This window comes from Hordeum vulgare, chromosome 2H, assembly GCF_904849725.1.
Source record: "Hordeum vulgare subsp. vulgare chromosome 2H, MorexV3_pseudomolecules_assembly, whole genome shotgun sequence".
Lineage (NCBI taxonomy): Eukaryota > Viridiplantae > Streptophyta > Magnoliopsida > Poales > Poaceae > Hordeum > Hordeum vulgare.
In genome coordinates, this window is record NC_058519.1 from 588,216,790 (window position 1) to 588,288,878 (window position 72,089).

The 72,089-nt window shown below is 46.4% G+C and overlaps 1 protein-coding gene across 3 annotated transcripts; it reads left to right on the forward strand.

Moving 5' to 3' along the window:
- Positions 1-4,312: 4,312 nt before the first annotated feature.
- Positions 4,313-31,859, forward strand: LOC123427487 (protein argonaute 1B). 3 transcript variants are annotated; one of them, XM_045111545.1, is made up of 23 exons: positions 4,313-4,472; positions 25,046-25,839; positions 25,920-26,140; positions 26,214-26,363; positions 26,444-26,577; positions 26,770-26,879; positions 26,959-27,065; positions 27,158-27,296; positions 27,416-27,532; positions 27,960-28,067; positions 28,159-28,230; positions 29,319-29,441; positions 29,544-29,709; positions 29,781-29,902; positions 29,975-30,112; positions 30,232-30,374; positions 30,457-30,519; positions 30,587-30,650; positions 30,765-30,900; positions 30,997-31,070; positions 31,146-31,240; positions 31,324-31,355; positions 31,447-31,859. In XM_045111545.1, the coding sequence occupies exons 1-23, from the start codon at positions 4,427-4,429 to the stop codon at positions 31,647-31,649; spliced, it is 3,357 nt and encodes a 1,118-aa protein (XP_044967480.1). In that variant the 5' UTR covers positions 4,313-4,426; the 3' UTR covers positions 31,650-31,859. The 3 variants fall into 3 exon arrangements, with proteins under 3 accessions (XP_044967480.1, XP_044967482.1, XP_044967481.1); XM_045111547.1 differs by lacking the exon at positions 4,313-4,472 and adding an exon at positions 21,579-21,798 and having other exon boundaries at positions 25,043-25,839; XM_045111546.1 differs by lacking the exon at positions 4,313-4,472 and adding an exon at positions 21,604-21,798.
- Positions 31,860-72,089: the final 40,230 nt, after the last annotated feature.

A 72,089-nucleotide genomic window follows, 5' to 3' on the forward strand; every position in this document is an offset into this window, starting at 1 on the left:
GAATTCATAATCCTTATCGGTGACAAAGATAGGCGAAGTAGCAAACTTCGGGTCGTATTTCATCCTAGCGTTCAGAGATTTTTCTTTCCACTTGCGCAGTAATTTCTCAACATCATAGCTATCCTTACACACAAGAAAGTCCTTAGCTATCTCTCCCTCCATAACATAGCGCGTATCAGGCATGACAGGCAATTCAGGCATAGTAGCTGGTTCTACTTCAATAGTATCAGCAGTTTCAGAAGTATCATCACATCTAGCAGCAACTCTAGCAATTTGTGCATCAAGGGCACCTAGTCGCAAAGCAGTATCAGGCATCGAAGGCATATCAAGCATAGCATCATCAGGCATAGTATCAAGCATAGCATCATAAGCAGCAGAAGTAGCATCATCAAGCACAGGCGACATATCAAGATTTCTAGCAGGAGGCGAAGTCGCAAACTTACTCAAAATTGAAGGTGAATCAAGTGCAGAGCTAGATGGCAATTCCTTACCTCTCCTTGTAGTGGAAGGCAAGATTTTAATTCTTGGATCTTTCGGATTCCTCATAGTGATTAGCATACGTCAATCCCAAGTGACTCGGAGAATATAGTTGTGCTTCCCCGGCAACGGCGCCAGAAAAAGGTCTTGATAACCCACAAGTGTAGGGGATCGCAACAGTTAGGGTAGAGTATTCGAGCCAAATTTGTTGATTCGCTCTCAAGGTGAAACGAAAGAATATTCTCAAGTATTAGTAACTGAGTTTGTCAGATTCAACCACACCTGAAAGATTAGTGTCTGCAAGCAAAGTATCAGTAGCAAGGTAGTATGATAGCAACGGTGCCAGAAACGATCTGTTGACGGCAGACTATTCCTAACTGTTGTATCAATGACGCCAGTAGGTTGCACGTGGGCGAGTGACTATTCTTCCCCGACAACAGTGTCGGAAAAGGATCTTGCAACAAGTAACAACGAAGTAGCAAGGAACATCAGAGTAACAGCACAGTAACAGCAGTAGCAGCAAAGTGGTCCAATCCCTTTTGTAGCAAGGGACAAGCCTGGACAAAGTAACGTAGCAAGGACCAGTAGTAAAAGACTCGTAGGCAGTGGATCGGTGATGGATGAGTATTACGGATGTGATTCATCATGTAACAGCTATAACACGTAGAGATAAGTAACTAGCTCATGTTCGTCAATCTAATGCACGCATGTATTCCGTATGTAGTCATACGTGCTTAGGGAAAAGAACTTGCATGACATCTATTGTCCATCCCTCCCGTGGCAGCGGGGTCCTAATGGAAACTACGGGATATTAAGGTTCTCCTTTTAATAAAGAACCGTACCAACGCATTAACACGTGGTGAATACATGAACTCCTCATACTATGGTCATCTCCGGGAGTGGTTCCGGCTATTGTCACTCCGGGGTTGCCGGGTCATAACACATAGTAGGTGACTACAACTTGCAAGGTAGGATCTAAAACACACATATATTGGCGACAACATAATAGCTTCAGATCTGAAATCATGGCACTCGGGCCCTAGTGACAAGCATTAAGCATGGCAAAGTAGTAGCAACATCAATCTAGAACATAGTGGATACTAGGGATCAATCCCCGTCAAAAGCTAACTCGATTACATGATAGATCTCATCCAACTCATCACCGTCCAACAAGCCTACGATGAGATTACTCACGAACGATGAAGAGCATCATGGAATTGTCGATGGAGAAAGGTTGATGATGACGATGGCGACGATTTCCCCTCTCCGGAGCCCGAAACGGACTGCAGATCTGCCCTCCAGATGAAGAACAGGATGTGGCGGCACCTCCGTATCGTAAAATGCGATGAAACCTTCTCTCTTATTTTTTTTCCGGGCGAGACAGAAGATATAGAGCTGAGTTTGGGGGCGGTGGAGCCACGTGGGCCCCACAAGCCCTCACGGCGCGGCCAGGGGGGTGGCCGCGGCCTGTGGGCTTGTGGCCCACTGGTCCACCTCCTCCGATGGATCTTTGCGCAGGTATTTTTCTTTTATTCCAGAAAAATTCTCTGTAAATTTTTAGGACATTCCGAGAACTTTTATTTCTGCACAAAAACAACACCATGGCAACTCTGCTAAAAACAGCGTCAGTCCGGGTTAGTTCCATTCAAATCATGCAAATTAGAGTCTAAAACAAGGGCAAAAGAGTTCGGAAGAGTAGATACGATGGAGACGTATCAATGTCCATGTGAGGTCTTAGGTGGGCCCTGGGAGGCAGGTTCATGGGCCTACCCCTAATGTACAACCCCATCAACAGCCGTTCATATCCAAGTTTGTGTTGAACAAGATGTGTGAGGTCATCTCCAGTGGGTTTAGGACTGACAAGGGCTTCAAAGAGGTGCCCTTGAATACCGTTGCAAAGCGGGTGTTCGAGTTCTGTGGCCACGAGGTGACCACCACCAAGGTGTACAACCACCTTAGAAAGTGGAGAGCTCGATGGATCCAAGTGACCAAGCTCAGAGATCTTAGCGACGCCTCATGAGATCACGACACTTGCTATATCGTTCTAGAGGCAGAGCACTACATCGGCCATGTCGCAGTTAGCTAAGTGCCCTCTTGTTTTTTACACTGTCAATCATTGCCTACTTGCAACTAACAACACATGTGCGTCTATCTTAGGACCAACCCAAGGACGATGAGTTTCTCAACACACCCATTCAGAACTACAATCAGATGCATCATATCTTCTCCTTTAGCCTGACAACCGCAAGCATGCCATGGGATCCGGTGAGGCTCTCGATTCTCCTTCGGCCTAGCAACCACCAAGTATCCTAGGCACCCGATATGTAGATGTTGTCCTTCATAGCCCCGACAAGTCATTTGAGCATGTCCCTATGGTCGATAGGAATAGGAAGAGGGCGATGTGATGAACGAGGAGATTAGTGTCTTCACTAGCATGACTGAGACCGTGAAGGAGGTGGCAACCACCATTAGGGCTTCAAAACCGTTTGATGGTCTATATATTTTGTTGAGGTGGGATATACTAACCCCTCGTGGATCGTAAACTTGTGGTGGTAGGATGACACCTTCTTTTGGATGTGGTGGTAGGATGACACCATAGTAGTGCTAGGTTGAACTTGCTATGTCATATGATCACACATGCTTACTGCTTGTGCTACATTGCTTGCTGCTTGATTGCTCCATTGCTTGCTTCTTGTTTGTTCCTTTGCTTGCTGCTTCAAATGTTGCTCTTGTACACTGCTAGGGCAAATGGTGCACGTTGTTTGTCGGGAGGGCACCATAAGTTTACAGTTCATGGGAAGCTTGGAATTAACAAGTTACAACATATAACAACAGCAACAACAACCATGAGGGTTTAAGACTAGGCACGCGGCAGAAGATGCTTACGCCAAGCTTGTGTGAAAGCTAGCATGCAATGTTGAATCTGACAACATTGAAGCTCGCAAGGTGGTGCCACACCTTGGGGTGAAGAACTTCATCATCATCGTGTAGTTTGTCGTGATCGCACTGTTGTGGTGTTGGTGTGACATATGTGATTATGTGTAAGATGACCTCATCATATAAGATACACGATTAATACACCTCATACCGTGTGTGTAATCAAACATCATGCTTATGTGTGAGTCCGGACAATACAGTCAACCAAACACCATGCACTAAATTATCCCCTAATGCGGAAGAACTAGATGCGGTCAACCAAACATGTTGAAGGTGTTAATTTAAATGCTGCATTTACTCAATCAGCCTGTGATGAGCCAAGCTTTAAGCTAGCGAGACCCGATTGAAACGGCTGCCAAACACACCCTATGTCATGTCGTCCGGTCACTCCCGTTCTTTAGATCATCATATCAGCTAGCTTGGATCTTATTATCGTTCAGCTCCCTCCGTTTCTAAATATAAGTTTTTTAAAAAAAAATACTAAAAAACTACATACAAAACAAAATGAGTTAATCTACACTCTAAAATATGCCTACATTCATTCGTATGCAATCTCTTAATAAAACCTTAAATTTAGCTAGGATGTATATCGAGAATAAGAATAAGAATGGGAGACACGAGTGGATAATCATCCGAAGGCTCGGGGCCCCCGCAGGGAGCAAAACAGCAGCCATCGTCGTACAGCTCGTTTTCTTTTCTTCCAGCACGATAGTACATCGACCTCAGCAGCGGCAGGCACAAATAATCGGGCGTATCTTGGCGCATACATCACCGATATCTTCCCCCCACGCGACCTGTACCGCCACCTACCTCGCTTTCCTCCTCCGGCCTCTCCTCGCTAGTGCCTACAGCAGTACTACTAGTGCTCATTTCCCGTCTCTATTCGATCTCCACGTTCAATCATTTCACGCTCTTCCTCTCGTCCTTGGCCTAGCCAAAAAGCTGCAGGCATCCCGGGGCTTCCTTTCTTCCTCGGACGCGCGCATGAACGGTTGGCTCTCGTGATCTCGACATGGCCGCCTCGCGCGTGGACAACGGGTACCCCTCGCATCGACCAGGTACGCACGCACGCACGCACGCCTTTCCCCCCATCCCTCGCCTCCCCGGCTTCGGCAACCTTTGCCGTCCATTTTCCATCGCCGTACCCCGCGTTTTCCTTGCATTCATCGGATGTGTTTCGTGCCTGTCGTCGCACAGATATCAGCATACGCGTATGCACAGGATTGTGCGGTTCCGGGGGGGTCGGGGTTTGCTCGACGTACTGTTGGTGCGCGATCGCACGCACGCCCGCCGGTTTCCTGTAGTATCTGTCGGCGAGGCGCGCTGTTTGACGGTGACCGAGCGAGCGAGCGAGCACGCACGTCTTCAGCGCCGATTCACTTCGGGCCCTGGAGGAACAGCTCGTGGAATCTTTCTATTTCGAGCCGGGCCTTGAGTTCGCAACCACGATACAGGCCAGAAAGATGCTCACTGTATACAGTAGTTAATAGTAGCCAGGAAGGCCTGATTAATACCGTCAATGTCCCTAGTGTCACACCTACACGACGAAGCATCTAGCAGCACTCCTCCGCTCACGTCCATGCGCCATGCTTTTGATCATGCGCATACACGAACGGGCGTATGGAATGGCACACTGTGCGTTGCGTGCTCGTAGTAAGAGGACGCGGCACAGTCTCTGTCTCTGTCACCGTCACCTTTGTGTTGCTACGTAAAACCGTAAATGCATTGGTTGGTGCACGGTCGGGGAAGCATTTGTATATCATTCATCACATCTGTCCTCGTCCGTCTCACATAGTCACATACACACACTTGCGAAACAGAAACATGACCATTGTTTCTGCCAAGAGCCGGTTATTAGCTCGTCGCGCGGCCAAATCCATGGGGCCACCCGGAATTGCTAATTTGCGCGCGGAGGAGGCATTGTGGACCGGGGGGCAGTGGCGCTGTCGCTAACGTGCATGCAACGTACACGCCGTGGGCGCCTCGCGCGGCTCACACCATTCGTAGATTTTTAGAGGAGCACTTGCGCCACGCCTGTCGACACGTCGAAGTGGCTTTGGCCCACCAGGCAGATTCACTGGTCCTTGAACGTGGGCAGGGGCGGAGACAGGGGACGAGCAGCGGCCTGCCCCCAATGATCGACAAAACATAAAGTACGTAGTGTATATTTAACCGATATACGTTAGTATGTATGTATTTGACCCCCATATTAACGGTCATATTTAAATCTTGGCTCCGCCACTGAATGCAGGTATAGGCATTTGAGATTAATGGGTGCTTGTCGTCAAGTTTTTAAATTGGTCTCGCTCGCTGAACTAACCCTTTGAGGCATTGATACATAAATTCCCTTTTTATTTTGTTCCCTACATATATGATCTAACTTAGTCTGGTTGTAATGGGAGTACCATATCTAGTACTCCCTCCGTCTCAAAATTATTGTCTTAGATTTTTTAGAAATGAATGTATCTAAATACTAATACATGACTATATACATTTATATTTAGATAAATCAAAGACAAGAATTTTGGGACGGGGGTAGTATCATGCATGCCAACTAAGCAATTTTGATGAGGTGACATAGAATTAAATGAAGAAATAGAGGGTTGAGTATCATATCATGATACCGTATCATATTAAATGTTGTGCTACTATGTGTCTTGCATGGCAATAAATGACCTATCCTATGATACTAACATATGATAGTATGCATTACGGGTACACACACGATGTAACCTATGCCAACATAATAGCAGAGCCATGCGGGGGAACCGTCGGCGTGTGTCGGTGCCCGAGCGGCCGGCGTGCGGTATTGTGACGGTGTCACGGGGAGGAGCGTCAGTAGTCATGCCCCAGAGATATAGCCATATCGGTGAACCTCGTTAACAAATCTCGGTGTCGTGCTCGTGTGATTGCTTGATCCTCCGTAGATTGACGAATTGCCTCGGATTATTCTAATAAGTGATATCAGAGCCCAGGTGCCCGGAATAGATCTCCGTAGACTCACGGATGGTCGGTCATGGTTGGTGGGCTAAAGACGCTGGTATTAGCGGGCCCATGATGACCGATGTATGAGGGGAAGATTGTTGGGTTTAGTCCCACATCGGTTGTGGAATGAGACATAACACGACTTATACGGGTGAGGGTGTCCCCTCCTAAAAGGCTAGTCTTTTGGGGAAAGAGGGCCCATGGCCTGTCCTAAGTCGGTGTTGCTCTCCCGTTGGACCTGTTGACGCATGTGGTCGAAAACGCTGGTGTTAGCGGACCCGGAATTGCATAACACTTTGAATCTGATCAATCAGCGTAGAGTAGCGGGACCTGTTTTCTTCGTAGCCTTGATCATGTTTAGCGCGACGAGACACTCCATCTGCAAAACTGGGGTCCGATGCCTCACCACGTCCACCACTTGCTTGCCATTCACCGGAGCAGTGGTTGGTTTTTTTTTCTGACTGCCTACAAGTGAGTCAACGTCGCTTAGGCCGCGTTTGGTTAGAGCAAGTACAATAGAGTTGAGTTGGCTGGCTATAAGGAATAAACTAATATATATTTTTTAGTTAGAGAAAAGAGAAGAGAAGAGAGAAGGTAAGGGGGCTCTTAGCTAAGAGTCAGCTCTAGCACGTGCTCCTAGGCCTTTTGTGAGTATGAAAGGTGGACCTTATAATAAAAAAATAGTACAGTTTTGCAATGAACTATTGTACATGTTGGCTATAAGATGGGCTATAGATGACATGACAATGACTTATAGCCAGCAACTGGCTATACTATTATACTTGCTCTTAAAGGGTATTTCAATACAAATGTAATTTACCGAACTGTCAAGGAAACGAGTTGTAAAATAAACGACCATCGAAGGTCTGTGTTTTGAATACAGGTGTATTTGTTGGGGGAAACAACAATCCAAACTTGGCCTTAGGAGGAATCTCTTTGAGGCTTCGACACGGGGCGCTGGCTTGTCATGCATCATTTCGTTCCGAATGTGCCAGCAACCCCACAATGTCGTCATGAGCTCCATCCTCTCCATGTCACGAAGGTCACAAAGAGTTGAGGCGAGCCACTCCATGTTCGTCTGATGAAAGTTCTCTGCATTAGGAATTCGCGTCTGATGAAAGTTCTCTGCATTAGGAATTCGAGAGTGCTCCGCCATCGCTTGCCATAACGCCAACGCCCTAGCGCACCTGCAAAAATAATGTTTTATATTAAAAATATTGGCAGAACTTGTATTTCCCAACAATAGAAAATGTTATTTTTTTAATAAATGTACTTCCACAAAAATGTTCCTATGTTATAAAGTAAATGTGCATTCATTTAAAATATTCATTCAGAAATGTATGCATGTATTAAAAATTGAAAAGGGAAAAATTAAGTAGTAAAAATAGTAAAAAGGGATGAATATTCATGCTAGGAAAATATTGACGGTCATTTTCTTTTCTATTTACCCGGGTTTGGCTCGATTGATAGTGGTGTGTATTCATGTGGCGTACTCCCTCCTTTCCGGTTTATAGGGCTCATTTCAATAATTTCAGATTTCCATTATATTAGGCTCATTTTGAGTCCAATTGAGTTAAAGTGTTTTGAGTCCCACGTCATATTTAATTCATAGAGTTTAGAGAAAGGAAATGAGTGGTTATGCATGCATCGTTTTCTACATCAATCATGCAAGTCTAATGAGAAGGATGATGCTATATTTATTGCCTCAGAAATTACATATGTGAGAAATATTTCATTGGATAGTTAAAACTAATGTCATCCACTCACAATTAACCTTGGTTGATGAGATTTCAGATTTGAACCCTATAAACCGGAAGGGAAGGAGTATGTCATAGATGCGAGTGTGTCAGTTATGATTGCTATTTTCAAGAATCATGATAACGTGTTGGCGGCTCATCAACATTTGCGTGACAATTTGTGAAACACACCTTTTGTTTCAACTTATGTTGGACGATTTCCGCAAGTTTACAAACATCAATGCCCATTTTACTATAGCAGGGCTCATCAACATGGCTCGCCGTCATGTTAAAAAAATAGATGAGACCTAAACTAGGAATAACGATGGTGCTCATCAAGACCAATACAACCTAGGTGTATCCTTGGGTGGTGTGAGTTTCGTTGTGACCTTCGATTCTTTTTGTTCTTCTTTTCTTGTCCGTCAAGGTATGATCATCCTATAGTTATAAAATGATTAAAACTAAGGAGAGAGATACCATTCAGTTGGTTCAAACCTAGGACTCCCTGTAGCACCTTTCCTTATAAGTTGTTTGTTTGCGTTCAATGGGGGCACTACTATGACTATGAACCAAATCAATTCCGACCATGCACGTTGAAGACACATAAAACCAAAGGGGAAATGCCCACAGTTGATTTGGTAGAGTCAAATTTACATGAAAAAATCAAAATAAACATCACAACCCGTATTTTCTGTTGATATTGATGCAACTAATAGCAGTTGTTTTTATTTGATATGAGAAATACATTACAAACATACTCTTCCTCCATTCACAAAATGCAAGTCTTTTTTAAGATTCTGCTACGAACTACATATAAAACAAAATAAATGTATATATATATATATATATATATATATATATATATATATATATATATATATATATATAGAAACTCTATTCATCATCCAGTGTGCAGAATAAATTATTCCTCATTCGAGGTAATTTTACGACCATTTCATAAGTAAATTAAATTTGAAATGCAAATAGATACATTTATATTGATTAACTACGGAAAATTTGTCATAAGAAAAAAAAATATAGATCATAAGACCAGAAAAATCGCATTTTATGTATAATTTACACTATGTTTTTATGTTTGTAATTTTACGTGACACAAAATATTTTTTACGGTGACTATGTATTTTTTTACGGTCTCTTTTTACGTATGAGATAAGATTAAAATTTAAGAAACGTAAAATTACGGTGTATTAATGTGAAAATAAAGAGGGTGAAGAATAACTATTCCTCACCCACGGTGACGAATAGTGCGGCCCTATATATATATAGGATCAGAGGGAGTAGGTGCTTACATGCATGCACATAAAAATAGGGATTAACAAAGTCATCACAAACACGCACTAGAAAATGTCGTCCTCACTAAATGAATATCGTCGGTAAACCTAAAATAAAATTCAAGGAAATGCGAACATCCATGTCAAGTTTATGGTTTTTATTTGGATGGCTTGTTCTAAATAAAAAAAAAGAGTCAATTACACCACACGTGTCTAACCTTGGCAAGAAAGATCAGTTTGTCGCTAAAACTTGCGGCATACATTGAATCGATGATAAAATTTGGCTTGAACGTGCATCTATGGTGCTAATCACGTTCTTTACACATACATCATGCTCACAAGGCACACCAATGTGGCACGGGACCCAATGTTAGTGACCGGAAGGCGGAGATGGGCGTGGAGCATGATGTTTTGTGAAAAACACCCCGATATTCTACTTTTTCTCACAAAAAGCCTTTCACCTTAACGCCAACACGAGCATGCTAGCCAACACACCACGTATCCCTTTCTGTACAAATGGGATTTCTACACATAATGACGTATAGACAAGCACACACATAGCCGTTAAATGGCATGTAGTCACCGCGGGCCATTTTCACATGTTAGTTTTTTTATTTTTCATAGCATTTTGTTAGAACATGTAAAAATATTGTACATACAAATAAATTAACTTATTTATGATAATGTCCTTATAATTATTAGAAAATAATTAAGGTAATGGTCATATAATCCTAAAAATAAATTCTTATTTAACATAATGGTCATTTAATTCTAAACATTATTTTATTTAGAATAATGTTCATGTAATTCTAAATTATTGTTTTCTAAAATAATTTTTACATAATTCTAAAAAAGGTACTTATTTTAAAGAACATCAATCTTATCCTATCAAATATAAAAAATGAAATATTTCTGTAGTTAAAATAATATTTATGAATTCTAATAATTTTCATAAATTATAAAAAAACATGCTTTATTAATGTATTGAGAAAGATATTCATGTATTTTTACGCTATACTCATGTATTCACGCAAATACTCATGTACTTACTTTGTGATTAATATTATTAATTAAAATATTATTCATATAATTATAAAATATATAAAAGTATTATTTAAAAATATGTTATAATTTAAATAGCAATATGAATTGTAATCATATTTATGAATTACAAACACTATCATGGTAAATATCGACAGCGGTCATCGCAGCCCATTTGGGTCATTATGTCTTTTTTGAGACAAATATGTCACTAGGGTTAGCTATCCCAACAAGACAACAAGCTTGATTTGGCCGGATGGCTAGCACCTTAGGTTTGTTAGAACTAGGTTGTGTGCTCCAAGCTGTGGTTTTGCACTTTTCCCCCTTTGTATTGTTTTCTAACACGTGTGCCTTACTAGTCCTTTTAAGAAAAATAATCAAGGGGCTCTCTTGTGATGAAGAAACTTTTATGGTGTTTTTTGTAAAAAAATCTAGGTGACACTTTCATCTCCGCCTTTCCTGTCACTAACACGCCTCGTGAGCATGATAAGCATATACAAACGGGATTAACATCATAGATGGACGTCCAAGCCAAGTTCTCTCACGAGTTCAATGTATTAGAATATATAACCGTATAGTATTTGTATAGATATACGGTTGTATATGTGTAGTCCTTGTATAGTTGTCCGTATATTGTACGTACGAACTCTACCTTGTAACCTCTATATAATGATCAATACTAGGCACCACAACGGGTGGTTTCCCAAATCTTACTTGGTATTAGACGCAAAACCCTAGCCTGTGTTGCCCTCTCCTTCCGCCGCCGTCGAAGCCACCCCCCTCCTGATGTCGCGCTGACACCGTCACCTCCATGGCGTCTCCGACACCGACGAGACGACCAAGGCAATGGCTGCAAAAACGGAGCGCCATGCCGCCAAGGCCAAGCTGCCTCTCGCATCTGCCGCCGCCGCGTCCAGGTCAGGCACGAGGTCCTTCTCTCTGACCTCGCTGCACGCCTAGGCCGTCGGCCTACACTCCATCAAGGGGCATGTCCCCGTCGAGCTCGCGCTTGACACCGGCGTTCATCATCAGTGGCGCACCTTCTTCCGCACCGGTGCTGCAAGTACGCCCTCCTCGATCACCTCGACATCAACGCCCCTGCTGCACCCACACCGGAGTGGTCTCTCTGTTGGGGAACATCGCATGGGAAACAAAAAATTTCCTACGCGCACGAAGACCTATCATGGTGATGTCCATCTACGAGAGGGGATGAGTGATCTACGTACCCTTGTAGATCGTACAACAGAAGCGTTAGAGAACGCGGTTGATGTAGTGGAACGTCCTCACGTCCCTCGATCCGCCCCGCGAACAATCCCGCGATCAGTCCCACGATCTAGTACCGAACGGACGGCACCTCCGCGTTCAGCACACGTACAACTCGACGATGATCTTGGCCTTCTTGATCCAGCAAGAGAGACGGAGAGGTAGAAGAGTTCTCCGGCAGCGTGACGGCGCTCCGGAGGTTGGTGATGATCTTGTCTCAGCAGGGCTCCGCCCGAGCTCCGCAGAAACGCGATCTAGAGGAAAAACTATGGAGGTATGTGGTCGGGCAGCCGTGAGAAAGTCGTCTGAAATCAGCCCTAATTGCTCCATATATATAGGAGGAGGGAGGGGGACCTTGCCTTAGGGTCCAAGGGACCCTCAAGGGGTCGGCCGAGCCAAGGGGGGGAGGACTCCCCCCCCAAACCGAGTTGGACTTGGTTTGGTGGGAGGAGTCCCCCTCCCTTCCCACTTCCTCCCTCTTTTTTTTTCTTTTCCTTTGATTCTTTGTTCTTGGCGCATAGGCCCCCTTGGGGCTGTCCCACCAGCCCACTAAGGGCTGGTGTGTCTCCCCAAAGCCTATGGGCTTCCCCGGGGTGGGTTGCCCCCCCCCCCCCCGGTGAACTCCCGGAACCCATTCGTCATTCCCGGTACATTCCCGGTAACTCCGAAAACCTTCCGGTAATCAAATGAGGTCATCCTATATATCAATCTTCGTTTCCGGACCATTCCGGAAACCCTCGTGACGTCCGTGATCTCATCCGGGACTCCGAACAACATTCGGTAACCAACCATATAACTCAAATACGCATAAAACAACGTCGAACCTTAAGTGTGCAGACCCTGCGGGTTCGAGAACTATGTAGACATGACCCGAGAGACTCCTCGGTCAATATCCAATAGCGGGACCTGGATGCCCATATTGGATCCTACATATTCTACGAAGATCTTATCGTTTGAACCTCAGTGCCAAGGATTCGTATAATCCCGTATGTCATTCCCTTTGTCCTTCGGTATGTTACCTGCCCGAGATTCGATCGTCAGTATCCGCATACCTATTTCAATCTCGTTTACCGGCAAGTCTCTTTACTCGTTCCGTAATACAAGATCCCGCAACTTACACTAAGTTACATTGCTTGCAAGGCTTGTGTGTGATGTTGTATTACCGAGTGGGCCCCGAGATACCTCTCCGTCACACGGAGTGACAAATCCCAGTCTTGATCCATACTAACTCAACTAACACCTTTGGAGATACCTGTAGAGCATCTTTATAGTCACCCAGTTACGTTGCGACGTTTGATACACACAAAGCATTCCTCCGGTGTCAGTGAGTTATATGATCTCATGGTCATAGGAATAAATACTTGACACGCAGAAAACAGTAGCACCAAAATGACACGATCAACATGCTACGTCTATTAGTTTGGGTCTAGTCCATCACGTGATTCTCCCAATGACGTGATCCAGTTATCAAGCAACAACACCTTGTTCATAATCAGAAGACACTGACTATCATCGATCAACTGGCTAGCCAACTAGAGGCATGCTAGGGACGGTGTTTTGTCTATGTATCCACACATGTAAGTGAGTCTTTATTCAATACAATTATAGCATGGATAATAAACTATTATCTTGATACAGGAATTATAATAATAACTATACATTTATTATTGCCTCTAGGGAATAATTCCAACACTCTCCTCGACGTCATCGTCGTCTCTTGGCTCTATGGGTCTGTCTCACTTAGCATCCTCGATGCCGTCATGACGCGTGGTGACGATCCTCTCGCCGTCGCGCTCTCGAAAAGCATCAACGGTCTCTTCAACGACCACAAGATCAATCGCCAGCTCCACCTCACGGCCGAGCTCGGTGATGTCAAGATGAGGAGATGCACATGCCCGACTATCTTCAGAAGGTCAAGACTCTCTCCGACGGACTTGTAGATCTTGGCTCCCCTCTTGATGACACCGAGATGGTGATCCACTGCCTCAACGGCCCTCCGAGCAATACGAGTCCGCCGCCGACCTTATCTCCCTCGTGCCAGGGATTTCCTTCGCGTAGTGTCGCTCCTTGCTCGCGCTCCAGGATATGAAGTGCAAAAATCATCGTGCCTGTACCACAGACACGACCCTTTACACCAATGCTGACAACCCTGGCAAGGGCTCTGGCAAAGGCAAGAAGAAGAAGAAGGGTGTCGCTGAAGCCACCAAGGAGGTCGCTCCTGTCCAGACGCCCACGCCCCCGACGACCGCCCCTTCTCCCTGGCCCTCCCACAGCACCCCTCGAATGACACCATCTAGATGTGTCCCTATGGCTAGGGGGGCTGCTCGACCGGGCGTCGCCCGCCTGTGCCCCGCCTCCTAGCTATGTGTCGAGGCACAAACCGTCGTGGCATGCGTTCTACGCCCAGAGCCCGTACGACGCCGCCCCCATTCCCTACGACTATGGCTACGCACCTGCGCAGCCCAGCTACGGACTCGGTGCCCCGGCTATATCATCACCGACATCGTCCACGGCCTCGTGGGACCAGGCTGCGTTGATGCACCAGTTCTAGACCATGGGGCGGCAAGCACCCACCAAGGAGTGGGTGATGGACACCGAAGCCTCCTCCCACTTCGCGCATGATCCCGATATGCTCACCTTCGTGTCCCCCCCATCCTCCTCTTGTCGTGTTGTCATTGCCGGTAATGGTTCCACTCTTCCGATCACCGGAATCTGGCATGCGCGTCTTCCTATTTCCACTTCTTCTCGTCCTCTTTACCTTCGTAATGTCTTGGTGGCTCCTAACATTGTTAAAACTCTTATGTCTATTCGTCAATTCACCATTAATAATCGTGTCTCTATCGAATTTGACCCTCTTGGTTTCTGTGTGAAGGATCTTCTAACCAAGATCGAGATTCTCAGATGCAATAGCTTCGGATGTCTCTACTCCATCCGTCCTTCATCCACCAGCCAGTTGTATGCCTTTCTCATCGTCAATACAACACTTTGGCACCGTCGGCTTGGACATCCTGGGCGGCCCATCATGGAGTCGTTAGCTCGTTCTTCGATCATTCCTAGGGAAAAGAATAAAAGTAGCTTGTGTCACACTTGTCAGTTAGGACGTCATGTTCATTTTCCTTTTTCTGCCACCAATTGTGTAACCACTACTCCATTTCAAATAATTCACTGTGATTTGTGGACATCTCGTGTTGAGAGTATTTCTGGCTTTAAGTATTATCTCGTTTGTCTCGATGATTGTACTCAGTATGCTTGGGTCTATACTCTACGGTCTAAGTCAGAAGCTTTCTCACAGTTGTCGTCCCTTAGTGCTTTAGCACTCACCGAGTTTAGTGCACGCTTGTAGGCTATTCAGTTTGATAATGGTTGCGAGTTCGATAATTCCCTCCTCCATTCATTTTCCCAGCACCATGGAATTGCACTCCGCTTTTTCATGTCCATATACTTTGCAACAGAATGGTAAAGTTGAACGCATTATTCGTACTCTTAACGACATTACCCACACACTTCTCATCCACGCAAGCATGTCGTCTCGTTTCTGGGTCGAGGCTCTTCAAACAACCGTTATGCTTCATAACCGACTTCCTTCCAAGGCAATCTCAGTCCGCGTTCCCTTTCGTGCCCTACTTGGCGTAGATCCTGCGTATGCCGATCTTAGGTTTTTTGGATGTCTATGCTACCCCAACACCACCGTCGTCGCGCCGCACAAGCTTGCGCCTCGCTCCGTGCCCTATGTGTTCCTTGGGTATCCATCTCAACATCATGGCTATCGCTGCCTTGATCGTTCCACCCAAAAGATCATCATCTCCGCCATGTCGTGTTCGATGAGTCCACTTTCCCTTTGCCTCCACTTCGTCTCCGTCATATCCTACCTCCTTCCCTGCACACTTATGATTTCTTGCACGATACTGAGCAGCCAATGTCGTCGATGTCGTTCACCGTGCCAGGCATGGTACCATCGGCCGCGGGTTCCACCGGGGCACCATTGACGCCGCCACCGGCCTATCGACAGTCGTTGTCGCCACCTTCCACGACGCCACCAAAGCCTACCGAAGCGACCCCTGCTGAGCGCCCTGGCGGGTGCCCTTCTCTTGCTGTTGCGCCAGTGTCTCCGGCCACACCACCACCAGCAGGTGCCACGGGCCCTGACGGGGGCCTTTCTCTTGCTGCCGCCGCAGCGTCTCGGGCCACGCCGCCACCGGCGATTGCTTCAACGGTACCGCCGCCGACCCGCCCGTGGAACCCGCCACCGCCACCATCTCACGCCATGACTACTCGTGCTAAACAGGGCATTGTGAAGCCAAATATGATTTTTGATCTTCATGTTGAAGGCTTATCTCCAATAGCGAAGGCATATCCTGGTGCTCTCAAGGATCCAAACTAGCATTCCACCATGGTTGAGGAGTATGGTGCTCTTCTCTCCAACAACACTTGGGACCTCGTTGATCCACCTCGCAATGCTAACATTGTTACTGGCAAGTGGATCTACCGTCACAAGATGAAGTCTTATGGTTCTTTGGAATGATACAAAGCTCGTTGAGTACTCTGAGGATTTACTCAGCGCGAAGGTATTGATTTTGATGAAACCTTCAGTCGTGTCGTCAAGCCAACCACTATTCGCACAATGCTCTCTCTCGCGCTCTTTAGTGACAACCTGATTCATGATCTTGACGTCAAGGATGCATTCCTCAAGGGCACTCTCACAGGGATTGTTTATGCTCGTCAGCCTTCTGGGTTTACTGATCCTAACTGCCCTCATAGGGTATGTCGTCTCAACAAATCACTCTATGGTTTGAAGCAGGCGTCTCGAGCATGGTTTTAGCGGTTTGCCTCGTTCATTGCATCGGTTGGTTTCATTGGCTTCAAGTCCGACAGCTAGTTGTTCGTCTATCGACGTGGTACTCACATGGCCTATTTCCTGCTCTATGTGGATGACATCATCCTGACTGCGTCTTCCTTGACATTGTTGTAGAGTTTGATTGCCTCTCTTCGTACCGAGTTCAGTATGAAAAATATGGGCGATCTTCATTACTTTTTAGGCATCTATGTTACACGCAACAAGGACAGTATATTCGTGTGATAGGAGAAGTATGTAGTGCAAATCCATCTATACTCCAGTTGATACCGCCTCCAAACTTTCAGCTAGGTCTAGTGATCCTGTTGCAGATCCCATCGAGTACTGTAGTATTGTAGGAGGTCTTCAGTACCTTACGTTCACTCGGCTAGGCATCTCCTTTGATGTGCAGCATATTTTTCTTCATATGCATGATCCTCGGGCTAATCATTTGCTCCTTGTGAAGCGTGTTTTTCGCTACATCCGCGACACCACCAGATATGGCCTCACCTTGTTCCGACACAGCTCTAACAAGTTGACGGCCTATTCTGACGCTGATTGGGCATGCTGCCCAGACACTCGTCGGTCTACCTATCGCTATAGCGTTTTCCTCGTCGCTAACCTCGTGTCATGGTCTGCTAAGTGGCAGCACACGGTCTCTCGCTCCAGCACCGAGGGCGAATACAGGGCGGTTGCTAATGTGGTAGCTGAAACATGTTGGTCACGGTAGCTTCTTCAAGAACTTCATCGACCGGTGAGTGGTGCCACTGTGGTTTTCCGTGACAATGTGAGCTCCATTTACATGACACAAAATCTCGTTCACCATCAAAGCATCAAGCATGTGGAGATCGATCTACACTTCGTACGAGACCGTGTCACCACACGCGAGGTCCAGGTTCTCCTTGTTGCGAGTTCTTTCCAGTTTGCGGACATTTTCATCAAAGGATTACCACCCTAGCTCTTCTTGGATTTTCGAGACAGTCTTAACATTCGTCGACTCCCGTTTACGATTGAGGGAGGGTGTTAGAATATATAACCGTATAATATTTGTATAGATATACGATTATATATGTGTAGTCCTTGCATAGGTGTCCGTATATTGCACAGTACGAACTTTGCCTTGTAACCTCTATATAATGATCAACACAATACACCACAACGTGTGATTTCCTAAATCTTACACAATGTATGACAAAAAAGGGGTTCCCCCACTTTGTATTACAAAACAACCAACCGATACAACCAGCTTGCTGGGGCAACAACACAAGAAAGCCCAAACGAAAAATAAAAGAAAGAAAAGAGAAACAAATCCCGACATCGACATATTGACTAGGAGAAGAAGACCGGCAACCGCTGCACCCTCCGGAGAAGTACCACCTCGTCCCAGCACTTCGAAGCGTCGCGCACCAAACAACACCTCCAAGAAGGAATGTGACGATGTCGCCGCTGTTGTCCGGACAAGTCCTTGGGTTTCCCCCCATACGAGGAGGATAGTGAAGGAGGGGGTATCCCCGACACCCTTCAAGAAGGCCGGCGATGCCCGCACGCGTCACCGCGACGGTGCCGGGCAAGCTGGCAGGGATTTATCCCGATCCCCAACCACCACCACCATCTAGACACTTCGTCGTGCACCATCCACTCAACCGCCCACCAGTTTTTGCCATCACGATAACCGGACCACCATCGCCATTTCACTGGAGCTGCCAACACGAGGCCTGGAGGAGAGAAGGAAACAACGACCACGGGAGTGGCCACCACTCGATCGGAGGGAGGGGACAACCTCCACCGCCAACGAGGAGCCGATCGGACGCGACGACGAGGACTTGCCAAGCCTTACGGCCCGGTGAGACCCACTTGGGCCCGGACAATTCCCGTCCCCGTGCTTCAACTCGCCGACCGACGCGGTGAACACCGCTGAAGATCACCGCCGTCTCGCGTGAACCCAGATGAGCGGATTCTTGATCTTACTTTCTTCATTCTCCATCTTTGGTTCCAAAGAAGTAGACGTTGCTTCCCCTCTAGTTGCACATGCAGCTGCATCATTGCATTCGATTGTACTAAGGAGTGCATTAACATCTATTAAGTTTATTTCTATCAACAAATCAATGTATTGGCCTTCCCAAAACCAAAATGATCATCCATCGTCCTACACAAAAGAATGAGCGAGCTCGAAGTGAGCTACCGCAATTGAACTAAATAGTGAGTTATGAAACGAGCTACCGCAAGTGCACGTACCCCGTCGTTTTCGTATTTGTAGAACACCCATCCGGGGTGTGTCGGCGTGCCCGAAGTGAGCCGCAACACTTGGTGCCGGCAGTCGTCGCACTGTATGAGCGGCATCGGCAGGCCACAAAGACGCTGCGCGAGCGCCGAGCCTGGTGGACGGCCGGACGAGTCCATGCCCACAAACCTTCGGCGGCAGCGGGCGGACGAACCCGTGCCTACATGCGGCGATGCGACCTTGCTTGGGCTGCGGGAGAGGCTCCCCGACCACTCCATCGCCTCGGGCAGCAACCGGCGATCAAAAAAGACAAATCCGGCGATGAAGTGCCGTAGATCTGCAAATTCGGCGACCCTTCGACGAAGGGGGGAAGGGAGGGGAGGCCTCGTGCGCGTAGCGGCCTTCCGGCGTGCTACTGCCGGCTGCTGTCGCCGGAATCTTGGGCGGCAGCCGGCGGCGGCGTGAGGGGGGAGAGGAGAGGTGGTTGGTGGGAGAAAGCGTGGGATGAATGTCCCCCACCAACCGCTTCCGAATATATGCAGGACACCGCAGCCGCGAGGACGAAACCCGCGTTTTTTCGGATTGGGGTCGGGAATTTGCCGCGCCCCCTAATTTCTTTTGCGGACCGGGGCGGGCTGCGGGTTTGATCAGGCTGGCTTTTCCGTCCCGACCCGTATTTTGATGGTTATTTTGCGGGTCGGGGCGGGATACGGGGTGTGATAGAGTTGTTCTGGGTAGCTCGTCCCATCTCATCACTTGGTGAAATCACTTCACGAGGAAATCCGTCCTCCGAGTCCTCTTTCCCATCTTTTTTTGTCGACAGAACTTTGCCTGTCTTTCCCATCGTTCATACCGTCATTTAGGACCAAACGATTCCGCCCAAGGGCAACACTAGCATTTCAGGCTTTCAGCAGAGCTGGACGAGCCGAAACCGGACAAAAACTTGGCCGAAACACTGGTGTCTCGTGCCTACGCACATCGCTAGTACGTACTCCTACTCTACTGCCTACAGGCGTCCCCTTCCCCTTTGGCACGCAGGCTGCATGCCTGCTGCAACTCTGGTGCATGGGAGGGCGAGGCTGGCTGCAGCCGAGAGCCGAGAGCGAGAGCTACGGTGCGCGGCCTCTCTGGGCATAGCCCCTCTAGCTAGCTCCAGAGAGAAGGCCGTTGGTTTTTTTCTAGTCTCCAGGCCCGAGGCAGCCCCGGAGCCTGGCATTTCACGTGGCCCCGTCCGGCCCTCTCACCTCGGGCCCCGGGCCCAGCAGAGCAACGGCCGGCTGCGCACCCGGTACGCCCCCCCCTCTCTGGGTCCCCGCGGCCCGTAACACCGGGGAGAAGAAGAACCCGGGCCACGGCAGCCACGGCGAAGCGTCCCACTGCGTTGCGGGACCGCGCGACCCGTGGGGTCAGCGTGTCAGCGAGGACGGTCGACCGGCCTTGCCTTTGAGGGTGTTTGGATCACTAAAGACTAGAGACTAGAGACTAGTAGTAGTCACCTTTAGTCAGTAAACCTCCAAACACCCCTGACTAATGGGTGACTAAAACTAGTTTAGTCCCTAGTCACCCCACCCCCAACTAAAAGTGACTAAAGTCTCTTCTCCAATTAATTAGCGGGCCCATCCTGTTGCAGGCTCATCCTCCCATGCGGGCAGGTCAATGGAAGGGAGATAAATGAAAGAAAGAGAGAATAATTTAATACAAAGACATTTAATGCTGACTAATAGTAGTCACCTTCTAAACAGGGTCTGACTAAAAACTTCTAGTCTGACTATTATTAGTCACATGACTAGAGAGTATCCAAACACCCTCTTTGACGATGCGACGTGCGTGCCCCACGCACTGGCCCGTGCGCCCCGCAGGCGGGGCCAATCCAAGCCACTGATCCGGTAGGCCATAGGCGCAGCCTCTAGGACGCGGCAGGCTGCACCCTGTAGCCTCGGCGTGCAACAGAGGCCCCGTCATTGTTTCCTGCTCACCGCTCACTCATCGAGCGAGCGGCGCTCGCTTTGACCCATTCCCCTCGTAACCAAAACGGGACGGCAGCGCCCCCCCGTACCGTACCCGCGCACCACCAGCCGCGCCTGCGCCCCCACACAGAGGTCTTGTCGAGCGACCCATCAGGCCCTCGCGCGTCCTCCGTGGATTCCCTCTTCGGTGCGTGCATGCATTGCGCAGGCGCAGGCGCAGGACGGGACGGGCGACCGTCGGTCGGCACGCCGGGAAAAGCCCGCGCCCGCGTCGTGATGCTCTGCTTGGCAGGAGGGGAAGGGAGGGGATTACTGTCGCTCGCTCGTACTGACACCGACCGCGACGGGGCGATGAGCGTGCCGAGCCCGAGCGACCGGGTGCGTGCGTGCGCTCGCTCCCATGATGCCCAAGGCGCGGCGCGCGGCGCGCCCAATCAGGTGCCGAAACGTCTATGGGCCCTGGGGAGCCGCGGCAGACCGCGCAGTTATCCACTCCTGACATCCCGGCCCAGCCATTCGCTACTTACGTACTCCTACAGTATCTTTAATTTTGTTTAGTAGACCCGATTAACGCCCCCACTCGGGGCGTCGCGTCCGAGGAGGTGGAGGCGCTCGCGTCCAAATCCGGCCCAAATCCCGCGCCGGGCCCCACGCTGTCATTGATACGCCAACCCCCCACGTCCTCCACGTCCGTACGCGCGGGCCCCACCACGAACTCGCTTGGAACCGGGTCCGCCCAGGGTTATCGGGTAAGGCCCGTCGGCCCCGCACTGCGCGCCCGGGACTTGACACGGGCTCCCCCCCTGCCACCGTGCCATCCCTTCGGCTCTTTTCCCCCAGCGAGCTGCACTGCTGCTAATTAACCGCAAGCGGCCGTCGTCTTTCCGCTCCTCAAAAAAGCAGCCGAGGGGGGGTGGTCACTGGAGGCGGAGACAGAGGGAGGGAGCAGCGCCAGCAGCACCAGCGATAGTGGGGGGGGAGCTCGGACGAGGCCTAGGGTTTCCGGAGCCCGCCTCCTCCTGCGCCGCCGTTCGCCGAGCTTGCTCAGGTACCGACCCCCGCTCTCTGGATCGGTCCCTTTCTCCGGCCTGTTTCGCTAGTGTTTTGCGGGCGCTGCGGCGGTCCGTCGATTATGAGGCGATTGTGGAGTTGCGCCCCTGTCGGTGTCCATGTGAATTTTGAGAGGGTTTTGCTGGAAGTGGATTTGAGAGGTTTTCGGTGGATTTCGGTGGTGTTTGGCGCCGGATTCGGGCGGATCTAGCTTGGGGTGACCTGATCCCATGCTTTCCACTCCCGCTAAGCTCTCATTCGGCATGCGATGTGTGCAACATAAGGAAGTTCTCCCCCCTCCATTTTGGAGCGCGTGCGCTTCTGTTTGGTTCGGTACCGTTGCTTATGCGACAATTTCACACAGGTTATTCGCGTGCTTAATGCTGTAGCTATGCATAGTGTTGTTAATCGGGGTTTAGAGGGTTTGTTTTTGCTGTTGTTTTCAGTTACTAAGCATAGCCGATCGTGTAGCTTGTTTGAACACGTCATCAAGTCGGGATGACCTGCAGCCTCACCCTCACAAGAACGCGTTTCTGCTCTAGACTTCAGGTTGCGGCAAAGTGTCTCCAAGTGGGATGCTGTACCCTCTACCTTCGTTACACGGCAGAATATAGCATCTCCTACGGTTTGCAGATATAGTGGGAAAATCTGTAGTTCATGCTGCGCTGATAACTTACTGGAAGTGGTCCTGAAAATGGCATTAGCAAAACAATCATAAATTCTTATGGCCCTAAGAATAGGAATGTCCTCAATATCAAGCACTACATATTTCATCTGTTACACAAACTCTTTTTTCGTCTGCATATTTCTGGGCTTTAATATAACTTGATTATTCATTTGTACACTTCTTGTGGTGCTGCTGTTTATCCAAAGGATATAGTCTGCTAAAGTTATTTTATGAGCTAGTCAGGCTAAAACAGAGGTTCAAATGAAAGTATGATAGTTTCTGTTATTGTATAGAAGTGATTGTTTTTTCAATACGTACCCACGTATTGGAGAACATCACTTGGATTGGATAGAACAAATTGTCAGTAAACTGTGAGAAATGATTGAAAATAATATGGATATTTGCTTTCGCCACAAGGCTTGAAATACATATACTTTTAACTCTGGATTGTTCTGTTGCAATTATATCAAATTGCTATGAGCATTGAGCAGTACCTTTCCATCAGCACAGAAGTCTGTCTGGCCTTGTTTTAGCGATAAAACCATGGTGGGGCTTCCACCCTACGTTCACTTTGATAACCTTTACTTTTCCTGTCTGGTTAGTATTTAAATATCCTGTTATAGATTTCTGGACATGACATATTCTATGGTTGGAGACAATCACGCGATAAGCTACAACCCCTAAACCCATGACACTGACTGTCATGTCCGCTATTTATTTATACTATTTTGTTCTAGTTTATTCCATTTAAGTTTGATTATTTTTGATTGTCAATAATATTAGCTAGGGTTCAGATTCCTTCCCTGAGTTTGTGTTGATGTTTGATATATATAGCGGACTCGTTAACAAATCTATTATACCACTATCGTTCTCAATATAACTCGTTAATTATTTTTAGATACCTCAAATATGGGCAGTATGAAGAAAGTCGGTATATACATCCTTGGTTTTTGCATTATACCCTTTTATGTCGAGAAAATCAGTATATATATGCACTCAAATATATTTTTGGGTATGTATAAATTACTAATGAAATATATTAAAATTAATAAAGAGATATAGCTATTAACCTACCTCTTTTCATTCTCAATATAACTCATTAATCATTCTTAGATACCTCATACGAGTAGCATGAAGAAAATCAGTACACATCCTTAGTTTTGGACAAATTCGATAAATATATACACTCATTATTTTCTTCCATATAAGTATATAACCCACTTTGGCACATCTAGTAATTACCAATGAAATATATTTAAAACAATAAAGATGTATAATCAATTAATCTATGTGGTATATGAGGAGAGGGATCATACTCACAGGAGTAGAATCATTTTCTTATGCGTATATATGTGTGCTTTGTGTGTGTGTGTGCGTGCGTGTGTCGCATGCCTATTCTATATATTAATGTAGCTCACTATTTTCTTATGTTTGCCTATCAAAACAACATCTAGCAGAGCTTATGTGATAGCCAGTTACGGCTGCAATATTCCCAATTGAATATTCCTACCCCTGAATGCCATGGACCACATTTTTATCCTGATTTAGAGCATCTCCAACAGCAGCACAAAAATATCGCGGCCAATAAAATTTTTAGCGCGTCACTGTAGCACTTTTAAAGCGCGGGGATCGGAGTATCTCCAACAGACGCGCTAGTGGGGCGCCCAATCCAGCCCAATCCAGCGACCCCACCGGCAGCAGCACAGAGTTTGCTGCGCGCGCAAGCCGGCGCACCAAATATGCTGCGCGCGATAGCGCTTTTCAGCGCGCGCACTGTTTTGCAGCGTCTGTTGGAGCTGTCCGGCGCCCAAAAAACGTATCTTTTAGCGCTCGGAGCACTTTTTGGGCGCCTGTTGGAGATGCTCTTATGGTGATTTCTAATTTACAACTTGATTTTTTTTACTATGTTATGGCCGTATGTTAACCTAGTCCTTCTTGTTTTGTTGACGTAAGCTTAGTTTACTTCCTATCTATACAGTTTTGATCATGGTGTAGTTCTCATTTTTTTTACTATTTGCGCTTGTTAACGTTACGTTAGGATAATCTGATCAGTTAACACTAGTCTTGTGCATTTTTTACAGCTTATTTATCTTCTATTTCTGTAATATTATACCCTTTGTGCATTGCTTTGGCCCTAACAAGCAGCAGTTCTATCATTTTTTTTACCCAAAAAGTTGTCGCCATCTTCTTTGCAAATTATACTAATGTGTATCTATGTCCTCTTGTGCATCACCCATTCCATTTCTTTTTCTTGGTAAGTTTTCAGTTTATTATACAATGTCTTGTTTGATAAGCTGTTCATGTTTGCAAGGTAGAAGTGTTATATACGATAAAAGGAATTACTGCACAGTCAAATTGTAGGTGTTGGATTACATGTTTAGACTATGCGATGTTGTGTAGTGTGTACACACTTCCTTTTAAATTCTAAATTGAAAAATGCACCCATTTCGTTTCTTTTGTCAGGTTTATGCTTGATTCTAATATCTGTCGTTCTACATGAAGTTATACTTGATATGTTTAAGTCTTGGTACTTTACATTCTTATGATCTCACATTTTGGTATATTCTTGCCTTAGCAGCGGCCATCATGGTTAGGAAGAAAAGAACTGGTCCTGGCAGCCCTGGTGAGAGTTCTGGGGAAGCTTCGGGAGCTTCTGGACAGGGTTCCTCGCAGCGAGCTGAGAGAGCTCCTCAACAGCATGGTGGAGGACGTGGTTTGGCACCGCAACACGGTAGCCGTGGTGGGGGGCAACATCAGGGCCGTGGTGGGCACTATCAGGGGTATGGAGGATCAGCTTCACACCATCCAGGTGGTGGCCCACCTGAATATCAACAGCGTGACTATCAGGGGCGTGGACATCCCGGTGGCGGTCCACCTGAATATCAACATCGTGACTATCAGGGGCGTGGACATCCGGGGGGTGGCCCACCTGAATATCAACCACGTGACTATCAGGGACGTGGTGGTGCACGCCCCAGAGGTGGTGGAGTGCCGCAGCCATACTATGGTGGGCATAGGGGAGGTAGTGCTGGACGTAATGTTCCTCCAGGTCAATCAAGAACAGTTCCCGAGCTGCACCAAGCCCCCCATGTCCAATATCAAGCCCCGATGGTTTCACCATCTGCATCGGGAGCTGGCTCATCCTCTCAGTCTGTGGCAGAGGTGAGCAGTGGACAAGTTCAGCAACAGTTTCAGAATTTTGCGATCGTCGATCAAAGTTCAACAAGCCAAGCCAGTCAACTGGCACCAGCATCAAGCAAATCAGTTAGATTTCCGTTGCGCCCTGGAAAGGGTACACATGGGGATAGGTGTGTTGTGAAGGCAAACCATTTCTTTGCTGAGCTCCCTGATAAAGACCTTCACCAATACGATGTATGTCCTTTACATGAAGTTCCTTTTTCCTGCTGCAGTTTTTATTTTGTAATTTTTGATCACCAATTCTGTTTATTCAGGTCTCCATAACTCCAGAGATTACATCACGTGGTGTCAATCGTGCTGTGATGGCAGAACTTGTTAGGCTGTATAGACATTCTCATTTGGATGGACGGCTACCTGCCTATGATGGAAGGAAGAGCCTATATACGGCTGGGCCATTGCCATTTCCTTCAAGGACATTTGAAATTACTCTGCACGATGAAGAAGAAACCCTTGGTAGTGGTCAAGTCGCACCAAGGTATGCTGTTGCTGTGATATTTATACTTCATTGTGTTCATAGTTCTGTACTAACATTCCTTCTGTTTTATAAGGCGTGAGAGACAATTCAGGGTGGTGATCAAGTTTGCTGCTCGTGCTGATCTCCACCATTTGGCTATGTTTCTAGCTGGAAGGCAACCTGATGCACCCCAAGAAGCTCTTCAGGTGCTTGACATTGTGCTGCGTGAACTGCCTACTGCCAGGTATCCTTTAGCTAACCATGTCTTGTTTTACTGTTTTTCCGTCTGTATGGGTTATAATTCTGTGTGTTTTTCTTCTGTAGGTATTCTCCAGTTGGCCGATCATTTTATTCCCCGAACTTAGGAAGACGTCAGAAACTTGGTGATGGTCTGGAAAGCTGGCGTGGATTTTACCAAAGTATAAGACCTACGCAGATGGGGCTTTCGTTGAATATTGGTTAGATATCCCTCATCTTGTTTTTTACTTCTGTATCACTATTCATTTGTTGTCTTGTTAGTTGTGTGGTGGGTGGCCTGACGGCAAAGTACTAATACATAACGATCCACTTCACAGAGCATCTTAGTGGGAGGTTACATATTGGCTGTGGTCTTGCTGACATAATGATTTATATGGTGTTTATTCTTGCAGATATGTCTTCTACTGCATTTATCGAGCCTCTTCCTGTGATTGATTTTGTTGCTCAGCTTCTGAGCAGAGACATCTCAGTTAGACCCCTATCTGATTCAGATCGTGTGAAGGTTCGATTCATGACTTGTTTAACTGTTTTTAACAGACTTGTTTTATGCCGAGTTAACATAATTATTCCCCCTCCTGCAGATTAAAAAAGCCCTAAGAGGTGTAAAGGTTGAGGTTACACATCGAGGAAACATGCGTAGGAAATACCGTATATCTGGACTAACTTCACAAGCAACACGAGAGCTATCGTATGTGCTTCTTCCCTTGCTTTATACACAGAAATCTCTCATGCTCTTGATTATCCGTGATTGATTGCTTTCCTGTTGGTTTCATGTGGTAGATTCCCTGTTGATGATCGGGGTACTGTGAAGACAGTGGTGCAATACTTCCTGGAGACCTATGGTTTTAATATTCAGCACACCACTCTACCTTGCTTGCAAGTGGGCAATCAGCAAAGGCCCAATTACCTTCCTATGGAGGTTACTATCTTGAACAACCTCACTTGCATTGATTTGGAATAATATGTTCATCTATGTACCACATCTAGCCTCAGCATCTTGTCGAGTTGTTCAATTAGTTTATCACTCTGAAATATCAGGTTTGTAAGATTGTTGAAGGACAACGTTACTCGAAACGACTGAATGAGAAACAGATAACTGCTCTACTGAAAGTGACTTGCCAGCGCCCTCAAGAGCGTGAGAAGGACATCTTGCAGGTGATTGTTCATTATATTATTTCTGGTGCAAGCTGTTATAACTGCTTTTACAAAATTGCCTTGTAACATGCTGTGCCTATCACTTAATAACATGTGTGTTGCTGCTTGGTGTTCTCCTCAGTCTGACAAAATTCTTCCACTTCGATGTATTCAGTCCACACTATTGCAGTTAAAGCATCTATAGAGTTCTTGGAATTCCTGCACAAGCACGTTTTACAATATTTTAGTTGCTTAATGAGGTTTTTGTTAATGTTAAAATGATATTTTTTTGTGAATACAGCTATCTATGAGACTATGACCCATTTCTCCGAACTGTTCTTTCGTCTGTATTATTGATTACACACTAGTAAATTCTTATTTGCATCATCTTTATAATTTTAAACTGGACTCTCTAAATCTCTTCTTTCGTTTTTTCATACTTGACCAGACAGTGCATCACAATGCATACTATGAAGACCCATATGCACAGGAATTTGGCATAAAAATTGATGAGCGACTTGCATCGGTTGAAGCTCGTGTTCTGCCTCCGCCAAGAGTAAGTCTATTCAGATGCGATTAGACAGCAGTTGACTTACCTTATTGGGCATACGTTGTGCGTAACAACTGACTACACCTCTTTTTATTAGCTTAAATACCATGATAGCGGCAGGGAGAAGGATGTTTTGCCCAGGATCGGCCAATGGAACATGATGAACAAGGTACACCTTGACAAAATGTCATCAGAAATTAGAACATTAGCAGGAGTACCATTTTTGTAAAGGGCCTTCAGCTACCTGTTTCCATACTGGGAACAGTAGTGGAGAATCATATTACAACAAAATTGGAACAAAATTGTGCTTAGATTGATAAAAAGACCATACAGTAGACGGACTGTCTGCTTCTTGGCAATGCGCAACTTTGCTAAATACTGCACCCGGGTGTTAGAGTATATGTGGATTGCACTAGCCCTTTCCATCAGTTTGGTTTTTTGGTTGCGTTGGCTAGTGCATGAAGCTTAACATGGTATCGGAGCTAAGGTCTTGAGTTCAAGTCCTCGCTTTCGCACTTTAGTAAAAATTGCTGGCAGCCCCCCTTTGTGTCCACGTAGTCCACGTAGAGGCCTCTTGAGTCATACGTGAGTTTCGCGCGACGTCGCTCTCTTCCGGTTGCACGTGTTGACTTGTCTTCCCAGTCACACGTGAGAGGGGGTGTTACAATATATGTGGATTGTACTAGCCCTTTCCACCAGTTCGGACTTTTGGTTGCGTTGGCTAGTGCATGAAGCTTAACATGGTATCGGAGCTAAGGTCTTGAGTTCAAGTCCTGGTTTACGCAATTTATTAAAAAAAATGCTGGCAGCCCCCCTTTGTGTCCACGTAGAGGCCTCTTGAGTCATACATGAGTTTCGCGCGCCGTCGCTCTCTTCCGGTTGCACGTGTTGACTTGTCTTCCCCGTCACACGTGAGAGGGGGTGTTACAGTATATGTGGATTGCACTAGCCCTTTCCATCAGTTCGGACTTTTGGTTGCGTAGGCTAGTGCGTGCTTAACACCGGGGAGTTTTATTGCTGCTATTTAATGTTCATTTCTTCTATCATATTTCCTGAAGACAGTCTAGTTTCGCATGTGAACATTTTAAGAGTCTGCATGATTTACCATAAAGCGATATTATTTAGGTTTGTTATCTCTCTGACATTAGCATTTCTTAAACCAAGGCATACATCTTCTTTCAATGTGTAGTGGACTAGTGGCCGTAATTTGTCATGTTATGTTTTATGTAGTTCTCATGTGTTCATTTTCATTGGTAGAAAATGGTGAATGGTGGTAGAGTCAGCCACTGGGCATGTATAAACTTCTCTCGGAATGTGCAAGATAGTGCTGCCAGGGGTTTCTGTCATGAGCTTGCTATAATGTGCCAAATATCTGGAATGGTATGATCGAGCCATCCAAGTAGCTTTTAATAATATATCTATTTTCTTCTTTTATTTTGTATTCCCTGGTGTTAAAATTCTCACTCTCTCTGTCTTTCTTAGGACTTTGCACCTGAACCTGTGCTGCCCCCACTTACTGCGAGACCTGAACATGTAGAAAGAGCACTAAAGGCGCGTTATCAAGATGCCATGAATATAATCAGACCCCAGGGAAGAGAACTTGACCTGCTAATTGTAATACTGCCTGACAATAATGGTTCTCTTTATGGTATGATCTCTTCCAAAGGACATTTAAAGCTTGCCTGGAGGATATTTTTGCTTATTATTTTCCTTTCTCAGGGGATCTCAAAAGGATTTGTGAGACTGATCTTGGATTGGTATCTCAGTGTTGTCTGACGAAACATGTTTTTAAGATGAGCAAGCAGTATCTGGCAAATGTAGCTCTTAAGATTAATGTTAAGGTATTTCACTGTCCTTGAACCATCCGATCTTTATTATGCACTTCGGTTGTTATATGTTTTCCTACTTTTTAGGTTGGCGGAAGGAATACTGTACTTGTGGATGCCTTGACCAGGAGGATTCCCCTTGTCAGTGACAGACCAACAATAATATTTGGTGCTGATGTTACACACCCTCATCCTGGAGAAGATTCCAGTCCTTCCATTGCTGCTGTAAGTGACTTACTGCTACTATGAAAATGTCTCAAGTTCTGTTATGATACAATGGCACCTGCTAGGTGTACTGGTAGCTCTACAGTTTTGTGAACCTACTGCAATATTTTCTAATTCAGGTGGTTGCTTCCCAAGACTGGCCTGAGGTCACTAAGTATGCAGGATTAGTTAGCGCCCAAGCCCATAGGCAAGAATTGATACAGGATCTTTTTAAAGTATGGCAAGATCCCCAAAGAGGAACTGTGACTGGTGGCATGATCAAGTACAATCTTTGTAGTGATGATATATATTACTCCTCTAATATCTAATTGCTGCTAACAGCGCAAATTTTGTTAAATTTTCAGGGAGCTTCTCATTTCTTTCAAGAGGGCAACCGGACAGAAACCCCAGAGAATCATATTTTACAGGTTCTTATCCTTTCTTGGGCATGTTTGGTAAGCACATTTGTCTGTATTAAACAATTAGTATTTTCAGGGATGGTGTCAGCGAGGGCCAGTTCTATCAAGTTCTTCTGTATGAACTTGATGCCATTAGAAAGGTGGAATTACTTGTTCACACTTTTTCTAGATTAACTCAAACCAGCCACACCTACACTTGTTTGGCAACATTCTGCCTGTTTCTCTTAACTGTTATTTCTTAACTACAAATGTAGGCATGTGCGTCCTTGGAGCCCAATTACCAGCCCCCAGTTACTTTTGTAGTTGTCCAGAAGCGGCATCACACCAGGCTTTTTGCTAATAACCACAATGATCAACGTACTGTTGATAGAAGCGGAAACATACTGCCTGGTTAGTTGTTTGTACACACAAGCGTTTTTCTGCTCACGTACTCAATTCTGAATCTGATGAGTGTGTAATGGACCTTTTTGATGTATCTATTTCTAGGCACTGTTGTTGATTCAAAGATTTGCCATCCGACCGAGTTTGATTTCTACTTGTGTAGCCACGCTGGCATTCAGGTTGGCTTTCCTTTATTTGCAGTCTGCATTTTATTGAATACTCTGATTGCTGAGTTACTTCATAATTTCGTTCAGGGAACAAGCCGTCCTGCTCATTATCACGTACTATGGGATGAGAACAAGTTCACTGCTGATGAGTTGCAAACTCTAACAAACAACTTGTGCTACACGTAATTTAGTGTCTCGAATCTTTTTAGTTTAAATGGAGTACTGTTTAACTCGCCCCAACTGAACAATTTTTTTACTGATTCAGGTATGCTAGGTGCACCCGCTCTGTATCAATTGGTAAGTCCCAATAACGATTCTCATGCTACCAGTGTTGCGTTGCACTACTAATGTTTGAAGATTTGACGCTGGCTATTGTGTTTGCTTGCAGTGCCTCCAGCATATTATGCACATTTGGCAGCCTTCCGGGCTCGGTTTTACATGGAGCCGGACACCTCGGATAGTGGGTCCATGGCAAGTGGTGCCCGTGGCCCTCCACAGGGTGGACGCAATAACAGGGCGTTTGGGAATGTTGCTGTCAGGCCCCTCCCCGCCCTGAAGGAAAACGTGAAGCGTGTCATGTTTTACTGTTAAGGTGGCCGTGGTTACTGCTTACACTATTATGCAAACCTGAATCTATTTGACTGAGTTTGGGTGTGTTATTTGCACTGCATTGGTGGCGCTGGGAGAACACCGCCGTGCAAACTTCCGTCGTTGTGCCGTGTGAAACTCTGTGTAACCATCTACCTATTTGTGTTGGTATCTGAACCACCATATATTATGAAATTGTTTTCAGTTTGGAAAGGACTTCTGCCTCTTGGTTTCAAAATTGGTCATGTTGGAAAGGACTTGCATGGGTATTGTCCAAATGGCTGGTTTCTCCTTTTCCTTTTTTTGCTGCTTAAAATGTGGATGATACAGCTACCCAGGTCAGTTTTACCGTAGCATTGTGCGATCCCGATCCATACTTGCAGGTTGCATCTCCTGTTTCAGTGTTTCAGGACAAACGTGCAAGACCCCCTGGTTTCAGCTTCTGCTTCAAGTTGATCAGCTTCCGTTTCTAGTTGTGGATGCCGTTGCATACAGCAAGGACTCTAGTCCGATCATTTGCGTCCTCCTGCGTTGTGATGGTGCGTTCCGATCATTTGCGTCGTCCTTCGTTGTGATTGTGCGTTCCGATCATTTGCATCCTCCTGCGTTCTGATGGTGCGTTCCGATCATTTGCGTCCTCCTGCGTTGTGATGGTGCGTTCGTAGCTGGTGCCTTGCATTCTTCCAAGTCTGCGTTGTAATCCAGCCGTACTGTCTACCTGCAACTAGTGCAACGTTGACCTGCGCGCGTGAGCCTTTTGCTGTATTCCAAGTAGGCACCAACAGTGAAATCTTGGATAAAAGGTGAAGACACCGTCTTCACTGCAGTAGCACTATGCTTAACTTTCTGTCGTGTCTTCTGAACTTTAGAGACTACAACTTAGGGTTAGGGGCTCTCAAGACTCAGGTAGGGACCGACCGATGTCGTCATGCCTTGACGGGAACATCGACCAGATCCTTTGCTCGAACTCCTAAGAAGAAGGCAGATATCTTCTCACCTATCTAGCTTGGTTTTTGTTTTGCTGATGACTCCCGGCCTCTTCTCATCCGCACTTTGGAAAGAGATGGGGTTTGGAAAGCCAAATGTGGAAAGTGACAGCTAGAAGAAAAAATGTCGAAGGGTTTGAGGACATCATCCTACTGATGCTAGTCCAGCCCGTCTCTCTACCCCTGCCGTACTTCAATTTGGGTCATTTCCTTCCTTCTGAATTCTGGTCATTGTCACCCAAGCCCCACAATATGTTTCAGCAGCGAAGCTCGTCTACTAATTTCACTCGATCGAATCAACGCACCAAATCTAACTAACTGCAGCACGTATATGTTGTAAACCGAGCTCGATGCATGCACGTGCACATGCAGATGTCAAAGCAGCAAAAAAAAGAAAAAACAAGCAGGTGTTTCATTTGTTACTTTCACTTCAACGAGCGGATCACTGTCTACCGTGGGTCAAATCCCACCAGGCAACGTATGATCGGATCGATGTGCATGCATGCATGCATGCATGTGGTCTGAATATCTGAAGCCTGACGATCTATCTGTAATTAACTCTGAATGTTTATCGGTACTCCTCCACGGACCAGAGAATCTTGGCGCGTCCCTGATCGTCCCGTGGCCTCTTCTTGTCAACCGTGGGACGGGCGTACGCTGCAGCCTGCAGGAGCAAGGAAGATGCTCCGTTGCAAAACCCCAACCACATCTACGTGCGTAACCTGGGAACTCCTGCAACCTTTCCCTCTCATCTCTGATCAGTTCCCTCCTCCCGAGAGCCGAGAACATGACAGTCCGGTATCTTTCTCATGACCGACACAGCTAGCGCTAGCTGCACCATGAAACCTATAGTAGTAGTACGAGATGCAACAGGCCTAGGTTTTTAAAGGAAAAAGGTCGTGGTAATGGAGGTTGCGACTGCAAATCCGGCGATTTCTTTAGGCATTGAGATTGGTTGGGACGCGATGTGGCTTGTCTCTAGCGGTGTCTCGGCCTGTTTGGCCCGCCCGGGGGAGAACCTTCCCCCACGAGATTTGCGTAAGTGTCGCCCACGGTCGGTAGTCACGGGCGTAAGTGTCATGGACGCTGCTTCCCCGGCGGGCGGAGGAAGGAAGGAAGGGAGGGAGGGCGAATCCTATGTGAAGTGTGCGCCTCCTCTTTGATGCGTGCGCTTGGATGCTCTGTGTGCTCTGTAGGGCGCGCGTGCCATGTGGCCCAATCGCCAGCTCGCTCCGTCGATCGACCCTGCACCGCGTGCTGCCGAGTTTTTCTTTTTTACCATGGCGCCATGGCCTGCATGCCTGTGAATTTTGCACGTATTGCCATTATTCACGTTGCTTCAAAGATGATACAAGTCTCAGTTGTCCTTTTCCATAGTCAAGATGCACATGAACGTCACACATACACAAATGCTCCCTCCATCCTGAAATAAGTGACTCAAAAATGACTTAATTTTGTACCAACTTTAATACAAAGTTGAGTCGTTTTTGAGTCGCTTATTTTGGGACGGAGGGAGTATAAAATAGTGATATAAACATTCTCATATTTCTTTATAAAATACCGTCCAAAATAAGTGACGCAAATTTTATACTAAGTTAATGCAAATTTTATACTAAAACAACGACACTTATTTTAAGACGGAGGAAGTATTAGATAAACTGAATACCCACACCTAAGATAACACCCACTAGGGAGGAGGGCCGATTCACATGTCGGTAATTTTTTCCTTGGCTGCCTGCTCTAATTTGAGATTGGAGCGCGACGTGGCTACAACCAACGATCTAGGTGCGGAAGAGGGAAGATGACGCAAAAGACCGGGATGATGATTATCAAATGTACCCGAGGTAGATCAGACATGCTCGAAAAAATGGTGTCATGGTTCGAGTTCACTACGAACAGTTTAGCGATGCAAACAAATAGCCACATTTGGTAGTTATTTCCATGATGGGAATACCTTTGTACTATTGTAATTTCACAATATAATGTATAGTAGTTCTGTCCCTCATCATTTTTTGTGAAATTTAACCAAATTTATAGAGAAATATCACGTATGCAAAACCAAATATGACTCAGGACAAAGTTTGACCAAGCTTGGTGTCGTTGATGTTGATATTTATTTTCATTAACTTGCTCAAACTATGTAGATTGTAGAAAAATAATAATACGCACTGTATTTTATGTAGAGGAAGTACCGACAAAACTAGGAGGTTACAATGATCTTTTTTGTTGCAGGATTATCAATAAACAACTAGGAGGTTATAGTTTGCAACCCTATGATTCACATCAAACAAGTCATCTAGAAAGAAATTAGTAAGGACTCGGACATGTGATAAATCCTTCAAACGAATCGAGGAAACCCTAGCAAGAACAGTATTACTTTTGTTAACCTAATCAATACCTAACCTAGGAAAACAGTTGTAGCTTTGAGAATCTTTATCGTTGGCGTGTCCTCTGTTGGCAACATGGAACATCAAGCACACGTAGACAAAATTAAAGGCTGATGGCGAGTGACCGGGCTCATCACACATCACAGCCACCCCCCGTCCACTGCAGAGCCTCCCTTTCCTCCCAAGAATAATTGGAAAATCGCAGCAACTTTTATGGGCGACCTTGAGCTTTCACGGTAGCCCGTCCCTGTCGCCGCCGGCGTCACCGTCGTCAACACGACGACGCAGTACGGAGGGGCCTCCACACAATAATCAAAGCGAGCGAGCGAGCGACGAGTAACCACCAGAGGGCAAAGGCCGCCCGCAGGGCGATGACGGGGAAACGCCGAAGCTTTTTCTGATGTACGGCCGGCCGTGTGGAACAGAATGATAGCGCAGTAGCGAATCTTGCATTTCAACTTGAACATTCCTTTGCTGACAGGCGCATTGCACCAACCACCAAACTCTTGCTTTGTCCTTCACCACATGGGAATTTACATCAATTTCTCATACCGACACGTCGTGTGAAGGCGTATGTCACGCCAACTCGGTTCCGGTCACAAGCTATATCTACTCCTTCTGTGGATAGGTTTTTAGACGGAGTGATGGTTTTCATTGTGCAACTTTAATCATTATTGTTCACATAAGTATGCTAATATTTTTTCTTAAGTTCGTGATGTTATGAAATGTTTTCGTGTAGATGTTTCGCACAACAAAGCTATGGAAAGTTTGATATAATGCGAGTCAAAGTTAGGGAAGCTTGAGTGTACATGAGCCGAAAAGTACCCCCAAAACTTGCATCTTTTGTGTAATTCTGGTTCACATGTTTCACATAAACAAGCATGTCGACGACACGCCATGAGCCATGCTCGATGCCACATCTGGAACTCCGCATCACCGCTGGGAGAAAATTACATCTACAGTAACTGAGCTTGGTTCTAGACTTCACTCTCGTCACTGTATTAATGGAAACGCAATTTATGGTCACCGGACTCGCTGAACTCGGTCCCTGTACGGTAAACCATATCGTGTCGGCTCGTATCACTTTCAGGTGGACGAATTTGACCAAAAGAACGTTTTGGCTCGTGGTGCTGGACATGACACGTCGAGGGTTTCTTGTGACCCGATTCCCCTCTCGTTCCTCTTGTCCGCCACCGACCCCCCTCTCGTTCCCCTCGTCCGCCGCCGAAATCGCTCGAATCCTCTACTCCATCATACTACTCCCCTCGTACACAGCCGATTCCCCTTTGATCCCCTGCTCTATGTCCGGCGTGGCTAGCTCATCGGGGGCCGCTGCTGGGGGCTCCCTTTGATCCAGTGCCCTGATTGCAAGATCCGAAAGATCAGGCGGTTTGAGTCCACTACTGAAAACCATCCTGGGTGTATCTTGTATAAGTGTATGAATCATCAGGTTAGAGCATCTCTAATAGACGGTCCAAATGTAAAAATAACTAACTTTTGGACCGTCTGGGGCAAAAAAGATGCTCCAACAAACGGTCCATATGTAAAGAAATTTGGACCGCGGCCTCCCGGTGATGTAAAACTGAAAACTTTGTGATGCAAATTTACATCACGAGATGCAACTGATGTAAAACCGTGTCCGCTTGCCAAACGCCCAACCGCCACTTCATTTCCGTTTCGCCTCGCGACCGCCGCCCGCTCCCGCCCGCCGCCGCCCCGCCGCAGCTCCCTGCTCGGCCGCCACCCTGCCACAGCTCTCCGACGCCGCCCCGCCGTGTTGGAAATATGCCCTAGAGGCAATAATAAATTGGTTATTATTATATTTCCTTATTCATGATAATCGTTTATTATTCATGCTAGAATTGTATTGATTGGAAACTCAAATACATGTGTGGATACATAGACAACACACTATCCCTAGTGAGCCTTTAGTTGACTAGCTCGTCGATCAAAGATGGTCAAGGTTTTCGAGCCATAGACATGAGTTGTCATTTGATAACGAGATCACATCATTAGAAGAATGATGTGATGGTCAAGACCCAAACTATAAACATAGCATGTGATCGTGTTATTTTATTGCTACTATTTTCTGCATGTCAAGTATACATTCCTATGACCATGAGATCATGTAACTCACTGACACCGAAGGAATACTTGTGTGTATCAAACGTCGCAACGTAACAGGGTGACTATAAAGGTGCTCTACAGGTATCTCCGAAGGTGTCCTTTGAGTTAGCATGGATCAAGACTGGGATTTGTCACTTCGTATGACGTAGAGGTATCTCGGGGCCCACTCGGTAATACAACATCACAAACAAGCCTTGCAAGCAATGTGACTAAAGATTTAGCCATGGATCTTGTATTACGAAATTAGTAAAGAGACTTGCCGACAATGAGATTGAAATAGGTATGGAGATACCGACGATTGAATCTCCGGCAAGTAACATAGCGAAGGACAAAGGGAATGTTATACGGGATTAATTGAATCCTTGACATAGAGGTTCAACCGATAAAGATCTTCGTAGAATATGTAGGATCCAATATGGGCATCCAGGTCCCGCTATTGGATATTGACCGGAGAGCGTCTCGGTCATGTCTACATAGTTCTCGAACCCGCACTGTCTGCACACTTAAGGTTCGCTAACGTTTCAATATAGTTGAATTATTGATGTTGGTAACCGAAGGTTGTTTAGAGTCCCGGATGAGATCCCAGACATCATGAGGGTTTCCAGAATGGTTCGGAGACAAAGATTGATATATAGTAAGTATCCATTTGGCTTTCGGAAGGTTTTCGGGCATTACCGGGAAAGTATCGGGAGTGACGAATGAGTTCGGTAGTTCCACCGGGAGGGGCCACCCACCCTGGAGTGAACCTAAGAGGCCCAAGGGTGGCGCACCAGCTCTTAGTGGGCTGGTGGCCAGCCCAAAGGAGGCATATTTCAGCCAAGGGAGTAAAGGAAAGGAGGGTGGGCCAGAACCGAATTGGGGGAAGGATGCCTCCTTCCAAGTTGTATTGGAGGAGGAATCCTCCTCCTCTTCTTGGTTCGACCGAACGTCCTAGGACACAACCCCTCCCATCCCTCCTATATATAGTAGAGAGGCTTTTGGCACCTCAAGCCAAGGCGCAACCCTCTCTCCCTCCACCACTTCGTAACACCCCGTAGCTAGTTCGGTACGGCACAACGAAGCCCTGCCGGAGTAGCCCCACCACCATCGCCGCCACACCGTCGTGCTACTGGAGAATTCAGCTACCTTTTCATCTCTCTTACTAGATCAAGAATACGGAGATCGTCATCGAGCTTCACGTGTGCTGAACACGAAGGTGCCATCCGTTCGGCACTAGATCAGGAAGAATCATGATGAGATTGCGGGACGATCGTGGTGAGATCGCGGGACGGGCTGCGATTTGGATCGCGAAGATATTCCACTACATCAACCGTGTTATATATGCTTCCGCTTAGCGATCTACAAGGGTATGTAGATGCCCTCTCCCCTCTCGTAGATGATCATCACCATGTATAGGTCTTGCGTGTGCGTAGGAATTTTTTTGTTTCCCATACGACGTTCCCCAACACGTCGTAGATCCAGAACCCGACCGCCTCCGCCCGCCCCCTCTCCGCCTGCCTCCTCTCTGACCGCCTCCGCCTCCATTCCGTCCGTCACCTCCGCCCCACACCGGACGCCGCCACCCTGCTCCGGCCGCCTCCGCCCTGCTCCGGCCGCCTCCGCCCCGCTCCGGCCGCCTCCGCCTAGCACCGCACACCGCCGCCCCACTCCGTGCTCGATCGCCGCCCCGACTCACACTCAGCCGCCTCCCGCTCCCTGATGGCGCTGAAGAAGACGCCGAAGGGAAAGCCCGATTCTTCAGCATGAGGGCGAAGCCTTCCGGGAACTTCCGAGTGGATTCCTCGAACGCCAGGCAGTGTTGGTGGCTCGACACATATCCTACCGCCGACGAGGCCGCGCGTGCCTAAGACTTGTTAGTGTGGCATGCTAGACGGCCGAAGACAGACCTCAACTTCCCGGAGGTCGAGTCCCAGGCGGTGGCGGAGTGGCTCGTGCCACAGGGTATCTGGATAGAAGAGATGCCGGAGAAGAAGGCGAAGAGACTGGCGGTTGTCGTTGCTCCCGGTGAGAGCGACGAGGCAACGATGGCTCGTTTTGTGCGAGGGCATCCATAGGACGTCCATGCCGAGCAGGAGCACTATTGGAAGCGCAACGTCGACGTGAAAAAGAAGGGGGTGAAGAAGGAGGATGAGGCCGGCCCCTCGACTGTGATCCCTATCGAGTCATCAGATGAGGACTGGAGTGACTCCGAGGAGGAGGACGAGGGGTGTGATGACCCGACCAAGGACGAGTTCTGGGAGCAGTTGTGCAGCTCCGACGACAAGGAGTAGTTTCATCTAATAGTTCGAGTAAGTAGTAGTTGAATTTGTGTATGAAACTATGTTGAATTTCATGTTTGAACAATGTTGAGATGAAGTAGTAGTTCATCGTTTTAATCTTCATTTTGGACCATCTGTTGGAGTTGCTCTTTTTTTACATCTCCATTTTGGACCATCAATTGGAGTTGAGACTTTCTCGGAGATGTAAAAAGCACTTTTTGGTGCTCCAAATTTGGACCATCACCGGTTTGGACCACCAAAATTTGGACCATCTATTGGAGATGCTCTTAGTAGTTGATTGCATGTTGTTGTCAACTCTGCTTCCCTTTTCATTTCATTTTTAGATTTGTTCTTGATTTTGTCAAATTGGTAGGGAAGAACCCTTGCAACTTTTGGCAATGGCAATATAGTTACATTGATTATGTGAAGCTGCATGGACATCTGAGTGGTGAATCCCTGGATAGTAAAGTATTAGAGAGGAAGACAAAGAAGAACAAGGCACAAATGGAACCCGAAGATATGCTGAAGATGACAATGTTGCTAAAATCACTTCCAAGAGATTTTGTTGTTGGAAATATGCCCTAGAGGTAATAATAAATTGCTTATTATTATATTTCCTTGTTCATGATAATTTTTTATTATCCATGCTAGAATTGTATTGAATGGAAACTCAGATACATGTGTGGATAGATAGACAACACATTGTCCCTAGTGAGCCTCTAGTTGACTAGCTCGATGATCAAAGATGGTCAAGGTTTCCTCGCCATAGAAAAGGGTTGTCACTTGATAACGGGATCACATCAATAGGAGAATGATGTGATGGACAAGACCCAAACCATGAACGTCGCATATGATCGTGTCAGTTTATTGGTACCGTTTTCTGCATGTCAATGTATCTGTTCCTATGACCATGAGATCATGAAACTCCGGTATACCGGAGGAATACCTTGTGTGTATCAAACGCCGCAACGTAACTGTGTGACTATAAAGGTGTTCTATAGGTATCTCCGAAGGTGTCTGTTGGGTTGGTACGAATCGAGACTGGGGTTTGTCACTCCGTATGACGGAGAGGTATCTCGGGCCCACTCGGTAATACAACATCACAATAAGCCTTGCAAGTAATATGACTAAGGAGTTAGTCACGGGATCTTGTATTACGGAACGAGTAAAGAGACTTGCCGGTAACGAGATTGGACTAGGTATGGAGATACCGACGATCGAATCTCGGGCAAGTAACATACCGATGGACAAAGGGAATAGCATACGAGATTAACTAAGTCCTTGACATAGAGGTTCAACCGATGAAGAACTTCGTAGAATATGTAGGAGCCAATATGGGAATACAGGTCCCGCTATTGGTTATTGACCGGAGAGTGTCTCAGGTCATGTCTGCATAGTTCTCGAACCCGCACGGTCTGCACACTTAAGGTTCGGCGACGTTTCAGTATTATTGAGTTATGTGTGTTTGGTAACCGAAAGTTGTTCGGACTCCCGGATGAGATCCCAGACGTCACGAGGACCTCCAGAATGGTCGAGAGGTAAATATTGATATATAGGAAGTCTTGTTTTGGTCAATGGAAAAGTTTTGGGTGTTTTCGGTATTGTACCGGGAATGCCGGGTGGGCCATCAGGAGGGGTCACTCACACCGGGATGCTACTTGGGCCTTAGGGGTGGCACACCAGCCTTTAGTGGGCTGGCCGAGCCAGCCCCAAGGGCCCATGCGGCCAAGAGGTGATAGAAGGAAAAACCCCAAAGAAAAGAGGGGAATATTCCAAGTATAGAGGAGTCCTACTTGGAGTAGGATTGGAGGTGGACTCCTCCACCTCCACCCTAATCGGCCAAACCCCTTGGAGGGGCTTTGGCTGCCTCCTCCCCTCCCTCCCTCCTATATATACTAGAGGATTTTGAGGGCATCCCCAACCGTAATAAGCCACGACTGCCCTCTCCCTATATCGTTTTATCCTCTAGATTAGTTCCGCAGAGCTTGGAAAATCCTTGTTGGATTAGTTCACCATCACCACCACCACACCGTCGTGCTGGAGAACTCATCTACCTCTCCTCCCCTCTTGCTGGATCAAGAAGGCGGTGATTTTCATCGAGCTGTACATGTGCTGAATGCGGAGGTGTCATCCGTTCGGCACTAGATCGGGATGGATCGTGATGGGATCGCGGGACGGATCGTGATGAGCTCGCGGGACGGCCTGCGATTTGGATCGCGAAGATGTTCCACTACATCAACCGCGTTATATATGCTTCCGCTTAGCGATCTACAAGGGTATGTACACTACTGGAAATCAATTTTTTGCCATCTGCCAAATCTTTGCCGTCTGCTAGCTGATGGCAAAGAGTTTCTTTGCCGTGAGCTGCCACAAAGCAAACGACAAAGAATTGGCTGATGGCATAGAAGGTCTGTGCCATCAGCCACTTCTTTGCCGTCTGCCACAGACGGCAAAGGGCCGCACAGAAGACGGCAAAGCTGTAGGGGGGCCCACCTGACCGCGGGGACGTTAGGTCAAACTGGAGTCCCTTCTTTGCCGTCTGCTAGCGGACGACAAAGAGGCCAGAGGCAGACGACAAAGAGTCTAGACTCTTTGCCGTCCGCCAGCGGACGACAAAGCCCTAACGTCTACTAACGGCCGTCCTGCCCCCACCCTGGCCTCTCTCTCTCTCTCTCACCCCGACGCCCACCGCCGCCACCACTGCCCCCCGCCACCGCACTGCCCCCACCGCCGCCACCACTGCCCCCGCCGCCGCACAGCACCCCACCGCCGCCACCACTGCCCCGTGCCGCCACCGCTGCCCCCCGCCGCCGCACTGCTCCCGGCGACGCCCCACTGCCCCGTCGCACCCGTCCTCCTCGCCGCCCCGCCGCCCTAGCCGCCCCCGCCGGTGAGTCCCCCCATTTTTATTTTGTTTTTCCTTATTTTTATTTATGTTAAATTAGTTAGGTTAGTTTTTTAGTTTATTAGGTTAGTTAGGCTAGTTAGTTAGGTTGTTAAAATAGTTAGGTTAGTTAGTTAGCTTGGTTAGTTAGGTGGAGGAGGAGAAGAGGAGAAGAGGAGGAGGAGGAGGACGAGAAGAAGAAGAGGAGGAGAAGAGGAGAAGAAAGAGAAAAAATGAAAAGAAGGAAGAAGAAGAAGAAGAAGAGGAGAAGAAAAAAATAAGAAGGAGAAGAAGAAGAAGAGAAGAAAATAATAATAAGAAGGAGAAGTAAAGAAGAAGAGAAGAAGAAGAGAAGAATAGAATAAGAAAAAAATAAGAAGGAGAAGAAGAGAAAAAAGAAGAAGTAGAAGAAGAGGATAAAGAAAAATAGAAATAGAAATAAGAGGAAGAGGAAGAAGAAGAGGAGAAGAGGAGGAGGAGGAGGAGAAGAAGAAGAAGAAGAAGAAGAGGAGAAGAGGAGAAGAAAGAGGAAAAATGAAAAGAAGAAGAAGAGAAGAAGAAGGAGAAGGAGGAGGAGGAGAAGGAGCCCTCCTTCTTCTCCTTCTCCTTCTTCTCTCCTCCTTCTTATTTTTTAGCTTGTTTAGCTAATTATCCTCCAAAATGACATAATAAGCTAAAAACCTTGGTTAGCTCATGAATATTATATTCTTAGCTTGTTTTCCTAAAAATGACATAATTAGACATAATTAGAATATTTGTGTTGATTGGGTGGATTTACATGTGATAGTTGTCTCGTTGCTGTGAGGTCTGGTGTGCGAAGACCTGCCCGTGCGTTGTACGAGCTCCGCCCCTGCATTTGTGGGTCAGTACAAATTTCATCTCCTCCTCGCCCCTTCATTTACTGTGGCTCGGTTTACGGATGAAACTTTCTAGATTTAGGTAATTCAATTAATTTATCAGTATGAGTGACCAGTATGCGTCTCCTGTTCGAAAGGGCGACATATATAAATATGCATGTCTTTGCATATTTATAACCGCCATCCTTTCGAATTGTCCAACATTATCCATGGACAGCCCGAGTATGTGTAGATTGGGTTTGTTTTCCCGTATGCAGTGCTCTGGATCCGATGCGGAATTTCGTCAGTGCCTCCCTGTTGTTCTCCAGATGCACATCCTCTGTGTTTATTGCGGAGACGTGTATCAGGCGAACAACTGGGAGGTGCTGCCGAAATTTTGCGTTCGATCCAGAGCAGAGCATGGGAAAACGAACCCAATCTATACATACTCGGGTGGGATTAGGACCTATCTGTACCTATTAGCGTGTAGGTTGCCTGGACGTAATAAAAATGGCGAACCTGATTAACCGATGAATATAAATGCTAAATTATATATAAATATATTTCTTCTGTCTTTAGTAGCTATGCAAGATGAGTGATCGTGCGTGGATGTATACCGGTCACCCTAGTCAGAAAGAGATGACGAAAGAATGGTTTGTAAAAACAAAGGAATTTGTGAAAGCCGCATTCGCAAATGGCCAGGAAAGAAACTATTGCCCCTGTCCTGGATGCGACAACTATAAAAAGACGACAGAGGCTGTAATGATTAAACACCTGCAGAGGAGGGTTTTTAAGCCTAATTATACGGTGTGGACATTTCATGGTGAGTCTATACAACGCACAAGAGCTGAGGTGGTCTGTCGTCGCACGGACGAGCATGGTACCGGGATCGAAGACATGGTGCAAGAGTTTGATGATGCTCGGGATTCGGAAGATGAGATGGAGGAATCTGCAAAGGCCTTTTATGAAATGTTGGAGTCTTCAAAACGTCCTCTCCATGAGCACACTGAGCTCTGTCAGCTGGATGCAATTGCACAAGTAATGGCTCTGAAGGCTCAGTTCAACTTGGGAAGAGAATGCTACGACGCGATGATGACACTAATTGGACGTTTCCTACCCAAAGGCCATGTCATGCCTGCAAACCTGTACCAGTCGGACAAAATACTTCGTGTACTTAAGATGCCCTATGAGAATATAGATGCATGTGAGAAAGGATGTGTCTTATTTAGGAAGGAGTATGCACACTTGGACTATTGTCCCAATTGCGAGTCTTGCAGGTATCTTGTGGTAGACAACGGTATGGGTGAGAAGAGGCAGACCAAAATTGCAGTTAGTGTTCTTCGGTATATGCCAATCGTACCAAGACTTCAACGTCTTTTCATGGTCGAAGAGACAGCCAGACAGATGACATGGCACAAATTGGGCAAAAGAACCGAACTAGATGCGGATGGGAATAAGATGATGGTACACATATCGGATGGGGAAGCGTGGAAACATTTCGATGGATTGCATCACGATAAAGCGACAGATCCAAGGAATCCTCGAGTCTGCGCCGCCACGGATGGTTTTAACCCCTTCGGCATGACGACAACCCAATACAGTTGTTGGCTTGTATTTGTCATTCCACTCAATCTCCCCCCCCCCCCGGGCAAATTATGCAAAGAAAGAACATATTTCTGACGTTGATAATTCCAGGGCCCAATTACCCGGGGAAGAATATGAATGTGTACCTGCAACCGCTTAAGGATGAATTGGAAGAAGCTTGGGATAATGGGGTCAAGACATACGATGCCGCTAGAAAAGAAAACTTCAAAATGCATGTGTGGTACATGTACTCTATGCATGACTTGCCAGCGTATGCACTATTCTCTGGATGGTGTGTGCATGGAAGGTTCCCGTGCCCCCAATGCAAGGCAGCTCTTCAGTTTCATTGGTTGCAGGAGGGTCGGAAGTATTCTTGCTTTGACTTGCATAGACAGTTCCTGGATCCTGACCATCAGTTTAGAAAAGACAAGAAGAACTTTACCAAAGGTAAAGTTGTCAAAAAGTTGGCGCCACCTGCGTTCACAGGCCAACAGATCCTGGATCAGTTAAACACCCTCGAGCCTGATCCAGAGCGTCCAGGGTATTTCAAGGGGTATAATTCAAAACACGCCTGGACTCACAAGCCATGCTTCTGGGATCTGCCTTACTTCAAAGACCTCCTTCTTCCACACAATATCGACATGATGCACACTGAAAAGAATAGCGGAGAGGCTATTTTTGGTACATTGTTCGACATAGATGTGAAGACAAAGGATAATATTAAGGCTAGAGTCGATCAAGAGACACTATGTCATAGACCGTTACAAAACATGCGAGAAGGCAAAGGAATGCAGAAGTGGTCGAAGCCAAAGGCCTAGTTCAATCTTGGAAGGCCAGCTATGAGGGAAATTATCTTGTGGGTCAAAATGCACTTGATGTTCCCCGATGGGTATGCAACAAATCTAAAGAGGAGAGCGAGTCTTGAAAAATTAAAAATCTTTGGTCTCAAGAGTCATGATTGGCACATATGGCTAGAGCGGGTAATGTTGGTGATGTTACGTGGCTTTATTCCTGAGGATGAATGGCTAGTACTGGCGGAGCTGAGCTATTTCTTCTGTGTTCTTTGTGCGAAAGAATTGTCGCCTGGCGTGGTAGAAGACATGGAGGAGTTTGCACCGGAGTTGTTGTGCAAGTTAAAGAAGATCTTTCCACCGGGCTTCTTTAATCCAATGCAGCATTTGATTTTACATCTACCGACCGAGGCAAGATTGGGTGGGCCCGTGCAAGATCGTTGGTGCTATGCAACTGAGAGGATGCAGAAGACCCTTCGAGCTAAATGTAAAAATAAGCATAGAATTGAAGCATCGATGGCTGAGGCATTCATTACTGAGGAGGTGGCAAACTTTCTGACAGCACACTACGAAGCCAAAAATCATCATTTGCATAATCCGAAGCCTCGGCACAATGATGCAGACCCTAAAAAAGGTGGGTCTAACCTCAGCCTATTCAATGGGAAGCTCGCACCAGCCGGTGCTTCGAAACTAATAACGTTGGATGTCGAAGAATGGCGGAACATTTTGTTGTATATCTTCAACAACCTAACAGAAGTGCGGCCGTACATCGAGTGAGTTCTCGACACATTTTCCTGTAACTTCTAATTCATTTGAACTGCTCTTATTTCCGGATATTTCAAACAGCCGTTACGTCGCCAAATTCTCGGATGGAGCGGTGATCGAAAATGATTTCGTCGAAGAGTATGAGCTTCTGTCAAAGACAGGAGGCGACTATCCCGGTTTCATCTCTTGGTTCAAACAAACGGTAATTATCAATAATGGACCATTTCATTCTTGGTCTAACTTGCGGCTAATGCAACAACCGTTTCGTATTAAACTTGTAGGCTAATTCAGAGTCTATGGACGCCGAATTGAGACAAGTCGCTAATGGTTTTGACTATAAGGTCCGTTCATTTGAGAAATACAATATCAACGGGTATCTCTTTCGTACCTTTGGCAAAGAGCTATCTATGCCCGACCGGAAATCTACAAATTGTGGTGTCTCTGCTATCGGCGAAGGTGTTATCGAGTATTATGGAAGAGTTGAAGCAATTTATGAACTTCAATTCTATGGTGAAAACCCACCGAACGTCATAGTCTTCAAATGTTATTGGTTCCAGCCGAAAAAGACTAGAAGGACTCATGAACATATAGGACTAGTCGAAATCAATCCAAACACCCATTTAGATGTTCCCGATGTCTATATTACGGCTCAACAGGCGACCCAAGTTTTCTATCTACCGTGGGATGCCAAACGGATTAGAGTCTGGAAGGTTGGTATGTTGTTTATGAAGTGCCGCCACATGTCAGACCACCTCTCCCGAATGAACAGGATTATGAACCTCACATTAACCCATACACATATGATGGAGAATTCTTCCAAGAAACACGTCTTTCCAAGAAACGTTTCAAGAACCGCCGTGCTTCACCCAAGAACATGGAAGTAGACAGCGACAATGAATCCGACTCTAGCCCTGAGCCAGAACCAGAAGACCTGGAACTCGTAGAGGTTACTGATGCGGATGACCTGTCAATGCTTCAACGATTAAAGGAAGGCCTTTCACAACTTCACGCCGTTGAACCCGACGAGCACGTCATTCATGAAGACATGCGTGATAGTGATGATGATGCATTTATTGATGATGATTATTAGTTTGTAAGATTCACAACTTAAATTATATATTTTTAATCTTTATTATTCATGTACATATTATTATTCATGTCAGTTATTCAATTTTTTGTGTTGTACTAATTTCTTTTAATCTTTATCATGGCAGGTCACCAGGTGTGGAAAGATCGTGGGCGCTGGTCCAGCTCGCTCGACGGGTTCTTCCCAGGCGCCCCGCACGAGGGGTGGTACTTCCCTTCCACCCCTAACTCTCCGTAGAGCCTTGGCATACAATGTGTCGACACCACCCGTGGGTTCTTCTTCGTCGGCGGCATTGCCCATTGGGAGAGGTGCTGGTCGGGTAGGGAAGAAGGGGAAGGGTACAGGGAGAGGTGGTGGCCGCGGAAGATCCAGGAGGACTGTTGAGCCGTCCTCGCCACCACCACCAGCTCATTCACCCGAGCATAGGACTACTATGGTCGACCCGTTTGCGGAGGAGGCTACGGGGACTCCGTTCCAGGAGCCTGTTGTTGACGGGCATTCGTCCCATGAGACTCCGGTCCAGGAGAAGCCTCGGGTCGAGGTGCATTCGGCCCAGGAGCAGCCGGAGGAGACTACGGTTCCGGAGGCTTCACCCGACGTGGAGAGGCCCGGATGGGAGACCTGGCTGGATCGTACCGAGTTGCCGGATTGGACCGAGGGTCCGGGTGGCTGAGGGGGCGGGGATGGCGGGGATGAGCTTACGGATAGTGAGGGCGATGTGCAGTTGGACGGGGCCACCGTGTACAAGCGTGGTAGTACACGTCTCCCGGTCGCGCCGGCTACCCGCGAGCAGAGGCCGGTGATTAAACCTAAAGGAGATAGGTAAGTACATTTACTCTTTTTTTAGCTTTTGCCTTCAAGTTTGTTCAAATATCTAATGCATTGACCTCATCATACTGCAGGGGATGGGTACACCCTCTTGGAGTCCGCAGGCCGAACTCCGTCCTTGGTGTGCTTTGCCAGACAAATTTCCCGGGGTTTGTCATGTTGCCTGGTGAGGGTCAGGTTCCTACACTAGGATTTTCCTGGGAGCACTACCAGGCTGCACAGGCCCCGCCGGAGGATATTATAGATGGTGTCTTGTGCCATACGAGGGCCGAGATGGTGATAAAGAGCTTTTGGGTAAATTATCCTTTTACAGAATCTAAAATTAACAATATAACTAATTATTGTACTAATCGGTGTTTTCACGTTTGATTGCAGACCTTCAATAGGTGTGAGGACGGATATGAGGAGGAGGTGGCCAGGGTTCTCGAGGCCGAGTGTAGGCGGTTACTACAGAACTTGCGCCACGAGGCTCGGCCGCAGGCTATTCGAGATTACTACGCCACGCGTGGTATTAAGAAGCAGAAGAAGGATTGCCGCGGAAAGTTTCTGAAGAAGGAGCAATACATGAAGGTAATTACCTATTCTTAAGTCCTTCTACGTAGTTTTCTTGATTTCATTCATAGGCGTAATGCTGAAAATTCTTTCTAATAACTTACAGGTGCCCCCGAGATGGTGTGCGCATAAGATGGATTGTTGGGAGGCGTTGGTTGATGAGTGGTGCACAGGCAGCTGGCGAGCCGTCCACGTGAATGCGAAGGATCGGCGTAGCCAAATGGTTGGTGTGCCACACCATCAAGGCAGCGCCAACTTACTTCAGTTTGGACGAAACTGGGTATGTGATTTGCTTCATGATTCATGCAATTCATTATTGATGCTAATATTTTGTTCCTCTCTTTTAGGCGCATCACAATAAGACGGAGATGCCACACTTGTACGACCTTTATGGCATGGCCCATACTGCTTCGTACAAGAAGGCGAAGGCATTCTCTGAGTATGACCTGGATGATCCCAATAACTTCACCAACATATCATCCCACCAGAAGCTCGTGGCATACAGGGACGCGGGGAAGGCTACGAAAGGGGATGACTTTAACCCTAGCCAGGAACCTTTGGATCCAGAGCTGGTGATGATATCTGGTGGAGGGAGGCCCCATGGCTCGATAGCCATTGGAGATGGGATAATACGTTGTCCACTCACTCTTCCGGAGATCAAGGCGCGCCAGTCGAGCAGCTGTCCTGAGATAATGCATCGTCCACGGCGAGTCGAACTTGCCATCGAGGTTAGTTGTATGGACTAAGAACACTTTCATCCATTTCATTATGTGTGTCACCATAGATCATTACTGTGGTAATGAGGAATGGTGTTCCAGGCTGCTCTTCAGAAAGAGAGATTGGCAAACCAGACTGCTCTTGAGAAAGAGAGATTGGCAAGCCAGGCTGCTCTTGAGGCTGCTCTTGAGAAAGAGAGACTGGCAAGTCAGGCTGCTCTTGATGAGAGGGACCAGACCACGGCACGATTGATTGAGGAGGAGAGGTCCCGGAATGAGGCGGGTCAACGGGCCCTGTTCGAGCTTTTTGTGGTAAGTTTTTTTTCACATTATCCAAATCATGTGTGTAATGTCTGTTTCATTACTAACTAATACGACCCACTCTTCAGGGTCTGTGCGAGAAGAGCGGTCAAGTCCCTCCGCCGATGCCCGTCTTCTCTTCGATTGGCACGGTGAGTTTCATTATAAACTAGTATTAATAATTGAGTGTCATAATGCTAACTTAGACATTGCAAAATATCTATTCTGTAGAATAACTCCCGAGCGGCATCGCACAACCCTTCTCCAGGTGTTTCTCCTCCTTGATGACCACTACGGTAAGTTTCTCTTCTCCTCTTTCATATTCTCCTTGCCTTAATTTCCCCAACAATGACATAATTAGCCAATTTAGCTCCAAAAAGACATAATTAGCCCATTTAGCTCCAAAATGCCATAATAACCTCAAAATGGCATAAGAACCTTGGTTAACTCATTAATATTATATACTTAGCTTGTTTTTCTCTAAAATGAGATAATTAGCCCATTTAGCTCCAAAAAGACATAGTTAGCTAATTTCGCTCCAAGAAGAGGAGAAGAGGAGAAGAGGAGAAGAAATAGGAAAAATGAAAAGAAAGAAGAAGAAGAAGAAGAGAAGAAGGAGAAGGAGAAGGAGGAGGAGGAGGAGGAGGAGGAGAAGGAGGAGGAGAAGGCCAAGGACCTTCTAGTCCTTCTCCTCCTCCTCCTTCTCCTCCTTCTTCTTGATTTCTTCTTCTTCTCCTCCTCCTCCTCTTTCTTATCCTCTTTCATATTATCCTTGCTTTAATTTCCCCAAAAATACATAATTAGCCCATTTAGCTCCAAAATGCCATAATAACCTCAAAATGGCATAAGAACCTTGGTTAGCTCATGAATATTATATGCTTAGCTTGTTTTCCTCTAAAATGAGATAATTAGCCCATTTAGCTCCAAAAAGACATAGTTAGCTAATTTAGCTCCAAGAAGAGGAGAAGAGGAGAAGAAATATGAAAAATTAAATGAAAGAAGAAGAAGAAGAAGAGAAGAAGAAGGAGGAGGAGGAGGAGGAGGAGGAGGAGGAGAAGGAGGAGAAGGCCAAGGACCTTCTAGTCCTTCTCGTCCTTCTTGATTTCTTATTCTTCTCCTCCTCCTCCTCTTTCTTATCCTCTTTCATATTATCCTTGCTTTAATTTCCCCAAAATACATAATTATCCCATTTAGCTCCAAAATGCCATAATAACCTCAAAATGGCATAAGAACCTTGGTTAGCTTATGAATATTATATACTTAGCTTGTTTTCCTCTAAAATGAGATAATTAGCCCATTTAGCTCCAAAAAGACATAGTTAGCTAATTTAGATCCAAGAAGAGGTGAAGAAATAGGAAAAATGAAAAGAAAGAAAGAAGAAGAAGAAGAGAAGAAGGAGAAGGAGGAGGAGGAGGAGGAGGAGAAGGCCAAGGACCTTCTAGTCCTTCTCCTCCTCCTTCTCCTCCTTCTCCTCCTTCTTCTTGATTTCTTCTTCTTCTCCTTCTACTCTTATTTCTTCTCCTCTTTCATATTATCCTTGCTTTAATTTCCCCAAAAATACATAATTAGCCCATTTAGCTCCAAAATGCCATAATAACCTCAAAATGGCATAAGAACCTTGGTTAGCTCATGAATATTATATACTTAGCTTGTTTTCCTCTAAAATGAGATAATTAGGCCATTTAGCTCCAAAAAGACATAATTAGGTAATTTAGCTCCAAGAAGAGGAGAAGAAATAGGAAAAATGAAAAGAAAGAAGAAGAACAAGAAGAGAAGAAGGAGAAGGAGGAGGAGGAGGAGGAGGAGGAGGAGAAGGAGGAGAAGGCCAAAGACCTTCTAGTCCTTCTCCTCCTCCTCCTTCTCCTCCTTCTCCTCCTTCTTATTGATTTCTTCTTCTTATACTCATCCACCTCTTTCTTATACTCTTTCATATTATCCTTGCTTTAATTTCCCCTACAATGACATAATTAGCCCATTTAGCTCCAAAATGCCATAATAACCTAAAAATGGCATAAGAACCTTGGTTAGCTCATGAATATTATATACTTAGCTTGTTTTCCTCTAAAATGGGATAATTAGCCCATATAGCTCCAAAAAGACATAATTAGGTAATTTAGCTCCAACAAGACGAGAATAAATAGGAAAAATGAAAAGAAAGAAGAAGACGAAGAAGAGAAGAAGGAGAAGGAGGAGGAGGAGGAGGAGGAGGAGAAGGAGGAGAAGGCCAAGGACCTTCTAGTCCTTCTCCTCCTCCTCTTTCTCCTCCTTATTCTTGATTTCTTCTTCTTATCCTCCTCCTACTCTTTCTTCTCCTCTTTCATATTATCCTTGCTTTAATTTCCCCAACAATTACATAATTAGCCCATTTAGCTCCAAAATGTCATAATAAGCTCAAAATGGCATAAGAACCTTGGTAAGCTCATGAATATTATATACTTAGCTTGTTTCCCTCTAAAATGGGATAATTAGCCCATTTAGCTCATTAAAGACATAATTAGGTAATTTAGCTCCAACAAGAGGAGAAGAGGAGAAGAAATAGGAAAAATGAAAAGAAAGAAGAAGAAGAAGAAGAAGAAGAAGAAGAAGAAGAGAAGAAGGAGAAGGAGGAGGAGGAGGAGGAGGAGAAGGCCAAGGACCTTCTAGAAGAGAAGAAGGAGAAGGAGGAGGAGGAGGAGGAGGAGGAGAAGGCCAAGGACCTTCTAGTTATTCTCCTCCTCCTCCTTCTCCTCCTTCTCCTCCTTCTTCTTGATTTCTCCCTCTTCTCCTCCCCCTCCTCTTTCTTCTCCTCTTTCATATTATCCTTGCTTTAATTTCCCTAACAATGACATAATTAGCCCATTTAGGTTCAAAATACCATAATAAGCTCAAAATGGCATAAGAACCTTGGTTAGCTCATGAATATTATATACTTAGCTTGTTTTCCTCTAAAATGGGATAATTAACCCATTTAGCTCCAAAAAGACATAATTAGGTAATTTAGCTCCAACAAGAGGAGAAGAGGAGAAGAAATAGGCAAAATGAAAAGAAAGAAGAAGAAGAATAAGAAGAAGAAGAAGAGAAGAAGGAGAAGGAGGAGGAGGAGGAGGAGGAGGAGAAGGCCAAGGACCTTCTAGTCCTTCTCCTCCTCCTCCTTCTCCTCCTCCTTCTTGATTTCTTCTTCTTCTACTCCTCCTCCTCTTTCTTCTCCTCTTTCATATTATCCTTGGTTTAATTTCCCCAACAATGACATAATTAGCCCATTTAGCTCCAAAATGCCATAATAAGCTCAATATGGCATAAGAACCTTGGTTAGCTCATGAATATTATATTCTTAGCTTGTTTTCCTCTAAAATGGGATAATTAGCCCATATAGCTCCAAAAAGACATAATTAGGTAATTTAGCTCCAACAAGAGGAGAATAAACAGGAAAAATGAAAAGAAAGAAGAAGAAGAAGAAGAGAAGAAGGGGAAGGAGGAGGAGGAGAAGGCCAAGGACCTTCTAGTCCTTCTCCTCCTCCTCCTCCTTCTCCTCCTTCTGCTTGATTTCTTCTTCTTCTCCTCCTCCTCCTCTTTCTTCTCCTATTTCATATTATCCTTGCTTTAATTTCCCCAACAATGACATAATTAACCCATTTAGCTCCAAAATGCCACAATAAGCTAAAATGGCATAAGAACCTTGGTTAGATCATGAATATTATATTCTTAGTTTGTTTTCCGCTAAAAATGACATAATTAGCTCAAAAACATCATATTTTGTTCTTCTTCTGACCTTCTTATTCACATTTTTGCAGATTGTATATACTACATGCATGGAAGCTGGCATTCATGGAGTTGAACAATGTCGATGGATGAACTTTATATGTATATCATCTAGTTTTCATTTGAGTTGATGAACAATGTCGAACTATATGTATATGTATATATGGATAAACAGTGCAATACTTTGTATGTTGGTTCTTTCGATATATGGGGATGTACACTGATTTATATGTATATCATATATGTGTGGTGAATTATATATATGTGTTGGCAAGTATATGTGTGGTGAACTATATATCATATATGTGTGGTGAATTATATAAATGTGCTGTCAAATATATATATATATATATATATATATATATATATATATATATATATGTGCTGTGAAATAATATAAAACAAAAAAAAACGGTACTATATGGGCTCTTTGCCGTCTGCCAGCTGATGGCAAAGACCTGTGCCTTCAGCTGGCAGATGGCAAAGGTGCCACATGGCACCCAGCTCTGCATCCTGGGGTGTCTATATAGGCTCTTTGCCATCTGCCTCCAGGGTGGGCAGACGGCAAAGAAGAGGGCACAGACGAGGGGGAGGAGGAGGCAGACGGCAAAGAGTGGAGGGGGGGGGGGGGAAGAGGAGGAGGCAGAAGGCAAAGAATAAGGGGAGGCAGACGGCAAAGAATAAGGGGGAGGCAGACGGCAAAGAATAAGGGGGAGGCAGACGGCAAAGAATAAGGGGGAGGCAGACGACAAAGCCTCCGTTAACCCCTAACGGAGGCAACGCCTGTCGGCTGCCGTCTCGAGCACTTTGCCGACTGCTCCTATGGAAAGCTGACGGCAAAGAGCTTTGCCGTCCGCTTTGGGGGGACAGACGGCAAAGAAGGTCCTATGCCGTCGTAGGCTGACGCAGAAATTTTGCCGGCCGTGAGATTCTTTGACGTCTGTGGTATTCTCTTTGCCGTCCGGGATTTAGTCTTTGCCGTCTGTGATGGCAGACGGCAAAGAAGCTGATTCCTGTAGTGGTAGATACACCCTCCCCTCTCGTAGATGGTCATCACCATGGATATATCTTATGTGCGCGTAGGATTTTTTTTGTTTCCCATGCGATGTTCCCAATCAGTGGTATCAGAGCTCGGTCTATGCATAGAAAACATCTCGAGTAGAACACAAAGGAGTTTGTGGGCGTTGTTATTCATATTGCGGCCCTCCTTAGTCTTTTCTTTATTCAACGGTATTGTTGGATGAAGCGTCCCGGACCAACATTACTCGTACGCTTACGAGAGACCGGTTTCATCGACTAACATGCAACTTGTTGCATAAAGATGACTGTCGGGTGTTTGTTTCTCCAACTTAAGTTCAACCGGATTTGACCGAGACGGTCCTTGGAGAAGGTTAAATAGCAAATTGCATATCACCATTGTAGTTTTGCGTAAGTAAGATGCGATCATAGTAGATACCCATAGCAGCCACGTAAAACTTGCAACAACAAATTAGAGGACGTCTAACTTAATTTTGCAGGGTATGCATGTGATGTGATATGGCCAAAGACATGATATGATATATTTGATGTATGAGATGATCATGTTGTAATAGTTAACTATCGACTTGCACGTCGATGCTACGGCAACCATCAGGAGCCATAGGGTTGCGTTTAATTATTTTCGCGCTCGGTGATGCTTTACTTTATCGTTAGATCAGTAGCTTTAGTAGTAACAACATTGGTGGCGGGGCAACCTCGATGGCACCACAATGACGGAGATCATGGTGTGGCGCCGGTGATGATGGAGATCATGCCGGTGCTTTGGTGATGGAGATCAAGAAGGACAAATTCATGGCCATATCATGTCACTTATGATTTGCATGTGATTATGATCCTTTATGCACTTTATTTTGCTTAGGACGACGGTAGCATTATAAGGTGACCCCTCACTAAAATTTCAAGATAAAATTGTGTTCTCCCCGAGTGTGCACCGTTGCGACAGTTCGTCGTTTCGATACACCACGTGATGATCGGGTGTGATAGACTCTACGTTCACATACAACGGGTGCAAAATAGTTGCACACGTGGAACACTCGGGTTAAACTTGATGAGCCTAGCATGTACATACATGGCCTCAAAACACAAGGGACCGAAACTCATATAGTGGATATGATCAACATAGAGATGTTCACCATTGAAGCCAACTTAACTCACGTGGTGATCGGACTTGAGTTGGTGAAATTTGGATCATGTACCACTCGAATAACCAGAGGGATGTCAATTTGAGTGGGAGTTCTTAAGTAATATGATTAATTGAACCCATTATCATGAACATACTCAAAATATCTTTGCAAAGTATGTTGTAGCTTGCGTTGTAGCTCTACTGTTTTTGATATGTTCCTAGAGAAAACTTAGTTGAAAGATGATAGTAGCAATTATGAGGACTGGGTCCGTAAAGTGAGGATTGTCCTCATTGTTGCGCTGAAGGCTTATGTCCTTAATGCACCGCTCGGTGTGCTGAACCGTGAGTGTCGTCTGCGGATGTTGCGAACATCTGACATACATGTTTTTGATGACTACGTGATAGTTCAGTGAGTAATGCTTAACGACTTAGGATTGAGGCGTCGAAGACGTTTTGAACGTCACGGAACATATGAGATGTTCCAAGATCCGAAATTGGGATTTTAGGCTCGTGCCCGCGTTGAGAGGTATGAGACCTGTGACAAGATTCTTGGCCTGCGAAGTAAGGGAGAAAAGCTCAATCGTTGAACATGTGTTCATATTGTTTGGGTACTACAATCGCTTGAATCAAGTGAGAGTTAATCTTCTAGATAAGATAGTGATTGACACGGTTCTCCAAAGTCACTGCCACCAAGCTACTAAGCTTCATGATGAACTATAACATGTGAGGGATAGAGATGATGATCCCTGAGTTATTCGCGATGTTTGACACCGCGAAGATAGAAATCAAGTAGGAGCATCAAGTGTTGATGGTTAGTAAAACCACTAGTTTTGAGAAGGGCAAGGGTTAAAAGGGTTACTTTATGAAATGGAAAACCAGTTGCCACTCTAGTAAAGAAACCCAAGGTTGAACCCAAACCCGAGACTAAGTGGTTATATTATGAGGGGAACGGTCACTAAAGGATCACTACCCTAGTTACTTGGTAGATGAGAAGGCTGGCAAAGTCGACAAAAGTATATTGGATATACATGATATTGATGTGTACCTTACTAGTAATCCTAGTAGCACCGGAGATTAGATACTGGTTCGGTTGCGAAGTGTTAGTAACTCGAAATAAAAGCTACGGAATAAACGGAGACTAGCTAAAGGAGAGGTAACGATGTGTGTTGGAAGTGTTTCAAGGTTGATGTGATCACCATCGCACGCTGCCTCTACTTTCGAGGTTAGTGTTGAACCTAAATGTTGTTTGGTGTTTGCGTTGAGCATGAACATGATTGAATTATGTTTATTGCAATACGGTTATTCATTTAATGAGAATAATGGTTATTCTGTTTACTTGAATAATACCTTCAATGGTCATGCGCGTAATATGAATGGTTTATTCAATCTTGATCATAGTAGTAGACATGTTCATAATATTTGATGCCAAAAGATACAAAGTAGTAATGATAGTACCACTTACTTGTGGCACTGCCGCTTGAGTCATATTGGTGTAGAACACATGAAGAAGCTCCACACTGATGGATCTTTGGACTCACTTGATTTTGAATCTCTTGAGACATGCAAATCATGCCACATGGGCAAGATGACTGAAGGCCTCGTTTTCCAGTGAGATGGAACAAGAAAGTAACTTATTGGAAGTAATACATTTTGATTTATGCAGTCAAATGAGTGTTGAGGCACACAGTGGATATCGTTATGTTATTACTTCATAGATAATTTGAGTAGATACTAGTGTATTTGCTTCATGAATTACAAGTCTGAAATATTGAAAAGTTCAAGCAATTTTAGAGTGAAGTTGAATATCGTCATGACAAGAGGATAATATGTCTACGATGATCGTGGAGGTAAATATATATGTGAGTTGCAAGTTTGGTAAACATTTAAGACACTATGAAAACTATTTCACAACTCATACCACCTAGAACACCACAGTGTGATGGTGTGTCTGAACATCGTAGCCGCACCCTATTGGATATGGAGCATATTATGATGTTTCTTATAGGATTACCACTATATTTTTTGGTTAGGCATTAGAGACAACCACACTCACTTTAAATAGGTCACCACGTAATTCCGTTGATATGACACCGTATGAAATATGGTTTGGAGAAACCTAAGCTGTCATTTCTTAAAAGTTTGGGATTGCGACGATTATGTGAATTTTTTTCACCCTGATAAGCTCGAACCCAAAGCGGATAAATGCATCTTCATGGGACACCCAAATAGTTGGGTATACCTCCTATATCAGACCCGTAAGCAAAGTTTTTGTTTCGAGAAACGGGTCCTTTATCGAGAAAAAGTTTCTCTCGAAATAATTGAGTGGGAGGATGGTGGAAACTTGATTAGGTTAGTGAACCGTCACTTCAACCAATGAGCAACAGGGTGCATGAAGATGTTCGTGTGGCACCTACACTAGTTGAAGTGGGTTGCTGATGATGGTGATCATCAAGCTTCAGATCAAGTTACTACCAAACCTCGTAGGTCGACAAGGAAACGTACTGCCCCAGAATGGTACGGTAATCCTGTCTTGGAGGTCATGTTGCTGGACAACAATGAACGTACAAGCTATGGAGAAGCGATGGTGGGCCTCGATTCCGACAAATGGATGAAGGCCATGAAATTTGAGAGAGAGGATCCATAATGAAAACGAAGTGTGGAATTTGGAAGAACTACTTGATGGTCATAAGACTATTAAGTACTGATGGATTTTTAAAAGGAAGACAAATGATGATGGTGAAAGTCATCATTTAGAAAGCTCGACTTGTCACAAAGATGTTTTCAACAAAGTTCAGAGAGTTGACTATGATGAGACTTTCTCACTCGTAGCGATGCTAAAAGTCTATTGGAATTATGTTAGCAGTAGCTGCATTATTTATGAAATCTTGTAGATGGATGTCAATACCTTGTTTCCTCGATGGTTTCCTTGAGGAAAAGGTTCTATGTTATACAACCAGAAAGTTTTGTCAATCCTAAGGATGCTAACAAGTATGCAAGCTCCAACGATACTTCTATGGACTGGAGAAAGCATCTCGGAGTTGGAATATACGCTTTGATGAGATGATCAAAGTTTTTTGGTTTATACATAGTTTCTGAGAAACTTGTATTTCCAAGAAAGTGAGTGGGAGCACTATAGAATTTCTGATGAGTATATGTGTTTGACATATTATTGATCGGAAATGATGTAGAATTTCTGGAAAGTGTTTTTCAAAGGAAAACCTGGATTGAGCTACTTGAACATTGAGCATCAAGATCTATAGTGATAGATCAAAACTCTTAATAGAACTTTAAAATGAATACATACCGTGACAAGATTTTGAAAGAGTTCAAAATAGATCAACCAAAAAGGAGTTCTTGACTGTATTGTAAGGTGTGAATTTGAGTAAGACTCAGAACCCGACCACGACAGAAGAAAGAGAAAGGACGAAGGTCATCCCCTATGCCTTAGCCGTAGGCTCTAAATTATGCGATGCTGTGTACCGCACCTGATGTGTGCCTTGCCATGAGTCAATCAAGGGGTACAAGAGTGATCCAGGAATGGATCACTTGACATCGGTTAAAGTCATCCTTAGTAACTAGTGGACTAAGGATTTTTCTTGATTATGGAGGTGGTAAAAGAGTTCGTCGTAAAGGGTTACGTCGATGCAAGCTTTGACACTAATCCGGATGACTGTGAGTAGTAAACCGGATTCGTACAGTGGAGCAGTCGTTTGGAATTGTTCCAAGTGAAGCGTGGTAGAAGCATCTACAGTATGACATAAATATTTGTACAAGAACACACGGATCTGAATGTTTTAGACCCATTGACTAAAAACCTCTATCACAAGGAAGACATGATCGAATCCCACAACTGTATGGGTGTTAGATTCATTACAATCACATAGTGATGTGAACTAGATTATTGACTCTAGTGCAAGTGGGAGACTGTTGGAAATATGTCCTAGAGGCAATAATAAATTGGTTATTATTACATTTCCTTGTTCATGATAATTGTTTATTATCCATGCTAGAATTGTATTGAATGGAAACTTAAATACATGTATGGATACATGGACAACACATTATCCCTAGTGAGCCTCTAGTTGACTAGCTCGTTGATCAAAATGGTCAAGGTTTCCTAGCCACAGACAAGGGTTGTCACTTGATAACCAGATCACATCATTAGGAGAATGATGGACAAGACCCAAACTATGAACGTAGCATATGACCGTGTCAGGTTATTGCTACTGTTTTGTGCATGTCAATGTATCTGTTCCTATGACCATGAGATCATGCAACTCACGGACACCGGAGAAATACCTTGTGTGTATCAAACGTCGCAACGTAACTGGGTGACTATAAAGGTGCTCTACAGGTATCTCCGAAGGTGTTTGTTGGCTTGGCATGAATCGATACTGGGATTTGTCACTCCGTATGACGGAGAGGTATCTTGGGGCCCACTCGGCAATACAACATCACAATAAGCCTTGCAAGCAATGTGACTAAGGAGTTAGTCATGGGATCTTGTATTATGGAACAAGTAAATAGACTTTCCGGTAACGATAATGAACTAGGTATGGAGATACCGACGATCGAATCTTGGGCAAGTAACATACCGATGGACAAAGGGAATAACATACGGGATTAACTGAATCCTTGACACTGAGGTTCAACCGATGAAGATCTTCGTAGAATATGTAGGAGCCAATATGGGCATCCAGGTCCCGCTATTGGTTATTGATTGGAGAGTGTCTCAGGTCATGTCTGCATAGTTCTCGAACCCGCAGGGTCTGCACACTTAAGGTTCGGTGACGTTTCGGTATTATTGAGTTATGTGTGTTTGGTAACCGAAAGTTGATCGAAGTCCCGGATGAGATTCTGGACGTCACGAGGAGCTCCGTAATGGTCCTTAGGTAAATATTTATATATGGGAAGTCCTGTTTTGGTCACCGGAAAAGTTTCGGGTGTTTTCGGTATTGTACCGGGAATGCTCGGTGGGCCACTGGGAGGGGTCACTCACACCGGGAGGCTACTTGGGCTTTAGGGGTGGCACACCAGCCCTTAGTGGGCTGGCCGAGCCTGTCCCAAAGGGGCCATGAGGCCAAGAGGTGGGAGAAGGAAAAACCCCAAAGGAAAGAGGGGAATTTTCCAAGTAGAGAGGAGTCCTACTTGGAGTAGGATTGGAGGTGGACTCCTCTACCTCCACCCTATTCGGCCGAACCCCTTGGAGGGGATTTGGCTGCCTTCTCCCCTCCCTCGCTCCTATATATAATAGAGGATTTTGAGGGCAGACTCAACCCTAATAAGCCATGGCTGTCCTCTCTCTCTAGATCATTTTATCCTCTAGATTAGTCCCACACAGCTTGGCAAAGCCTTGCTGGATTAGTTCACCATCCCCACCACCACGTCGTCGTGATGGAGAACTCATCTACCTCTCCACCCCTCTTGCTGGATCAAGAAGGCGGTGATCGTCATCGAGCTGTACGTGTGCTGAACGCGGAGGTTCCACCCGTTCGGTAGTGGATCGGGATGGATCATGATGGGATCGTGGGACGAATTGTGATGAGATTGCGGGACGGGCTGTGATTTGGATCGCAAAGATGTTCCACTACATCAACCGCGTTATATACGCTTCCGCTTAGCGATCTACAAGGGTATGTAGATACACTCTCCCCTCTCATAGATGGTCATCACCATGGATAGATCTTATGTGCGCATATGAAGTTTTTTGTTTCCCATGCGATGTTCCCCATCAGTGGTAGACTTGGTTGCTGTAATGAAGATAGCAGTTGTAATGTTATTTGCAATTCTATTTGTGTTAGTGTTAGTTCTAGTTAGGATGTGAGTCCTGGATGATATAAGTGTTCACTATTGTTAGTGGTAAATTATGTAAGAAGGAGACTTGTGCCAGTAATAATTAAGGCTGTGTTTGGTTGAGCTACAAATTCTGAAAAAGCTGTTGTGAAAAAGCTGGTGTGGAAAAGCTTCTCTGAAAAAGTTGTTGTGAAAAAGTTGGAGGTTGTTTGGTTAAAACAACTGCAAAACTGTAGATTTGAGTGTGAAATGTCCGTAATGCCCCAGAGCATGAGTGTTTATGTTTAGATGATAATTGACAGTAAAGTAATGATATGTACATTTGTACGCAACTGAACCATCATTTTGCAAAGAATAATTGTGACAATATAGGTGATTCCTAGGTAGCACATACACAATTAAACGACTATACTTTGATGTTTGCTGTTTTTTTACATGACATTCATACAAGCATACACATTTTCTACATAATTAAGCATATAATGTATACGAGCAATTAGAAAATCACAAACAAAGTTAAGCAAAAAAATAATGGAATAACTAAACACGAGGAGGAGGCAGTAGGGTGGTGCCGGGAGGGCCGGCCCGTGCGAGGGAATTCGGGGGGGGGGGGGAGGAGGAGGAGGAGGAGGGATGCGGGAGTGGGGAGGGGGCAGGAGCAGGACGGAGCCGGGTAAGCCGGTGCCGCCGCCCGGTTGGACCTGTGCTTTAGGACAGAGGAGGAGGGGAGGAGTGGGAGAGAGGGAGGAGTGAGGAAGAGGGAGGAGAATTCCTTGTGGGCTGAGTGCATGGAGGCGGCAGGTCGCTGGACTAGGCGGCGTGTGTGGGTCACACGAGCACGCGCTCGTGGCGGGCGGCGAAGCGGCCAACCCTAGCTACTACGGCGACTGTCCTTGTCCTGAGGCGTGAGTGAGCAGGGGGGTAGCTTGTGAGTGTGTTCCCTTTGTATGGATCGAGAGAAAGAACTGAACTAGTATGACTCGGGAGTAGAATGGTGGGTAAATATCATCAATTTTCATGGGGGCAACTAAAAGTGGCCAGTTTAGTATCTGTGGAAGTTGGGGTAGCCCAGTTGCGAAAAATACACTACCAAAAAGTTAGAGATTCTTACAAGCTCTTGTGAAATTTTATCCCTTTGGTTGGCTTATAGCTTCTCAAAAGCAGAAGTTGGGAAAAGTTCTCCAAACCAAACACATCCTAAGTATTTTTGGAGACATTTTTGTTGTTGCAAAGTAATGTCATTTCAAAACATTAATTTGCATTTCATAATATTCGTAGTAGAAACAGAAATTGACCATTGATAGCTCCTTGAGAACAAACATAACAGAAACTCACCATTGATAGCTCCTTCGGAACAAACATAAGTGGTTCAAAAACATACAGTACTAAAATGTTCATAGTTTAACAAGTCTTAACATCTAAAAATTGCAAAATACTTCATGCATTACATTAAATGGTCATTCAGGACCCGAATTCATCAAACATGTTAACTTTTTTTTTGTTTTCTTGATGCAGATGTTGCTTTCTTCTGTAGGGCAGCAATTTTATTTGCTTCTGCTGCTGCTTTCTTGTCTTCCGTAGCCCTCTTCCTTGCCTCTAGTAGTGCTTCTTTTTAGCTGCGGTTTCAAGCTTCTTTGCCTCAAGTTCTTGATCTCTCTTTTTTCTTGCCTCTGCTTTCAAAGCTTATTTTTCTTGAGCTTTTTTGGCCTTTTCAGCTTGTTTTTTAGCAAGGGATTCAACTGTTTTTTGCAAAGCAAAAACTTCCCTTCGTGCTAGGATTTTAGCACACCCCTTTTCATGCAATATTTCATTGGCTTGCCGTGTATCCTCTCTCATCACTTCAACTCTAGCTGCAAGGTTGCCTAATCTTGTTGCTGTGCTACTGCCTTCAGATGGCATTGCATCTCCAACTTCTTTCAGGAACGAGCTTTCAGGCAATGGTCCTGGAATCTTTCTTTTCCTTTGTGTAGGAGCTTGTAACAGTAAAGAAACATGAGAACATGACAAATATTTAGATGTTCAAAAAGCCAACATGTTCAATGGATACACCGCATTTCTCATGATTTCCATCATTGAATGTGGATGAAGAGCTCCTATAGGAGGCATGTCATGTTCCTTTCTGACAATATGCTCCTCACTTGTGTGTGTCATTGATCGTCCAGGGGCTTATTGTTCTTCTTCAAATGTTGCTCTAGGCCTCTTCCTCATTTGCTTCTGCATAGGTTTTGCTGCACGTAGGCCTTGCTTGAAGGCAAAGCATCCTTTCTTATTATGTCTTACAATGGCTGCAATGAATAATTGTGCCATATCTTGTAATATTTTCCCCTCCTTTCTTTGCTATGACCTCATCTGGCTACATTGTCCTATTCTTGGCCTTTCTCCCTCTCTTCTCCTCATCTGCATTTGCTTCTTATACTGCTTGATCTGCATTTTCTTCTTGTACTTCTTGATCTGCAGCTTGATCTCCACCTTTCCCTTGTTCTTCCTCTGCTTGGTGTGCATCATCTGCAATGGTCACATGAGTGAAAAACTTACACTTCATGTTTTGCACTTCTTCCTCCTTAATTTTCGTGTCCAATAAATCTTTCTGAATCTTCTGGTTATGCTTCTCTTGGGCTTCCTCCTTACTGATCTAAATTGCTTTGATATGACTAACAACAGTAGGCAAGTCTACTACAGGAAACTCTATCACATCATCCCAGTAAAACTACGTGAAGCTCTCATCATGACCAATATACATTTGCAAAAACTTGTGTCCAAATGTTACATGTCCCCTCATGTTCACACATTTACCATTGCAAGTTATCTTCACAAGACCACCTTCAGTCATTGGCTTACCAGGCATGCAGCAATACATGTGCAATCTTCCCTTCACTTCATAGCCCAATTGTTCAACCAGGTCTTCTAACTTCACCACAGTCAGTGTATCCCCTTCGATATAATCATACCACCCGTTTTCTCCATTCACATATGCATGGTTTTTACCAACTCCAAGGAAATAACCACAAAAATTTATGCAAAGACCGAAGTTTGATGCATAGTCAATTTCATCTGCAGGTTGACATAAAACCCTAGATTAAGTGCCTAAAATCCATAGAAGAACAAAAATCCTAGCATTTACATCAAAATATGAAGGCAAATAAGAATGACTGAGCTCCGCAACTCCTGTGAGGGCGTCCACGAGGTACAACCGATCCAGTACTTTATCGACGACTGCTGAGACGACACCCTCCTCAAGCACAAGCTCATGCTCCGAGAACCGGCAACCTTGGCACAACTGATGGCCGTTGTCGACGAGTATGCTGTGACCGAGTCTTCCATGAAGCTCCCGGTGCTCGTCGACGCGGCCGACAGGCCAACCGTGGCCAAGCCGTATGTCACCCCAGCAGGTGGCTGATCCTAGCCGGACGAGGGCAAGCGCAAGACATACCAGTCAGATGCCCGTTAGGGTAGCCGACAGGTTGCCACCATCCAAGACGGCCGGATGGCGCACACCCCGGGCTCAGCCGGCACCAGCGCACCAATGATGGGAAGCGGCCCTAGCAGGACAAGTACACCTTCAAGGCTATGCTCTATGGGCCCTACAAGTTCCACAACAGGGACAAGCCAACTATGCACATGGCCCACAAGTGCAGGTGGTTCACCAAGATCGCGTGGGGCGATGATCTGCCACCCGTAGTGTTGTCGTCGCCACCGCCTCCCACTCCTGGAGCCGCTAGCGCCCGTGATGACTACCCCCAGCAGGACGCGGCCTACTTTGTCTTCACCAATGAGGACAACGACAAGCACAACCAGCGCAGGCACACACTGGAGGTCAACGCCGTCGTCCCACTGGTCCCACAGTACATGCACTGGTCGGACAAGCCGATCACCTGGGGGCCCTAGGATCACCCATCCATGATGTTGACGCCAGGCGATTATGCGTTGGTCCTCAACCCCACCTTCGTCTCCCGATGGAGCACCTGCCACTTCACGTGGGTGCTCGATGATGGCGGTAGTAGCATAAACATCCTCTACCACGACACCATGGACAAGCTCGGCATCCTAGAGTCCAAGCTCCAGCTGACCGAGACGATGTTCCATGGCATCGTTCCCGGCCATTCTTGCTACCCGATCGGCAAGGTCCGGCTGGACGTGTTGTTTGGCTCGCCGAAGAACTTTCGCCGCGAGCCAATCTGGTTCGAGGTCATCAATCTCTCCAGCTCCTACCAGGCCATCTTGGGTCGGCCCGCCCTAGCCAAGTTCACGGAGGTTCCTGATACGTCTCCAACGTATCTATAATTTTTGATGGTTTCATGCTATTATCTTGTCAAACTTTGGATGTTTTGCATGCCTTTTATATAATTTTTTGGGACTAACTTATTAACTCAGTGCCAAGTGCCAGTCCTGTTTTTTCCATGTTTTTGACCCCTTTCAGAGGAGAATTTGTAACGGAGTCCAAACGGAATAAAATCCCCGAAAAGATTTTTTCCGGAACGGAAGAAGATCAGGAGACTTGAGAGCCAAGGCAGGGGGTCCCCAGGGGCCCCACAAGCCCCCACCCCGCGGCTAAGGGGGGTGGCCGTGACCCTCAGGCTTGTGGCCCCCCTGGACCTCCTTTGCCCTAGGTTTTGCGCCTATATATCCCCAAAAATTCCACAAAAAATCAAGAGATAATCGAAAGTACTTTTCCGACGCCGCAAGCTTCTGTCTCCGCAAGATCCCATCTGGGGCACGTTCTGGTGCCCTGCCGGAGGGGGATTTAGACACGGAGGGCTTCTTCATCAACACCGTGACCTCTCCGATGATGCGTGAGTAGTTCACCATAGACCTACGGGTCCATAGCTAGTAACTAGATGGCTTCTTCTCTCTCTTGGATCTTCAATACAAAGTTCTCCATGATCTTCATGGAGATCTATCCGATGTAATCTTCTTTTGCAGTGTGTTTGTCGAGATCCGATGAATTGTGGATTTATGATCAGATTATCTATGAATCTTATTTGAGTTTCTTCTGATCTCTCTTATGCATGATTTCATATCCTTGTAATTCTCTTCGAGTTGTGGGTTTTGTCTGGCCAACTAGATCTATGATTCTTGCAATGGGAGAAGTGCTTGGTTTTGGGTTCATACCGTGCGGTGACCTCACCCAGTGACAGAAGGGGTAGCGAGGCACGTATCATGTTGTTTCCATCAAGGGTAAAAAGATGGGGTTTTCATCATTGGTTTGAGATTATCCCTCTACATCATGTCATCTTGCTTAAGGCGTTACTCTGTTCGTCATGAACTCAATACACTAGATGCATGCTGGATAGTGGTCGATGTGTGGAGTAATAGTAGTAGATGTAGAAAGTATCGGTTTACTTGTCTCGGACGTGATGCCTATATGTATGATCATTGCCTTAGATACCATCATGACTTTGCGCGGTTCTATCAATTGCTCGACAGTAATTTGTTCACCCACCGTAATACTTGCTATTTTGAGAGAAACCTCTAGTGAACACTATGGCCCCCAGGGTCTACTCCACACCATATTTTCAGCCTTACACTTTTTACTTCGTTGCACTTTCCGCCTTCAGATCTCACTTTGCAAACAATCTTGAAGGGATTGAAAACCCCTTTACAACGTTGGGTGCAAGCTCTTTTGTGTTTGTGGAGGTACTCTGGACTTGACGAGATTCTCCTACTGGATTGATACCTTGGTTCTCAAACCAAGGGAAATACTTACTGCTCCTGTGCTGCATCACCCTTTCCTCTTCAAGGGAAAAACCAACGCAAGCAAGTCTCCGTCAATGTGTCAATTTCTGGCGCTGTTGTTTGAGAAGTAGCAGTTCCCCACTACGTCTATCTAAAGAAGAAGATGTTGGATCCAGACGGAATCATCACCATCGGTGGCAACTACAAGAAGTCGACTGAGTGCACACTGGCCGGCTCCAAGCTGGCTGAATCCCTCGTCATTGCCGTGGAGAGGTGACAGATCGGCCGGCTCATGGCCCTTTCCCGTGAGCCGGTGGCCTTGTCGGAGACAAAGCTGAAGCAACCGGATGAGGAGGCCCTGTTCCAGCTTACCGCCGACAAGCACACCAAGAGGGTCCCACTGGACCCGGCTGACCCTACCATCAAGTACAAATAGGAAAGAGAGCTAGTCGACTTCCTCCTTGAGAATCGGGAAATCTTCGCATTGACCCCAAAGGACATGCCAGGAGTCCCGAGGAAGTACGCTGAGCATTTCCTGCATGTGCTACTGGATGCAAAGTCGGTCAAGCAACTGATGTGTCGCTTCTCCGAGGAGAAGTGGAAGACCATCAGTGACGAAATCGCCCGGCTGCTTGCTGTCGGCTTCATCATGGAAGTCTTCCACCTGGACTAGTTAGTGAACTCGATCCTGGTGTGGAAGAAGACAAAGACTTGGCGCATGTGTATCGACTACACGAGCCTCAACAAGGCATGCCCCAAGGATCCTATCGCTCTGCCCCGTATCGATGAAGTGATCTACTCGACGGACGGCTGCGAGCTATTGTCCTTCTTGGACGCCTATTCAGGCTACCACGAGATCAACCTTAATCCGTTCGATCGGATCAAAACAGTTTTCATAACCCCCTTCGGGGCATTTTGCTATATCACGATGGTGTTCGGGCTAAAAATGTCTGCACCATGTTCCAGCACTGCCTGTAGTGATGCCTCTACAAGAAGCTTGGCCACAACGTACACATCTACGTGGATGATGTTGTGGTCAAGACCAATGAAAGCCACACCCTCCTGGACGATCTCAAAGAGACGTTCTCAAGCCTGCGCGAGTTCAAGATCTGGGTGAACCCATAGAAGTGCGTGTTCAGCGTCCCAGCCAGCCAGCTCCTCAGTTTCCTCATTTGCAAACAGGGAGTCGAGGCCAATCTGGAGAAGATCCGGGCCATCGAGCGGATGGCTCGGCCGACCAACCTGGACGACGTCCAGAAGATCACCGACAGCATTGCCTCGCTCAGCCGTTTCATGAGACGGCTCGGAGAAAAGGCCCTCCCCCTCTACCGCCTGCTGAAGAAGGCGGATAGCTTCATCTGGAGCGACCAAGTGGACGAGGCCCTGCGCGACCTCAAGCACGCGCTGACCACCACGCCCGTGTTGGGTGCTCCGGTGGACAAGGAGCCGATGCTACTCTACATCGCCGTGACCAGCCGCATGGTTAGCATCGTCATGGCTGTCAAGTGATCAGAGCCGGGCCGAGCCCAGCCGATCCAACGACCGGTCTACCATCTGAGCGAGATGATGTCCGTCTCCAAGCAAAACTACACTCACTACCGAAAAATGTGTTACGACGTGTTCGTGGTGGCCTGGAAGCTCAAGCCCTACTTCCGAGAGCACCGCTCCCCTCGAAGAGATCATGGGCAAGACGGACGCGGACGACCGAATTGCCAAGTCGGCCATCCAACTGGCTGACCACCACATCGCCTATGAGTCTCGCACATATGTCAAGTCCCACGCCTTTGCGTATTTCCTTGTCGACTGGGCGGAAACGGAGTACCTGACGCCACCTCTCGACTCGACCAATTGGCGCATGCACTTCGTCGGACCAAAGATGCACACCAATCTTGGAGCCGTCATCATCCTCTCTTTCCCAAAGAGGGACTAGCTATAGTACGTCATGCAGATCCACTTCGTCGCGTCGAACAACGTGGTGGAGTATGAAGCGCTCACCCACGGCCTCCGACTGGCCACGGAGATCGGCGTCCAACGCATCCTTTGCTTCAGCGGCTCCGACCTGGTGGTGTAGCAAGTCACGGGCGAGTGGGATTCCAGGAACACAAACATGGCCAGCTATCGCTTCCTCGTCCATCAACTAACCGGCGGTTTCGAAGGCCGCGAGTTCCATCACATCCTTCGAGCCGGCAATGAGGCTGCCGACACACTCACGAAGATCGGCTCCACCTGGCAGCCGATCCGAGCCGACGTATCCCAGGAGCATCTACGTAAGCCCTCCATTACGCCATCTCTGGAGTCCGAGTCCATCTTCAACCCGACATACCCGGGGACTGCTCCACCAGCCGTGGGGGATGCCATCCCCGACTCGGGGCCAGCCCCACTAGCCCTGGGGGCTGCTTCGCCTGACTTGGGGTCTGCCAGAGCCGGTCCTCTCGCTGTGGTCCTCGCCAAGGTGCAGACTCCTCCAACCGGCCCGGGGACTGCTTCCCTTGGCCCGGGGGCCACCGGTCCTCCCTCGGGGCCATTCCCTCCGACCCCGAGACCGCGTCAGCCGGCCTGCCGACTGTCGGCCCGTCCCACAAGCCAATCGCGACGACCGTGCTAACAGTGGTCACAACCCCGTCCTGGGCACAAGACTTCCTCGACTGCATCGAAAACGACAAACTGCGTGCGGACGAGGTCGAGGCCCGACAGATCCAATGGTGCTTTGTGGCCTACACCATCATCAACAACGAGCTCGTCAAGTGCAGTGTGTCTAGTGTGTTCCAACACTGCGTCGAGGCGGACAAGGGCCGCGACATCCTCCTCGACATCCACCAGGGCGAGTGTGGCCACCATGCCGCCTTACTCTCCCTAGTGGCCAAGGCATTCTGCCACGAATTCTACTGGCAGTGTGCCCTCAAGGATGCCAAGGAACTGGTCGACAAGTGCAACGGCTGCCAGCGCTTCAAAGCATGCACCCACCAACCGGCCTCAGCCTTGCAAACCATCCCGCTCACATGGACTTTCGCCGTGTGGGGCCTCGACATGGTGGGACCGTTCAAAACCGCCCGAGGCAGTGTGAGAGACCTCCTGGTGGCCGTCGACAAATTCACAAAGTGGATCGAGGCCAAGCCAATCAAAAAATTTGACGGCCCGACAGCCGTCACGTTCTTCAAGGACATTGCCATCCACTATGGCCTCCCTAACAGCATCATCACTTACAACGACACCAACTTCGCCAAGGGCGCACTCGCTCGCTACTGCAAAGAGCAAGGAATCTGGCTGGATCTCGTGTCCGTGGCCCACCCGCAGTCAAACGGCCAGGCGGAGAGGGCCAACAGCCTCATCCTGGCCGGCCTAAAGCCCAGGCTGGTCGAGCCGCTCGAGCGCTCGGTCGGCTCCTGGGTCGAGGAACCGCCGGCTGTGCTATGGAGCGTGCGAACCACGCTAACCGGTCGACCGGTTTCACCCCCTTCTTCCTCGTATATGGGGTCGAAGCAATCATCCCCACTGACATAGAGTTCTCGCCGCGAGTCACCCTCTACACAAAGGCTGACGCCAAAGAAGCTCGAGAAGACGTCGTCGACCTTCTCGAGGAGGCACATGAGCTGGCGCTGTCCAGAACTGCCATCTACCAGCAGGGCGTGCACCGCTATCACAGCCGCCGGGTCAAGCCCCTCTCATTTCGAGAGGGCGACCTGGTGCTCCGGCTGATCTAACATACAACCGACCAACACAAGTTGTCCGCCCCATGGGATGGCCCCTTCATCATCAACAAAGCATTGAGCAACAACGCCTACTACTTGATTGATGTACAAAAGCCAAGAAAGAACAAGAAGGAAGCCTCCGGCTCCAGACGGAGCGCCTATGGAAGGCGGAGCTCCTCCGCCCATTTTACAGTTGAGGCAAGTGCATGTATGTATAACTTCCTTTCAAATCAATGAACAGTCGGCACCCCCCGAGCACGACTCGGGGACTGCTTTTCTATTCCTATTTATGGCTTAGTTATTTTCTATCACCGGCCATCACCGGACTGGCCCAGCCGACCCGGGGACTCGCTGGCCCATCCACCCCCTCGGCTCGGCAAAGTACTATACCTCCTCCCCGGCGACCTAACCCTTGCCGGCTACAGACCACAACTTGGATGTCCAACCGGTGGGTGCACAAGCAAGTGGCAGGGCTGATAGGAAAAACCAACAAGGGGCGGGCCGGGTACGACCATGCTACTCGGTTCGTTCAAAACCCAACTTGCAAGAGACGAAAGTACCAATAGCCTGCCTCCGTGAGCCCACTCTTCGCCCGGTCACGGTTCGCAACACGGCTAGCTGGAAGGGAAAAAGGCAAATGAGCGGGGCACAAAGGAAAAACGACTAAGGCAAGAAAAGTCCTAAACGAACCGGCAGATGGCAACTAAGTTGAAATAAACTACAACACATAAATAAAGATGGCGGCGCCAGGCCGAGAGTGCATAACATCAAACCTACACCCCTAGTGGGTGGACTTGTTCATAACAAAGTGCGTGATTTTTGACAAAAAAGGGTTTCCCCTGCTTTGTATTACAATGAAACTAGTGAGAACATCCAACGATAGGTGTTGTAGCAGAAACAACACAGTCATACCAAAAACAAATGAAAAAGAAAATACAAAAGAACCAAATGCCGACACCGGCGGATCGACAAAGAAACGCAGAAGACTCAAGACCACTGCGCCCACCAAGAGTCTCCCACCAAGCTCGAGGACTCCAAAGCGTCGGTACCCATAAACACCTCGAAGAAGGAATGCGATGATGACGACACTACTGTTAAGGGTTTCGCTTGGTACGCGACGAGGCGCTAGGAAGGGTAGCCCCGATGCCCTCCATGAAGGTTCAGCGACACCCAAAGGCATCACATCGTCAGTGTCGGCCGAGCCGACATGGGTTTCCCCCGATCCCAACCTGCACCTCGGGCGCTCCGGAGCGTGCCACCAAACCGACAATCACCCTACACCAACATT

Coding starts and splice junctions, on each gene's coding strand:
- LOC123427487 (XM_045111545.1), top strand. CDS start 4,427: ATGGCCGCCTCGCGCGTGGACAACGGGTACCCCTCGCATCGACCAG. Junction 26,578..26,769: donor GGGGCTTTCGTTGAATATTG/GTTAGATATCCC, acceptor TTATTCTTGCAG/ATATGTCTTCTACTGCATTT. Junction 28,231..29,318: donor AATGGAACATGATGAACAAG/GTACACCTTGAC, acceptor TTTCATTGGTAG/AAAATGGTGAATGGTGGTAG.